This window comes from Anomalospiza imberbis, chromosome 17 (genome assembly GCF_031753505.1).
Source record: "Anomalospiza imberbis isolate Cuckoo-Finch-1a 21T00152 chromosome 17, ASM3175350v1, whole genome shotgun sequence".
Taxonomy (NCBI): domain Eukaryota; kingdom Metazoa; phylum Chordata; class Aves; order Passeriformes; family Viduidae; genus Anomalospiza; species Anomalospiza imberbis.
Window position 1 is genome coordinate 3847215 of NC_089697.1, and position 62480 is coordinate 3909694.

General features: G+C 50.5%; 4 protein-coding genes across 9 annotated transcripts; 1 reads left to right on the forward strand and 3 right to left on the reverse strand.

Annotated features, from left to right (window-relative positions):
- Positions 1-10415: 10415 nt before the first annotated feature.
- On the reverse strand, positions 10416-25665 carry MYBL2 (MYB proto-oncogene like 2). Of its 3 annotated transcripts, none has more exons than XM_068207493.1 (15): positions 25581-25665; positions 23142-23235; positions 21955-22026; positions 21478-21570; positions 19654-19874; positions 19339-19495; positions 18328-18597; positions 16748-17137; positions 15125-15264; positions 14749-14848; positions 14047-14160; positions 13411-13527; positions 13121-13267; positions 12729-12771; positions 10416-11161 (listed from the first exon to the last, which is right to left on the reverse strand). In XM_068207493.1, the coding sequence occupies exons 3-15, from the start codon at positions 22009-22011 to the stop codon at positions 11013-11015; spliced, it is 1998 nt and encodes a 665-aa protein (XP_068063594.1). In that variant the 5' UTR covers positions 22012-22026; positions 23142-23235; positions 25581-25665; the 3' UTR covers positions 10416-11012. The 3 variants fall into 3 exon arrangements, with proteins under 3 accessions (XP_068063594.1, XP_068063592.1, XP_068063593.1); XM_068207491.1 differs by lacking the exon at positions 25581-25665 and adding an exon at positions 24689-24873; XM_068207492.1 differs by lacking the exons at positions 12729-12771; positions 25581-25665 and adding an exon at positions 24689-24873.
- On the forward strand, positions 25614-27277 carry LOC137483990 (uncharacterized). The gene is made up of 2 exons (XM_068207494.1): positions 25614-25749; positions 26426-27277. Exon 2 carries the CDS (start codon positions 26476-26478, stop codon positions 27223-27225), a length of 750 nt encoding a protein of 249 aa, XP_068063595.1. The 5' UTR covers positions 25614-25749; positions 26426-26475; the 3' UTR covers positions 27226-27277.
- A 2698-nt stretch (positions 27278-29975) lies between these two features.
- IFT52 (intraflagellar transport 52) lies at positions 29976-38929 on the reverse strand. The gene is made up of 13 exons (XM_068207496.1): positions 38678-38929; positions 37728-37815; positions 37334-37463; positions 36381-36456; positions 36222-36293; positions 35765-35891; positions 35111-35197; positions 34745-34813; positions 33879-34033; positions 32775-32862; positions 31513-31621; positions 30889-31034; positions 29976-30310 (listed from the first exon to the last, which is right to left on the reverse strand). The coding sequence occupies exons 1-13, from the start codon at positions 38794-38796 to the stop codon at positions 30263-30265; spliced, it is 1314 nt and encodes a 437-aa protein (XP_068063597.1). The 5' UTR covers positions 38797-38929; the 3' UTR covers positions 29976-30262.
- Positions 38930-39513: 584 nt separating this feature from the next.
- On the reverse strand, positions 39514-59042 carry SGK2 (serum/glucocorticoid regulated kinase 2). 4 transcript variants are annotated; one of them, XM_068207499.1, is made up of 15 exons: positions 58631-58763; positions 54816-54967; positions 49545-49614; positions 48292-48349; positions 47772-47821; positions 47132-47189; positions 46473-46556; positions 46034-46165; positions 45104-45216; positions 44006-44042; positions 43364-43450; positions 41982-42077; positions 41555-41710; positions 41097-41186; positions 39514-40891 (listed from the first exon to the last, which is right to left on the reverse strand). In XM_068207499.1, the coding sequence occupies exons 2-15, from the start codon at positions 54865-54867 to the stop codon at positions 40736-40738; spliced, it is 1239 nt and encodes a 412-aa protein (XP_068063600.1). In that variant the 5' UTR covers positions 54868-54967; positions 58631-58763; the 3' UTR covers positions 39514-40735. The 4 variants fall into 4 exon arrangements, with proteins under 4 accessions (XP_068063600.1, XP_068063598.1, XP_068063599.1 ...); XM_068207497.1 differs by lacking the exon at positions 54816-54967 and having other exon boundaries at positions 58631-59042; XM_068207498.1 differs by lacking the exons at positions 54816-54967; positions 58631-58763 and adding an exon at positions 53166-53474.
- Positions 59043-62480: the final 3438 nt, after the last annotated feature.

Below are 62480 nucleotides of genomic sequence, written 5' to 3' on the forward strand. Positions count from 1 at the left end.
CAGGAACCTTGTGCACCTCAGTGCCTGGGTGTGGAGATGATGTTTCCCAGAAAAGCAAGTTTGCCTCCCCAGGGGTTTCCCTGCCTTAATTTCTGTCCAGCTATAGAGGGATGGATGTGTTGCTCCATTAGAGCTCAAGAGGGGGGTCCAACATCCCCAGAACAGACCCCCACACTCATCTCCCCCCATATCACACTATTTCTCTGCCCTGTAGGGCTGTTGTGAGAACTGCACTAAGCCTCACACAAAAGAGCCCTGCACCAGCACTGGGAACCAGCTCAGCTCCAGACCAGCCCTGACCCAAAACTCACACCAAGCTTCAGCAGCACCCTGGGCTCCTGACACCAATCCCTGCATCAACAACTTCTACAACTCAGACTTTGCTTCAGGATCAAAGCTTGAGGGGAAGAGGCACTCAGAACAGGTGCAACTGTCTGGAGATGGGAAAAATTAGGAGAAAATGGCTGGATGTTCTTAAACATGGAGTCAAGGCAACAGCCATGGTCTGCAGGGCAGCCCCTGCCCAGAAAAGGTGGACAGAAGTTTCCCTAGGAATAGTCTCTGTTAAATAAAATCACCTCATTCCTGTCCTCTCTGTTGAACTTTCCATGCCCATTTTAAGAGGAATTAACTGTTGTAGCTCAGCCCTGATTTGTGTGCAGTGTGTAGCAGGTACTGCCTGTGTTTGACTTGGCCACCTGAGTAAATGTTGGACCTGCTCAGACCCCGTGGGCAGGCAGGAGGGAGGGCAGGCTCTGGCCCATTACACAAATCCCCTGAGACTGCATTTCTCCTGATGAGCTCAAGGCACTTGGGCAAACAGCGATTACCCCAAAGCCCCCCACACCTGCACGTGCAGATGGGGTGAGCAAATCCTCAGCTCACAGCAGGGGCAGCATGGAGGAGTCACCGAGGGCCACCAGGGGCTGCAGCTCCCTGGCCACCCCTTGTCCCCACTAGGTCACACCCCATCACTGCTCCCCACAGCAGATGGATCATCCCACTCATCCCAGACACACCATAGACACCTTCAGACACCGTTTCAGTATAAACTAAACCAAGACCTCACCCCTAAGCTCTGCTGCAGTCCCTGGGATGAAGCCAGGGAGAAGCAGGACACACAAGGGCCACCAGGTCAGGGAGCCTGCAGAAGCAGGGGGCCCTCAGGCTTCCATCTGTGCAGCACAGAGTAGCTGCAGGGCACTGAGTGTCCCGTCAGCTGTGCAAACAGCATTTCAAGGCCCATCACACAAGCCCCTTCTCACTGCAGTATACTTATATTTTAATTAGCAGCTTATGGGCTGATTACCCTGTTGTTATCTGGCGTACTGTGTGCAGGGCTGGGGGGCAGCAGGAAGGGGGGCTCCAGGAGGGCAGGCAGGGAGCCCCCATCACCGCCTGGCACTCCTCACAGGGTGCTGCTAAATGCACCCCTCATCATGCATTGCTCGTTGCCCTGGGGCTGCTTCTTTGGGCGTGGAGGAAAACCGAGGTGGGAGAAGCAGGAAAGAGCCTCCGTCAGTCTGTTGAGACATGAGATGTCCCCAGCTCCTCAGCTGTAATTCACCCCGGCAGCCCATAAGGCAGGCAATTCATAGAACACCATGGGGCTTTGGGGGCTGGGCCATCTCACCCCAAAGCCATCAGCTACCTGATAACACTAAAGTCTTATTTTTATCCTAAATAAGAGGGATTGAATAAACTAGGGCAGGTGGTGGAGGAAGAGGATTAAGTCCATAAACTTTTTTTTTTTTTTAAGACAATAAAACTGCTTTAATATGTGGGTCATACATCGTTTACTGCCACACACCTGCCTACATCTGCACACTGCAGCTCAGACATGCACATGATCCTCCTCTAAACCTGGTGCTAATCCTAAAATCCTAAAAACTGTTGACCCATCGTTATTAATTAGCTTGCTTACCAAAGCACACAAGAAAGATGATGATGTTAGTAATTTCTGTGCTACCTGCTGTGATGCCATCTTGGGTAGGGGGAGCCTGACAGAAAGGCTGGGGAAGGATTTCCCTCCCATACCCCCCAGCAGCACCCCAGGAATTGGCTGTGCCCCCAGAGCAGAATTCCAGTGCAGGATAGTATGTCACCATAGCAAGCGTGCAATAAACATAATTATAGAAGAAACTTATGATTATTCAGAAGAGCGTGTGGGCAGCAGCAAGCAATACTTGATGCAAAAGCATTTCAGTAACTGCAGCAGAGCATTCCAGATCTCCCAGATCCATATTTTATGAGGAGAGCAGACAGAGGCATCAGCAGAGGGTCTAACAGAGCTCCCTCTTTAACCTCAGTACTGCCACCAGAAGCTCAGCATAATCAGGGTTTGCTGACACCTCCTGCCATGGATGTGTCTGGGTGTCCCAGAGCTGATGGCATCCAGTTGTTTGCTCCCAGCTTTGTTCCAGAAATTTGTTTTCTCCTGAGAAAAGGACGCACTGGTGCCTTCCCCCTTCGCTTTGCCTCTCCCACCACCCAGCAGAGACACCCCAGTGGGGTGCAGGATGACCACTGGCAGCAGCAGATGGGAGCACACTCAGCTCATCTGGGAGGACACCAGGCTCTGTCACACAGCCCCAGCCCTGGCTGGGAGCCCACCCGGGCATGCAGGACCACTTTTTAGCCGTGGCCTGAGCTGCTTACAAGCCCAGGCAGGCTGCTGTTGTGTTGGATTCACATTATTTATGGCTGGGGCGTTGGGAAGCGGTGCCAGACACACACACAGTCCCACCAGGAGCTGATGTGAATGCCTGGGGCAGGTTTCCTAACAGAGCTATTATGGATTTAAATGATAGCATTTTCCAAGCACTTGCAGCAAGATGTTTTCAAAAGCCCCGTGTGCTAAGCCTTAGCTGAATAGCTGAGTGATCTCTTGCAGAGATGGGGACCCAGAAAGGAGGAATTTAGTTGATTCCTTATCAGCAATACCTAACATAGCTTTTTTTTTTTTTTTCTTCCTAGGAGGAGGACTTATCCTTAGAAACAGCAGCTTTGCCTTCCAGTCCAATGGAGAGCTGAAGCCCTTTGTCCTTACTGCATCATCCCACTGTGCTCTCACCAGCTTCCCACCCTGACCTGGCTCCTTCTCCATCTCCCAAAGTCCATCTGATGTCCTGGAATCATCCCTAGCCCAGTGCTGTGGCCACAGGGGCAGGAGAGGAGAACAGCCAGGCCAGAGTCAGCTGGGCACCAGTAAAACCCCCCAACTGGAATCTTAAAAAAACATGAGGGAGATGGGGAAGGTTTTGCATTTCAATGTGGCTTGTCCTGATAACAGAGGAAACTCAGCAGGTCTCCAGCCAGCCACAGAATGCTCAAAACACCCACGACAGACACAGCATGGCCTTTTATCAAACTGAAAAAATGCTCACCTCCCTTCACTTTATCTTAAGAGACACCTCTCGAGGCCACTGGCCCAGAGAAGGCAACAGGAGGAACTACACAAGTGTGTTATGCTTCAGAGCGGCTTTTCTGACATAAATACCACATGTGAATCCCCTGCCTGACCCCAAACCAGCAAACTGCATGGTTGACAGAGTGCACCCAGAGAGCATCTCCCGGGCATTTACAGCTCAACAAGCCACAGAGTGCACCCAGAGAGCATCTCCCGGGCATTTACAGCTCAACAAGCCATCGTCCCTGGGGTCAGCCTCTGCCTGGGCTCAGGGAGCCAGCACAACACCAGATCAGGCCTTTCTCCTTGGAATTTCACAGCTTTGGATGCACAAGTGTGGGGTCTGGTTGGGTTTGAGCTGGGAAATATCCACAGGACCAGTCTGGAGGAAAGTGCTTTGTAAGAATGTTGTTGGTGTGACAGGAGGATGCAAGAGCCAGAAACACCAGCCTGGACAGAGGCTGAGGAGTGATCAGCCCCAGGTTTTTGGCCAGGAGGTTCAGGCAGCAGAGATCTTTTCCTTTTACACCAGCACCAAAAGCATCACAAGCTGTGCCTGCAGGCAGCGAGGGATTACAGCTCCTTCTCCTCCTTCTCCATTTTCCTTCCCCAGGAGCTGGAGTTCCCTGCCAGTGCCACAGCTCTGAAACCACGCCCAGCAGAGCTCACCTGTCCATTTCCCCAGGGAGGAAGCAGCACAAACGTTTTTCACCGAGAGCTGACAGGTTTTCCAGCCTGCTGCTTCCCTGCCTTTGGACTGTGCTGCTATTTACCCTCTCCTGAGGGGGATAGAGCAGCTCGTCCCTGTGCAGGTCATCCAGCACGGTGGGAAGAGCTCTTGATTTCATGGACAAGTATTTATAAGAAGCTCATGCTGGAGCCTGTGCTTCACCTCCCTGTTTTATTTTTAATCTCCGTTTCATAGAGCTCAGACAATTCTTTCAAGGTTCCCATAAATGATCTTTATCCCTGCTGCAGCTCATTCCAATTCTGTGAATAAAACCCCTGGGTGGCCCTGAAAGATGAAGAGAAAAAGGATGACATTTGAAGTGAAGTAAGAAACTAAAAAGAGAACATATTTTTAAGGAAAACTCACAATTCTAACACCAGCAAGCCATAAACAAGCGTGTTTGGCATCCGCAGATCCCAAAACCCTGTGCAGGGAGAGGTAAAAAAGAGAAGAAGGTGGGGTTATCTACAGTTCGTGGGCAGAGGGACTGGGGTTCTAAGGAGGGAAAGTCTGAACTGCACATACATTTTGTGTCTCTCACAGGGCAGGGGAATGACCTTGAGGTCAGCTTGAGCACAGCAGTGATGACACAAGCATCAGAGCACAGGAAAGCTGCCAGAAGCAGAGATCCTGACCTGCCCTACCCCAGTGAGCCTCTAAGGCCCATTTTTACCTCTCTGCTCCAGGCAGGGAGGGACCCTTTCCACAGGCAGTTTTGGGGCATTTCTCTTCTTCTTGATCCACTCCTTCCTGTAGCAGGAAAGTTCATTTCAAGACCTGAGGGTCCTTCCACCCTCCTCCATCCTCATCGTGCCCTCCCCACTCTTCAGCAGTTTCCTACCTCCTGGGGCCTCCTGGACCACCCAGTGCCTCAGCCCACGTCAAAGCCATGTGGCTACAAAGGATGAAGTTTGTTTATTGTCCAAGCTGGGTCTGAAATTCGCGTCACTCCCCACTTTGACACCGAACAGGAAGGTGTTTGCCCTCCCCTGGGTGATGCTGCGGCCATCCCTGCTTCACTCCTGCCTTTCCCGCACTCCGGGAGGGAAAAGCAGCTGCGAGGAGGGGAAGGATGCGCTGCTTCGGCCTCATCCAGCTGCTCCTCGGCGTGGCAACACTCCCCCTTAGCGGCAGGAGCGGAGAATAATCCTTCAAACCAGAAATAACTACAGAAGGGACAAAAGCAGCTCCTGGCTCAACACGGCTCTGCCTGGGTGTTAATCCAGCTGCATTTCCATGGCGTGGAATTGGAAAAAAGATATCTGATATCCAGACAGGGGGAAAAGATTTCCTTCCACAGAATTCACAGAATCACAGGGTTGGAAGAGACCTCCAAGATCATCGAGTCCAACCCAGCCCCAACACCTCAACTGAACCCTGGCACCCAGTGCCACATCCAGGCTTTGTTAAACACACCCAGGGATGGTGACCCCACCACCTCCCCGGGCAGCCATTCCAGAACTTTACCACTCTTTCTGTGAAAAACTTTTTCCTGCTATCCAACCTGTATTTCCCTTGGGGCAGCTTGAGGCTGTGTCCTCTGGTTCTGTCAGTGCTGCCTGGAGACAGAGCCCAACCCCACCTGAGCACAGGCACCTTTCAGGAGCTGCAGAGAGTGCTGAGGTCACCCCTGAGTCTCCTTTTCTCCAGGCTGAGCACCCCCAGCTCCCTCAGTGGTTCCTCACAGGGTTTGTGTTCCCAGCCCATCACCAGCCTCGTTGCCTCCTCTGGATGTGCTCGAGCGTCCCAAGGTCCTTCCCAAACCGAGGGGCCAGAGCTGGACACAGCACTCCAGGTGTGCCCTCACCAGTGCTGAGTGCAGGGGCAGAATGACCTCCCTGCTCCTGCTGGCCACACCATTCCTGATCCAGGCCAGGAGCCATTGGCCTCCTTGGCCACCAGGGCACACTGCTGGTTCATGTCCAGCCAGCTGTCGACCAGCACCCCCAGGTCCCTTTCCACCTGGGCACTGTCCAGCCACACCATCCCCAGCCCATGGCATTGCAGGGGGTTGTTGTGGCCAAAATGCAGGACTCGGCACTTGGATTTATTAAACTTCACCTTGTTAGACTCTGCCCATCCATCCAACTGTTCCAAGTCTCTCTGCAGAGCTCTCCTACCTTCCTACAGATGGACACACACTCCCAGCCCAGTGTCATCTGCAAACTTACTAAGGAAAGACTCAATGCCCTCCTCATCCATTGCTTGCAGTGGAAGGGTGCTGGCTGCAGCCCTGAAGGCAGAGCACGGTGGGTTTTGCAGGAGGGGTCAGGCAGTGTCCCCATACATCCCCTCGGGATCATGGGCTGGGAGGGAGCCACAGGGGAGGAGAGGAGCCATGGCAGGGAGGGCTCCAGAGAGCTGCAGCTGCAAGGATTATTAGGCAGAAATTAAGCTGTAAAGAAAACTTAGCAACAGTTAGAGCAAATAATGATCCTGTGTTTGTCTGCTTGTGCAGGGCCTGAGAAATGGCAGATTTAGACATTAACTGGGCTGTTTTGGTTGAATTCAAACCTCAATTTACACTGACCCTGGGAATAGACCAGTACCTCAGCAGAATTGAATTTAAAGGGTTTTTTTTTTCCCTCTTATCTGGTCCTTTTCTGCAGATCTGACAGCAATTTTGGCACCTGTTACCTCCTGCACAATTCCAGATAACTCACTTTGTTTTCACAGCCAGGCACTGGGCTCTCCCTTCCCCAGTGGACTGAACTGAGCACTTTCAGCAGCCCAGTGCCCCTGGCTGAACTCAGAACTGGGCACAGCACATTGGCACCAAAAACCCCCCAAAAAACCCCAAACCCCACCTTTAAAGACATCATTGGTGTACAAGGCATCCCATTCCCTGGGCTGGCTGCCTTGCTCGACGTCAAAGCTTTGAGTGAGCTTTCCCAGTTTTGAAAACATCTAAGGGAGATTTGGAATGCATCATCTATTTTCCTACAGCATCTATTTAGTATTTTGGGAAAACAAAACCAAACATTAAGCATTTACAAACACAAACCTGCTGTAAGGTATGAGATTTGCCTTTCACAAGCTATTCTGGCCACTGTCAGCCACACTTGTACAGGCCAGAGGCTGCCCATGGCCAGGGAAGATGACCCTGTGCTTGTCCCCTGGGTAGTTTTGCTGAGTCTTTTCACAGCAGAGGTTTTAACTCCCTGAAATTTCTGATTCCTAACATCTCAGTGGAAATATTTATTTCCTCACCCTGGACCCTTTGGTTTCCACAGGAAAATGCTTTCCCCTGACCTAGTAGCATATTTTAATATTTGATTATTCTGCTCAGACAGAGATGAAGAACTGCAGTTTTCTCACTCCAGAAACAGGGGCAGGCAGGATTTTAAGTTTCCAAAGCACAGTTATTTTCCTGTCCAGCTGCAGCCAGCTCTTAGCACAAGTGGTCTCCATCTCTTGCAAGACCCAAGAGCTGCTCAGCTAATACTCAGCATGTGCCTGCCCGTCTGAAATCATCCTTTTAATTTCCCAACCCTCTAAACCCACAGGTTAGAGCATCAAAAATAGCACATGGGAAATTCTACAAGGTTATTGCTGAGCAACTATTCAATAAAAACCATAAGCAAAGGCAGGAGAGGAAGCACTTTGTTGCTGTCAGTAATCCCCAGGATCAAAGCATTTTTTGGCAAAGCAGAAGCCCTGGACTTGCCACCCCAACCTCAGCAGCCCCTTGCACTCATCACAGGGTCCTTTCCTGCACTGAGCAGTGATAAAGCCCATGGAACATCACTGAGGTGTAACCAACGAATATTGAGCTATTAATGATCCTGTGATGGAGAATTTCCCCTGCTCTGTTACTAAGGAGGCATCAAAGGTCAGCAGGGCAAGGCTGGCTTGCAGCAGGAATTGCAGCCAGGTCAGCAGCATCTCCTGCCACAGCTGGGGAGCTCCCCATCCCAGGAACACAAACATGGACCCCGTACCCACAAAGCCCTTGCTTTGCCAGGGCTGGTCTTATACCCTGCTCCCTAGCTGAGCCTCATCATTTGTCTTTTTCTTGTATTTCCTTCAGATATGAGAAATGCCCAAAATATGAGGAATTTCTCTGTTCACCACTTGCATTCCTCCATGGTCAGATGTCTCTCCCCGTGGGTGTGGAACCAAAAGAGTCCCCTGTAAGCAACCTGCTGTTTGCACAGGCTTTAGCAGAATTAGCTGTGAAGATGAGATAAAAAAGCTGTGAAATCAAATCCCTCCAAGCAGCAGGAAAGAGCCCAGCAGCTGAGAGCCCTTGGAGGGACACACAGCAGCTCCCACGCTGCTGACCATGGAGCTGTGTGAGATCAGTGCTCCTCAGCCCCACCAGGCTCCAAACAAACTAAGATTGCCAATAAAAAAAAAAACATGGATGTCCTTTCTAAATCACCTTACTCCATTATTTTTACTCTTCCCAGCTTCTTTAATGCTTGTCCCAGCTGGAAACAATGTTCTGTTCACAGTCAAGGCACTGCCACAACCCAGGGCCTCTAGCTATGATATTCCCTTCCCTCTCCTGGTAAAAATCCATTCAAAGACCCTTTTAAAATCCTTTCAAAAACCTTTTTCCATGTCTGGACTCAACCAGGGAGTCATCTGATCTATTGTGGAATGCAAACTACCAAAAGACAAGCTTTAAAGTCAAGCAGAACATGGGGTTTGTGCAAGAAGCTGGGCCATGGCAGGGGATTCCTCCCACACACAGCCAATGCTCCTGGAACACTTTCACGCTGGTCTTGCATTTAAAGCTAAATAAAACATCCAGATTTCCTTTGTGAATGAAGGTTGTGCTGCTCTGTGTCACTGCAGAGGCCTGAAGGACATCAGCCAGGGACATGGAGCCTCAGACTGAGAGAGGTCTCCAGCTCCAGTCCAGTAACTCCACAGCCAACGTGAAGTTCAACTTCCATGAGATTTTTACTGGAAAGAAAGCAGAGCATCCAAACTCACAGGAAAAACCTTTTTTACTTCACCTGTAGAGCAGTGTCTGCTCCTGGGCCCCAGGACAATCAAGCCACACTGGCAAACTCCACACTAGGAAAATCTCCTTTTCCAATTAAAAGCTAATTCTCTTTTTTACTCATCAACTATGCCAGACCTTGGTATTTTTCTGCCCCATGAGCTTTCTCCATAGACGTTCTGGAATGCAAGGCAGCCTGCACAGCCTGGATGTACAGCCTCAGAGAAGCAGTTTATTCTGTCTCATCCTCCTTTAATTTGGGGGCAGCTCTCAAACAGGGGTGCCAGGCTCACAGCCTGATTTATCCTCCCTGCCTGCTCAGAGCTCCCAGCTCGTGTCAGCTCCAGGAATTGCAATTCCAGGCTTGGGTTTCTACAGTCACCCAGTGCAGGAAGAGCCGAGCTCGCCAAAGCCCAAGCAGAGAGGGATGGGTTTACAACGATTTTTCTTCAAATAACACCAGAATGGGAGCAGCTAAAGGCAGGCTTTCAGACAAGTGGTCCCAGCTGTCTTTCCAAAGCAAACACTGCAACACCGAGAAACAGAAATAAAAATTACTTCATGGATTTGCTCTGGCCCTGAGCTTGTAAAAATGAAAAATGAGCAGGGTTTCTAAACCTCCCTCATTTCCCAGGACCCAAGGTTTTATTAACAAGTTTGTCAGTAAGGATTTTTTTACTCTATTTCCAGCATAAGGCACAACCTGAAATGAGATTTGTATAGCCCAGCTCTGGTTTTCCACACGGGGGTGGACACATCTTTGCTGTATGCGCAGCCCCAGCCAGAGGCAGAGCTGCCAGGCTGGCTTTGGCAAAGGAAAGCACATCACAGCTCACCCAAAAAGCTCTTCCTTGTTCGGTCTAGCTGCTCTGCAGTTTTCCCAACACCTTTCCAATTGCAAAGTTAATATGTTACTAAGATCACCACATTCCATCCTTGGCTACCTCAAACCAGGCCAGTGCTACTGTTCCCACACTGGAATAGCTACATGGTGCAACTTCAGCCTCCAAAGGGCAACAGAAAGGCTCTGCTACATCAACACTCCTGCTGCTCTTCTCTAGCCTCATCACCCCTGCACCCCTGCAGGCATCCCAACCTCCCTGACTCAAACACAGCGTGGCACCTGCCCACAGCCAAAACTCTGGAACAGCTGATGATACTACTAAGAGTGTGTTGTGGGGGGGGGGGGAACCTCCCTTCTCCTCCCTGTTGAGAAGCCAACAGGAATTCAACAATTTGCCAGGAGAGCAAAGAGCCCACACAAAAACCAGCACTTTGCTGCCTTCCCCCAGCGCTGTGAGGCAGAGGCAGAGTCCAAGGGATGTGAGCACCATCATTTATTGGAAGAGGGAGCACAGTCATGGGGAGAGGCCCCTGCCGGAGCCATGGCAGGACAAAGCAGCCCCACAGGGAGCAAGGGGCTCCAGACACAAGTCACCCCACAGCACCACACCCCTCCCTCCTCCTTCTCCAGCCCAGGGAGACACTCCATCCCCTGGGGAAAGCAAGGAGGGAGATTCAAGGCATGCAGGAACCTTCACAAAGCCATTGCTGAGGTACCAGAGCAGCAGCAGGAATTCAGGGATGCTATGAGGCTGGTCTCCAGCACCTGCTGCACGTGCTGCTCCAAGGTGGAACACAGCTGCTGCTTCCACCTCTCCAGAGCTCAGGTCTTGCTGTCACCTCTTGCAGAGAGAGGTCTTGCTGTCAGCTCTCCAAGCCACCCTTGTTTGCCTTTCCATAATTATCCCAAAGCTTGCATTCCACACACTAGCCAGCAGTTAGCCCAATGTATTACAATGTAGATCTACCTGGGAACTGAAGGGAAAAAAAAATCCAGTCCCATATACGAGGCCTGGCAGAAGATATTTTTTCCTGTGGTTCCCCCTCCACTTATTAAAAAGTTTTAAAAAATAAGATTAGAAAGCAGAACAATCCTTCATGATAAGATTAAGGTCCTTGATGTGTGACTCTGTTTCAACGTGCCCAGAAACTGTCGAGCTTTCTCCTGCATGAAGAGTTGGTCCCGAGTTCCACCACAGGCCACTGCTTTCCAAGCCCTGGTCATCTGCAGAGGGAAGAGAAAGGACGTGTACCACAAAGTCAAGGGCAAGGACAAATATCCTGTGACATCCTGTTCTAAAAGATTGCAAAAAATAAACAAAATTAACGAGGGAAATAAAACTTCAGAGCCCATCTCACAACCAGGAGGAACTTGCCCACCACCAGTTACTCCTCACAGCTGAGGTGGTAATTTCTGGGGTTTAGGGTCAGCAGGTTCCCAGGTGAGGGCTCCATTTCAAGACAGTCCCTTTCAGGGCTTTCCATTTGCCTCGAGACAAAAACCCCAAAGCACAAACCTATTAAAACTCACACATTCTGAAAGATATTCCAGAATGATAGAAGGAATTCAAGCACAGCTTTGGAGTTTATTGCCAAGCAGTTCAACTCCTACAGGAGCTGCTGGGGCCCGGGTCTGTTTTGATCAAATGCCATCCTTAACAGCAATCTGGTGCCTTCAGTTTCAGTAGGATCCCACAGCACAAAGAGGGAGCCACAACCCAGGAGTGCTTCAGGTGTTTCTGCACTCCAGGAAAGCCCCTGAGGATCCTCTGGTAAATGCCAGGAGACAGGGAGTGCCCTGAACTGGAAATACCCACTGCAGGGAACCAGGGCTCCAGTGTTGGCCACAACAGGAACATCCCACACAGCCACAGCATGGCTTTGGGCCCACTGAGGCTTAGCCCAGAGCTGGATGAGCTTCCTCAATAAAAAACTGCCTGCCAGCAGCACCAGAGCAGCACAATAAATCCCCAGAGGCCAGCAGCAGCACAGACTGCCCTGCTGGCAGTGGGATTTCACTGCACACCTGTACTCTGTCACCACACCAGCTGCCTCCCTGTCACCCCCAAAGTTTATTTATACAGAGCTATTAGCTCACAGAGCAACACAGCCCTGGCCAGGACAGGAGGAGAAATGGAAGTGTTTAAGAAGGGTTTATTTTGGGAAGGAGAAGGAATCACTCTGGCTGAGGGGTATTTATTTGTCAGAAGAAACAGGTTCCACAAGACAGCTCTAATGCAGGGACAGATCCCCCCTCAGTGCAGTTTCCTGAGGATAACCCTGCACCTTCCTGGGATGGGAAAACACCATCACAGGAGCCCCCAGCTGCAGTTTAACCCCCCAACTAGGACAGGTCATGTTTCCATCCCCACTGAAGCTACCAGAGACCTCAAGTGACTCAATCCAAGCAAATACCTACAAAATTATGGTCCAAATCCCCATGCCTAAGCTACACTTAGACTTTGTCTAAGCCCAGCAAATAGGGATACCTCTCCAAGAATGCATCCTGCCTGAGAGTGGTGCAGATTGTAGAGAGATCTGTTTATGCCCCAGAGGGCATTTGTAGGCTGCTGTGACTCCAACAGAACCCAGCTCCAACTGTGCAGAGGTGAGGAACAGAGCTGCTGTAACAGCACCAACCTCAGCACGAGGTACAAGGTGCCACACTGCCAGCTGGAGCTCTGTGCCATGGGGTAATGATCAAGCAGGATAAAGCCAGCCTATGCTGCCTAAGGCACACAGCCTTTCCCACTACCCAGAAACACCCTAAAAAACACAGTGGTGGGAAATACCTTCCTGTTTAACCTTTACACAGCACTTCAGAGTTGCTCTGCCCTGAAAAGCAAAAAAAGATGAGCTTGCTGCTGTCCACTCAAGGAGTGCCCACTGGAAAAAAGAAGGTTTATTTTACTGCCAGAATAGTCACCCAAATTCTTTTCTGGGTGAGAATTCCCATGAGGAAATCCAGGGCCAAACATATCAAGCAGGCCACAGCTGTGGCTTTGAGGAACATAAAATTACACCTCTGGCTCAGCATCTCCCAGCCTTGGTGTAAAGACAGCCCTGACAGTGCAGGGATGCCTGTGCAGCAATTCAGAGCTCCATCCCTCACTCCTCAAGGGACAAGGGCTGCTCTGCCACATGAACTCCTACCTGGGAGAGCAGTGGCTGCTGCAGGGCTTACCGGTGCTGGTGGCCTGAAATGGCTTGGCATTTTCCTGTAGGACATTTTCTCTGGCTGAACTTGCACGAAGGCTCTGTTGAGCAAACCACTGTCATTCTTTCTGCTCGAGGAGGACAGGTTCAGGGACCTTGACAGGAAATTCACAGGCTGCACCAAGAGAAAAAGTGTAAGGAAACAATAAATCCAGCCCTTCATCCACATTCACTATTCAAAAGGCAGCTCCAGGCTGCTACTGTTGCTCTGCAGAGTGTTTTCAGAGCAGAGCCTGCTCTGAGCACACAGCCCCTCACCTGGGTTCTTTTGAAACACACAGTCTTGGGGAGGGCAGGCAGGTTTTGTGTCATGTCTTCATCCACAATGTCCAGCGCCAGAGACTTCCGGACCTTCTTGATGGGGCTCCTGCGCAGCTGGGGAATGGAGGGACACCAGTGTCACCAAGAATCCACCCTGCAAAGTGACACCCTGAGGGCCCAGGTGCACACCAAGGCCACAGCACCCCAGTTCTGCATGACACCAGCACCTCAGGAAGAAGATGTGTGTAGTCTTCCCCACCAAAGGGCACAGCAGCTTCCAGTGTCCCCCCTCCTGTCACCTCAAGCCACCAGTTTAGAGGAGGAGCTTTTAGTAGGAAGGGAAGGCCACCAGGAAACTGAGACTTTTCATGCCATCCCACAGCCTTCTGAGAGCCCAACTTGCCCCAGGTGTTCCAAGTGTGCCAACAAGCCCTGAGCTCAGCATAAACCAGGACACTCCTGGCAGTACTTTAAACAGGCCTTAACCTCAGGCACTTCTTGCTGATTAAAAGAGAGCAGCCACAGGGCTAAAAACATTTTGGCATCAATAGCAGGATGACTAAAACCATCCAAAACACTCCTCAAGAGCACAGGGCAGCTTAGCAGCTGGTAGGGGATGCACAGCCAGCTCACCCCTTGTTTCCTCTTCTGTTTCTCAGGCTTCATATCATCCTCTATGATGAGTTCGATGCCAGCTTCACTTCGGAGCACCTCCTTCAAGTCTTCTTCCAGGTGAGGAGTCTGGGGCTGGGGTGGAAAGGCAGAGAGAGCACAAGGCAGTCAAATTCTCCATGTTGGGCAGGCTTACAAGGATTTCCCTCAAGGGACAATGAGGTCAGGAGAGCCCACAGTGGGAGGACAAACACAAAAACCTATTTGCTTCCCAGCTGGAGAAGATACGACAAGTTTTCTGCTAGCCTGATGGATTTACAGGATCTCCAGGTGCAGGGACTTATCAGCTGAACCCCAGTGTGCCATCAGGAGACTGGTGTGCATAGAAGGCCTGGGAGATCCAGCTCCTCAGGGAGGCCTAGGCAGATCATTTCCCTGCTTCTCAAGGTCATCAGTGGCCAAGCACTGCAGCCTGATTCAAGGGCAGCTTTTTGGCATTTTTAGCTGGTTTACAGAGGATTTAAAAATCCTGCAGCTCTTTACAATTAAATGATTACTGTGACAATGTCCCCTTCACCCTTCCCCTCTCAGCCTGGCACTACCAAACTGCCCTTTGTTCTAGCACAGATAAGAGTTTGCTCACACCCCTGCCCCAACCTCCCCAACCCTGTGTCTCATTTGCATTCATCAGCCCCACAAGGCACAGCCCTGCCCAATAATTACCAGAGGTCTAATTGGTCCATATTTCTCCAGGGCATTTTTGAAAGGCGTGGGAGTGTGAGGTGTGTTGTCCACCACATATGTCTGATCTGGTGTGACAAACCTGGAAGCAGAGTGGGGAAGACAAGGAATTAGGCTGTAACCCACACAAGGCCACAAACCACCCAGCAGCTGAGCACAACAGAAGTCACTTGGCTGTATCCCCAGTCAGCTTGGACACTCACTCCCTGCAGCTCAGAGAAGAGCTGGTTTTGGGGGGAAAACAGTGATTTAAGGAAATTCCCAGCCTGACTTGCCCCTCTCTCAGTAATGCCATGACAAGTACTGAGAGCTATGTCTGAACTGGACCAGACTCCTGTGTGGAAAAGGGAGGACTTACGCTAAGTTCTTCTGGAGCAGAGGGGTCTTGTCCCTGTGCAGTGGGGTGGTGACAATCACCTTCTGACTGCACACAGGCGTGGAGGTCAGGGAAGGGTTCTCCAGTTCTAGTGTATCCTGTTTGCTCCAGAAGTTCAAGAACTGCACAGCACAGGAAAGAAAAATTGAAAACACTCAGTCTCAAGCAGCCAAGCATTGCAGCACAAGCCATTACTTTTTCCTAAATATGAGGGAAACCCTGAAGTAGAAACAGCCCTCCCAAACCAGGGTGGGTCACAGACTCAGTTCTGTACACACACACAAAAGCTGCCAAGAGATGTCTCACACCTATAAAGCTTATTCACTTCCCATAAGGGATGAGCTGATACAACGATCAGAGCTACCAGCTACAGAGTGGAAGAGAAGTCTCTCCTTGCACTGGTAACCTCAGCTCACCCAGTTTATTCCAACCTCAGGTTGGCAAACATGAGGGAAGTCAGTGTAACACAAAGTGTACATAACAGGTCTTGCACTGAGCTGTCCTCAGCTTAAACGATGAGAAAACAACAAGCTGTGTTAGCTCTTCTAGGGTTTCACTTCCCAGCAGCCAGTAAGTGACTGCTCTGCTCCCATAAGGAATAGTGTTTGTACCCAAGAGCCTCTTAGAAGAGAAAAACTGTGTTTGTGACATTCACTGATGGCTGAAGCTCAGCTTGAGACAGGGCATGCACTTTTGTCTTCTCAGACTCACTCCAGACATTCCTGCCTTTTACACTCTGCAGAGCTTTACACTATGGGATATTATGGGACCTACTCTCATTTCTTCTTCTTGCTGGGCTTTCATTCAAGTCCACCTGAACCTGCATTTTGGACTCTCCTGTGATGCCTCTCCCACATTTTCTGCTGCAGAAACAGCAGAAATAAAAGCCTGGAAGGCACAGCTGGGGAGTGTCTGGACAACACAGCTGCAGTGGGAACTGTGCTGGAGAATGCAGCAGCCTTTATTTTGATTTATAGACACAACTCCACCACTTCACATGAGACACTCTGGTGTCACTCTGGGTCTGACCACCACAGTTCTTCAAGGTGACATGTGTTGGAGACCATGTGTGAGGACACTGTGGGAGTCACAGCAAAGGCTGAAAGATCCTGAGCCCCTTTTGCAACAAAGACAAGGCCAGAAGCATTTCCATAGGCACAGCAGGAAGATCTGCACAAGGTGTTTGCTGCCCAGCCTGTCTGTGTGACTGAACTGCAAACAGGGAAAGCAAGTTTTCACTGGTGCCACTCTGCTGCCCACAGCTGGGGCAGCAATGCCCGGGAGACAGCAATGCCCCAGGGACAGCAGCAGTGTGCTCTCCATCACACCTTGGTATGCAGATGGGGCTCCTTCCTCACGATGTGGCCTGCCCCACACACAGGGTAGCTGTGCTTTCTTAAAACTGCGCTCACTCCCAGATGGAGGCACAGGCTGCTGCTCCCACAGGAAGGGCAGCGCTGAAGAGAAGCAGTGCCAGAAACCAACTCTGAGCCTTCTTTTAGTGCAGGAACATGCTCTGCACACTGGCATGGCCTCATTCAAGGCAGGAGGAGCACAAAGCTGGCAGAGCTGATGAGAATACATGACATTAGGGCAAGAAGATACCTGAGATGGAGAGAAGGGCAGTGTCTTTACAGGAGTGCCCTTGGGCGTCATGCTGTTGCAGGAGTCCAGGAAGGACATGCTGGTGCTGGTGACGTTCTCCGTGACAGGCGAGAGGGATATCTTCCTTTTCTTCTGCCTCTTCAGCACCGAGGGCGGGGTGCCAAAGCTGCCCTCAGCGTGTGGGGAGATGGGGATGAGCTCTCCCTTGCTGCTCCTGCTCAGGTCAGAGATGGTGTGGCCATCCAGGCGGTACTCGGTGACGTTGGGCAGCGCCAGGGCCGCCTCACCGGGCGCTGGTCTGGCCGGGCTGGTGCTGCAGCTGCTGCTGCCGCCAGCCAAGGGCTCCTCGGGCAGGTCAAACTGGGTCAGGTCACACCACCCATCTGGGTCCTGCACACAAGGGAAAGTGTCAGCAGCAGCCCAGGGTGGCAGCTGAGCAGACAGACTGGTGAACTGGAAGGTGAAATAAGTGGGGGTGTGAGATGGCACCAAGCTTTGGAAGGAGCCTGGCCAGGGACAGCTCAAGCCCTGCTCTCCTCTGCCACGGGCACAGCTGGAGCCAGAGCAGGGCTCACCCAGCTGAGAGCTGTTGCTTGTGCACAGGGCAGGTTTTTCTATTTATGCAAGGCTGGTTTCCCTGTTTGGTTCACAGCACAGCTGCACCCCCTCAGAGAGGGGACAAAATAACCAGCTGGGCAGAGGGCTGGGGACAAGCACTGAAGGAAGCAACTATCACCCAAGAGCAGCCCACAGTCTGGGGCACACCTGTACAGCTGGGCATGGGGCTCTGGTGTAACCTGCACTGCTGAAAGCAGATTAAAACTAACCAGACCAGTTCAGAAATGAGCTGCTTCACAGCTCCACCCCAGCAACACCCAGCACCACAAAAGCAGGCCCCCAAGGGCCCACAGATGGGCTGCTCAGCCTCAGGCACACCATCTTGTTATACAGAGTGACTCCTTCATGCCTCAGGCTGGCTGGGGGCTGCAGAGGCAACTTCCCTCTGATGGCAGCCAAGTGCCCTGTTGATTTTATCCAGCCTCCCACCCTGGCATGCCTCTGACAGCCAGGGGACCTCAGCACTGCTTGACTGGCTGAAAATAACTAATTTCAGTGAAGCCCCCTCCACTGAAAGCAAATGGTGGGTGGCAATCATGCCAGCATGAAGGGGTCTGTCCTGCATAGTACAACGGGCTTGGCTTACTCCCAGTCTGTCCTGTCCTGTCCCACCCCATGACAGGACAGAAAGGACAGCCAGTGAGCATGGGCCTGAACCATTACAAAAAAGAGAGCCAGGGACACTCTGGCTGACAAAGAAGGGCTTGAAATCAGTTTGCCAGCACTTACAGCCTCCCACACAGGCAGAGCCCTTGCACAAGGACATCCAGCTAGGAAAAGCTACAAGCCCACAGCAATACTAGCAGAGCTGAAGGGTCTAATCCAGCCCTGGAAGAGAAACAGGGGGAGGCTGCAAGGCAATGACAGACCCAGTCCTCCTCAGGCTGATGATCAAGGGGATCCAGTAAGTTCACTCAAAAAGAGTGAGGATAACACAGTAGCTGGGGGGGTCTGTTACTTACAGATTCAATCATGTCCAGAGCTTCACTGAGGGCTGGGGCACAAGCTGGGTACAAATAGTTGGCAGCTTCAACAACCCATTTGTATGGTGATTCCACCAACGAAGCGCCATCCTCGGGCACTGCATCATCTAGGGTCCCCTCCACGTTCTGTTCTGCCACTCCTGCAGCTGGCAGCTCCAAGGGCAGCTCCTGAACACCCGTCACTTCCTCATCACTGACATCTTCTTCCTTTATTTCAGAGATATCCACTGGCCAGTTCGGCAGGACGTTCTTGGCACATGCAATAAAGAAAGGCCAGGTATCAGCAGAGAGCAAGGGAGCAGTGTCAGGTCCTGGGGACAGAGAGCACCTGGACATGTTCAGCTTTGCCCACTCTCCTACCCGCTGCTGGGTTTGTTTCACATGCCCATTCTCCCTCAGTGCTCTGTCCCATACACTACAGAAGAAGTGCATGCAACATAACGAGCACAGGACTCTAATTCAAGATTTCACTGAACAGTGTCCCAGGAGAAAGTTGTACTTAGGCTGAGCATGTAGCACTACTTCTATGTGCCCTATTTACCAGGAGCCTGCCTTCAAAAACCACATGATTTCTTCATGAAAACAATCACTGGGTGGACTTCCCTGCTTCCTTTTATAGAGGAAAGGAACACAGTATCTCTTCACCCTGCTCCCACACACACACTGTCTGGAGCAGCCTCCTCCTCCCACCAACAACAGCACAATGAAGCCAAAAGAATATTCAGTGTCCAAGACAGACTTGATGTTGTGATTAGCAAGGTAACAGGTCTAGCAGACTGCTGTCCTCTGCCTGGATAACACACTCAGACTCCCACAACACCTCTAGCTCCCGGAGGGAGAGATCTGGGAGGCTGGGGAAGGCACAGACTGTTTATGCAGACACCAGGCTGTGGAAAAGGCAGCGGGAGGCAGCAGAAGGGCGGATGAAGAGCTCCAGAATGCATTAGCAGGACAGGGGACTGACCCAGCTGCCTGCTGCAAGTGCAGTACCTGGCTCTCAGCTGTCGTCTGACTTTGCCTCTCCTTGTTATCCAGCTCCACGAGGAAGTACAGAGACTTGGACTCCTTGGTTTCATTGAGGAAACCTCCCGTGTCCACTTTCCTCTTGATGGTGGAATTCCAGTGATTCTTCACAGCATTGTCGGTCCTGCAGAGGGAGCAGAAGGGAACAAACCATCACTTACAGCAGCTTTAAAGCACAGCTAGCAGCTCCAACACACTCCCCAGCCCCATCCCAAGAGCCTAACACACAGATCTCCACGGGCCACCCAGCAGGGAAGGCAGCAGTGAGCAAAGGGGTCCTACCTCCCAGGCAGCAGCTTGGCAATCTCTGCCCAACGGTTCCCCAGGACCTTGTGGGCCTCAAATATGATGCGATCCTCCTCCTCTGTCCACGAGGACTTCTTCACCTCAGGGTTCAGGTGGTTGTGCCAGCGTTCCCGGCACTGCTTCCCTAACCGCCCTTTCAGGTGCTTGGCTATCAGGGTCCACTGTTTGGTGCCATATTTTTTAACCAGTTCAATTACCTTTGGAGAGAGTGGGAGGGAAATAAGGAAATGGAAAAAAGGAGGGGAAGGTCAGTGCAGTCATCTTCAGGCTTTGCTCTTCGCCCCTCCTGGGACCAGGTAAGGGCAAACAAAGGAAGGCCCCTTTGGAGGACAAGCTGGAGGGAGCCAGCAGGGCTATCAGGTGTTCCAACCCTCACAAGAGCAATGATTCTGCCAAATTTCTGTAGGAGGCTGTTTCCATGCAGACATTTTGCCACAGGGCACCTGTGAATGCAGATGACCCCTGACAGAAGATGGGGTGGAAACCGGCAGGTGCCCAGATGCAGAAACACATTCTCATTTCTGAGCAAGGGCCAAGTCCCACCTGCTCCAAGGCTCCTCTGCCCTCCCTACTTCCAAGGAGCTGGCTGTGTGAGAACTGTCCCCATCAGCTCTGCACTGGCCTGCTGCTCCCTTTAACAGTGTGGTACACCCAGGACAGACAGGGCTGCAGCTCCATGCCCTGACAGCACCAGGACACAAAGGGAGAGGTCCAAATTCACTTCAGAACCATCCACTTTGCCTCTTACCCTCCACCCAGCGCTTTGTCACTTCTGCCAGAGCCCCAACACAAATTCTTCTGGGCACTGAATCCATTCTGGGTTCCTAAAATATCCAGGGCAGTCAGGATGAAAAAATCTGCAATGTTCAGCCACCAAAATCCTGGCTGAAGAGTTCTCGAAGATTTCTACCCTGGCCAGGTGTGCTGAGCTGAAAGGTACAGGTAGAAGTGATGCTCATGTAACAAATGTCCCTGCTGCAGACTCTTGCCTTTCAAGCACAGAAAACTGGACCAAAGATGCCAAACTGAGGCCAAGGAGCTGGGCCAAAGCAATGAGGAGAGAGCTGGAGCCTAGCCTGGCCAGGATAGCTAGGCTGGCAGAGTCAGGATGATGCAAAGGGAAGGGGAAAGCAGGCAACAACTGCTCTGCTGTAAGAAGAGGGAACGACATAAGAGAAGCTTCCTTAGGGCTTGACAAAATGTAATAGGACCAAAAGGGAAAGAGTCAGGGAGCAGGAGTGTTACAGAGAATCTGCCAAATTAGGATGTTCTGGACTAGAAAACCTTGGTAAAATCTGGATTTCACTCCAACTTCTCTGAAGTACATCAAGATGATGAGTCTGTCTGAGCCAGCCCCTCTTGGCTGACTCTGGAATCAGCAGAGAAACAGGCTCACAGAAGTCATGATTCACCCAGCCAACCTCAGACATCCACTCCAGCCTGCCTACTGTGGCACAGGAAATGCCAGTTTTATTTTCTCTTAGATCCAACCTGGCCAGGCCAGGTGGAGACCTGCCAGCAGGCAGATGAATTAATTCCCTTTTCAGCTCTCTCCCTTGGCAGCCTACTGTAGCAGCACTGTGTGAAAGGGGGAAGGTGTTTACCTGGAGAGGCCTAGATCACATCCCAACCATGACTGCCTGGGCTGCTCAGGGCAGGGCAGACAGAGCTGCTCTCACAGGTACCCACCAGGGAGGACAATTACACACAGTTCACAACACCTGAGGATGGGTCTGACATCTCCACCCTCTCTGCAGACAGAGGCAGTCCAACACTCTGATCCTCTCAGCCCTGACTTACCTTTTGATCCTCCTCTTTGGTCCACGGGCCCTTAACCAGGTCTGGATTCAACACTCTCAGCCAGCGGTACTGACACTGCTGGTCACTGCGGTTCTGGGAACAGCAATGGCAACAGCCTTGTGTTAGACCAGAGGCTCCTGAGGCCCAAAACCCCCCAAAACTGACAGCAGTCCCCATACACACAGTCTGTCAAACAGAACACCTGCAGAAGCACATAAAGAACACATATGGAGATCCTGGGCCCAGGGCACTGGACACAGGGACAGGAACCTCAATTCCTCACCCCAACTCCAACAGACTCACCATGGAAAGCCCTCTATGCAAGAAGGTCTCCCTGCCTTGAAGCAGTCCCATTTCACGGCTTGGAGCTATGAAGTCAGAGCAGAGAGTTCCTCTGCACAGACACAGGGAACCAGCACAAGGAGAAGCAGCAACATGCAAACACTGGGATTCCCAGCTGGGCACGGGGTCACTTACAGGAAAGTGGCTGGCCAGGAACTTCCAGTCATTCTGCCCATAATGGCTCACTAACATCTTCAGCTGCTCATCCTGCAAAGGACAAAACATCCACTTTCAGATACACTGAGGCAACAAACACCACAGGGCTGATGATAGTAAAAGAACAAGTTAGATGTTTTGAACTGTCAAGGTTTTGTTGGCATTGTGTGCTCAGGGGAGGAAGGCAGCTCACACCAGTGCTCAGCAGCCCTCCAGTACATGGAGCCCAACCAGAGCAGACTGGTTCTGAGCTCTGCACTAAGACAAGCTCATACATTGAGTACAAAACAAGAGCTCAGCTCTGTTCCTCTACAGTCTAGTTCAAACCCTGTCGCCAAGGGCCTGTTTACCCAGCCTCAGAACACTCCTGACCAGACAGTCCATCTCCCAGCCCAGCCACTGGTTTTGTCTGGCCAGGAAAGCTGACAGATTGAAGTTTATCACCACCTGCCCAGTGCTCTTCTGTCTTTCGGTGCTACAGGGCTCTACAGCATCTCTTTTGTGATCCCTGCTGTAGCCTGGGTATGCAAACTCCTACAGCTCACAGAAAGCCTGTTAGAGACATCCTTGTCTGTGAGCTCTGGAGAGCTAAATAGTGAGATTATTCCCTGCCCAACATGAGCCCGAGGCTTTGATCCCTGCACAAAGACCACCTTACTTGGTGTTCTGACCCCAGCTGTAGTTTTCACACTGCACAAAACTGATAGTGAAACTGGGAGGAAGGAGGTGAATATCCCAGTTAACTTCAGGCTCTTAGCCAAGATGACTAAGCCATGATCCCAAGTGTCAATGCTCCCTGCTTTTGCTCCAGAAGAAGGAGTACATTTCCACTGCACATTTCAGCTCATTGGAGGCCTCAGCCATCATCTGAAACCCTCTGTGCTCACAGGAGCGCTGCAGGCAGTGGTGTTTCGCCCCGTACTCACAGGCTTACGTTAAAAATGTTTGAGCTCTTGCTCTTCAGGCTACACTTCAAACTCCCCTGAACCTCATTCAGGCCTGAGCTCAGTGGAAATGACACAAGGTCCTCTCCAGCAGCAAGACAGGAGGAGGTGAGATTGTGGCCAGCAGGTGAGGACTGGGGTGGATTGACCCAAGCCCAGGGTGCCGTGTCAGAGGCACCATACCAAAGCACCTCTCTCGGCAATTGTCAGGCTCTCACTCACCTCTTCTGGTGTCCACTTGACTTTGCACCTGCCATCCCGCTGCTCTGGCACATCCAAATCGGTATCCTGGTAATGCGGCTCATCTTGGTCCTCACTAGGGGTGAGCAAAGGAAGATTATCCTTTCTACCTGATAAAAATGCAGGAGAGGAACCAGCCTCCACCATACAGAGCAGAGCCCCAGATCGCCCCCTTCCAGCAGCGAGCCCCAACCTCACCGACACCACCCACACACCCCAGGCTGAAAGGAGATCCTCAACTTTAGGCGCCAGCTGGCAAGTTTAATTCTGCCCAGAGCAGGGGAAAGAGCGTTTCTTTGCATTCCCTTCCACTTCTGTCCCTCGGGGTGGACTTTGCGTCTGGGCACCCAGGCACAGCTCAGCAGCTCCCGGATCGCCGGCGCAAAGGGGCGCGGGGAGCGGTGCGGGAGCGGTGCGGGAGCGGCCGCAGGGCTGCCGCTCGCCCCCCGCTCCGGGCCGGGCAGAGCCGGGGCAATGTCCCAGCGCGGGCACCGCGGGGCCGCCGCCCTGCATCCCGCATCGCGCTGTCCGGCCGGCGAGCGGGAACGGGGCCGCCGGGAGGAGGCTCCCGCGGCGGGGAGCGGGGCGGCGGGGAGCGGGGAGCCGCGGCGCGGGGAGCCGCGGCACGGCGGGGCCGGCACTCACCCGCGGGGGCGGCGAGCCATGTCGGGCCGGGCCGGGGCTGAGGGCCGGGGCTGAGGGCCGGGAGCGGCGGCGCTGGCGGCGCTTTCCTATCTCGCGCCAACGGCGCCCCCCCCGCGCGGGGCCGGGCCGCGCATGCGCGCCGCGCCTCCCGCCCGCACAAAGAGGCGCGCGCGGGAGGGCGCCCGCCCGCCCCGCCCCCGGCGCCCTCAGGGAGCCCGCAGCGACCGGGGACACGGCCTCCACCCCTGCAGCGACCGGGGACACGGCATCCACCCCTGCACCGAGCCGGGACACACCGCACCCACCCCTGCACCGACCGGGGACACAGCGCATCCACCCCTGCACCGACCGGGGACACGGCATCCATCCCTGCACCGAGCCGGGACACACCGCATCCACCCCTGCACCGACCGGGGACACACCGCATCCACCCCTGCACCGACCGGGGACACAGCGCATCCACCCCTGCACCGACCGGGGACACAGCGCATCCACCCCTGCACCGACCGGGGACACAGCGCATCCACCCCTGCAGCGACCGGGGACACGGCATCCACCCCTGCACCGACCGGGGACACAGCGCATCCACCCCTGCACCGACCGGGGACACAGCGCATCCACCCCTGCACCGACCGGGGACACAGCGCATGCACCCCCGCACCGAGCCGGGACATCCTCACACCGACCTGGGACACACCGCATCCACCCCGACACCGACCCGGGACATCCTCACACCGACCTGGGACACCGCATCCACCCCGACACCGAGCCGGGACATCCTCACACCGACCTGGGACACCGTATCCACCCCCGCACCGGGTCGGGACACCCCACATCCACCCGGGACACCGACGCGGGACACCCGTATCCAGACTCCCATGTACCTCGGCACATCCTGCGGGATCCCCGCATCCAGCCCCACGAGCCCCGCACCGAACTGGGACTGCCGAGACGCCCCACACCCAACACAGCACCCGATCCAGGACCCCCCACATCCACCCCTCCACTGACCCCGCGCTGGTCCGAGACCCACCGCATCCAGCCCTGCATCCATGCGAGCCCCTGCCAGGAACCTCCTCACCCACGCCCACACCGACCTGGGCCCCCCACGACCTCCCCATCCAGCTCAGCACCGACCCTAGGATCCCTCTGCATCCACCCCTGTACCAGCCCCAAACCACGGGGATCCCCCCCACTGCCCCAGGACACTCCCTCACCCTGCCCTACACTGACCCATGACTACTCCTTTCTATCCTCTGCACCTCTGCATCCATGTCCCCATGGGCCCGGGACTCCCAGGACCCTCTCATCCACCTGAAACCACTGGGACCACCACCAACACCAGTCCAGGATGCCCTCCATTCACACCCCCCAACCTGGGACCCCCTCATTTCTACCTTTGGGCCCCCTCACACTGACCTGAGCCCCCCCCCAGCTGCAGCAGCCCCAGGCACCTGGCAGGAACATCACAAATGTTACAGAATCAGAGAATATTCCAGGCTGGAAGGGACCCCGCAAAGATCATCAAAGTCCAAATCATGGCTCTGCCCATGACAGCCACAACAGCTCAACCCTGTACCTGAGAGCATTGCCCAAATATCCCAGTGTATACTGTCTATATCATCAATGAAAGGTCTGTACACATGGATATTCCTAATCAACAGCTCACAAAACACCAGGCAAGACTTAAAACAAAGCAAAGCCTTACCAAGGTTTATTGACAGGACAAACACAACTCAGACCTCAGAGTACCTCTATTAATCAGCCATGGCCCACCTTTACTGCCCCTGTGCTTAAAAAGAGGCAAACAGAAGCCCCTCCCTCTCCCAAACTAGCTTAATTAGGAAATCAGCCTGTTAATTGATTACCAGAACTATAAAACTGCTGAAAGTAACACGGGTAGAAAGGGGTCAGGAACATCAAAGGGTCTTCACAGGAGCTGAAGGTACTATTTATTGTTTTCTTATTCCTTCCTTTATTTCTTATTTGCTAAAAGAAGACAGTTTTAGTCTCTTAAAGAAGGCTTTCCCTCTAGACTGACTGTATAGCCCCTTTACAGTAAATTCAGATGCTGTTTATCATGCATTCAGTGTAAAGCTGGGTTTGGTGTACAGCTATCCCCTTCCCTGGCCTGCCCTAGTCCCTCAGGAAGGAGCTGGAAGTCAGCTCCTGGCTGAGCTGGAGGTCAGGGTTATCATGTATAGGACTAAAAGTAAGATGAGAGCTGCCCCTCAACCTCTCCCATGCTAGCCAGAGCCTGGTTTTGGTGCCTTCTTCTCAGAGGGACTCAATTCTAGCTGGGGTGAGTGGCCCTCTGACTTCAGGAGTGAGGATAAAATACCTCTATCCCCTGTACAAAGCTAAGACTAGTGATATACAGGCTGAGGTCAAACAAATACAGCTTCAGGGAGATTCCTCTATGACCTCTGAGCAACTAACAGGCTGTGGTGGAGCTGTTTTACTCTAAAAGAGTGTGACAGGCTGGATGCCCTCCTGCATGTCCTGGAACCTGCTCCATATCCTGCAAGACTAAGACAGGATTTTGCCAAGAGTTGTCCTGTTACTGTAAGTCTGTAATCCATTGGTGAATGTAGTGAACAGTAACAGGTTTATCCTGACAGGCTCATCCTGATCTCTGTCTGTAAGCTGGACAGCTGCTGGATTCTGCACCATGCTGTCCACCCAGAGGCACAGTACCAGCATTGTGACCAGAAAGGAAATCCTGGAAAATGGGTTCTTGGCCAGCTCCTCCAGCCATAGCTATTCTCCTGTTGTGAGCTATTACATGGACTCTAGCAGTGCTCCCAAACATGACACCTGGGAGCTTCCCGTGGACTTGGACAACACAGCAAGTGGGAGTTCTCTGGGTGTTGTCAAGCAGGCGGAGTCTCTGAGCAGCTGTGTGAAGCCTGAGCCGCACAGCCTGACCCAGGGCATCTCTGACCTCAGTCTTGTCTGCTCCTGCAAGACCCACCATGGCCAGGCCACCTTTGAGCTGTCTGGTTTGCCCTGTGAGTACCCCAGCAGAGATGGCTGCCTGATGAATGTGGCATCACAGAACACCTCGACACCTTGCAATAAAGACAAGCACTCCAAACCGCTGGAGAGCCTGCTCTTCAAGAGCTCTGAGCTGGTTGGTGACATCTCAGCCCTTGGGAAAGTGCCAGCACCCAGGTGGGACATCTCGGCGATAAAATCCTTTATGGATACCAGCACATCCCTCGATGTCAGCACTGAGGAGCTGTGCTTACTGGGATGCTCCAAACTAGACACATCATCCCTGGAGACCCCTGTGGTGATTCCTCTGGCTTGGCCTGGTGCCTTCAAGAAGCACTCCACGCTGATCCACAGGTCTGCCTCCCAGGAGACCCAGCTGAGTGACCCTGACGCTGTCCCTGTGTTTCTGCAGCAGGCTCTGTGATGCTGCTGCCCTGGCTCCAGCTGGAGCTGCTGGGTGCCTGCCCGCTCCTGCGAGGGGCACGGATCCACGCTGCAGCACGGAAGACGGAGCCAGCGGCTGCAGTGGTGGTGGCAGCAGCTGGTGACAAGGTCCATCTGCCCACCTGGGGTGGCCGAGTCGGCACTGGTGGTGGGGGATGTTTATGCTGGTGATGGCACCCCCGAGAGCCGCAGCCTTGCTGGTTCCTCCTCCTTCCCCATCGCTCTCTTTTGTATTAGCACAATAAAGATATAAATGCGTCTCTACTGGTGGTCTCTGACTCTCGCTGCCCTCCCGGCCTGAAGCTGAGCCCCCTGAACACCCAGAGCCGGCCGCCGGTACAGCCCCACAGGGCGCAGCCCCCTCCGGCACCGCCCGGGGCAGGATCCTCCGAGCTGGCCGTGCCCCGGCCCCGCCCCGCCCGCCCCCGTTACCTGGCGGAGGGGTCGGGGCGGGTCCCGGCGGAGAAGGGGCCGCGGGTCCCGGCGGAGAAGGGGCCGCGGGACGCGGCTGCAGCCCCGGGGCCGTGGCTGCGGGGCCGGCGCTGCCCGCCGGGAGCGCGGGCGGAGGCGCGCCCGGGGCTGCGGATCCCTCTCCTGGCGCCCCGGGAAAGCACAGCCTGGCAGCGGGGAGCGGCTCCCGGGCACAGCCGGCCTGCCACCCGCCTGCCTCATGCAGGCTGCCACTGCTCGTCCTGGCCGCGGCAATCCAGCGCCGGCCACCGCGCAGGGACGATTTCCTTTGTCACGTCCAAACCCTGCTCCGAGGGAAGGAAAGGAGCCCAGGCCATCGCACCCTCCATTAGAGATTTTTCACACTTTCCTGTTAGATCTCACTCCACCCATATGCAATCCTGATTTTCCTCTCCTGATTCTGCTTACAGCAAAGAAAGGGAGGAGGAACTTTTTAAAAAAGCTTTTCAAGACATTTATAGTTTGCTGAATAACCAATGCACTGTCTCCCTCTTCTTTTAGGGGTAGATTAAGGGATAATGAGTTATGTTGTATGAGAGGACAGAGACAAAAAGGGAAAGCAGCAAGAGTTGCTTGTAACCAACTGTTGTGAATCACAGCAGTAATTTCATTAATATATGAACTCCCTCACTAGTTATGTGCCCAACCTGCTCCCCCTGGCCTCACCTCCCCTCTTGAAATCATTCACCTACTTCTACTTCTTCAAAATTCTGTCAATCAGCCATAAATTTTTTATGTATCACACTCCCATGACTAAAATGTTTCTAGTTACAAAGTAAGTTTAAATACTTCCAGAGGGCCAAAGGGACAGCTTTGAAAGAGATGTGAGCAATATGTATTTCACACTAATAAAAAAACATCCATTCCATGAAAAAATTTGTTCTTCAGCTGTCAGAGAGGCCTCAGAGACACCCAGAAAACAGGGAGCTGCTTGTATCCCCTGGCTGCTCACATGGCTTTTTTTAAACCATGTTACAACACCAGGAACAGGTGTCAAAACAACTTGAAACAGGGCTGGGAAACAGAAAGTTATTTACAGTTTGAAGTGCAAACACCCCAGAAGAGTACAAACCAGAGCTATAATTAGCAAGAGGAGCACTCAGGGTGTTGGTTCAGCTGCAGTCTGTGCTGGCTGATTGCTATTGCTACTGCACAGGAGAAGAGACTAAGCTTGTTGTGTAAATCTGGAGCTGGAATGTACAAAGTGCTCTGGGTGACAAACACAACCACAGCCTTAAAGGAAAACAGAGGAAGAAATGAAAAAATTCCAACATGCTGCTGCGAAAAGGGAATGGCTGCAGTGGAGGAAGAGATACAACCACTTCTGCTAACACTGTATTAGCGCATCTCAAATGGGCAGGAACTTGGCAGGGGCTTTGGGGCACCTCCTTTAGAAAAACCTGTGCCAAAATGCTACGTGAAGCATGAAGAAATGTAAAATAAAAAGATATTTTGGGGGGATAATAGATGAACAGATTTTTTGCAAAAAGTAGCTCTGATTTTAAAAACCATGGCAGAGCAAGGTAAAACACAGAACTCATGGAAGGCCTGAGTGGGGGAAGAATTTAACAATTTGTCAGACTGACAGCCAAAAAAGGCTTCATAATGCAATTTCACCACTATAATATAATAATAAATCCTTGCAATAGAGGTGTGGTGTTGATGATGACAAATCTTTTCTTCTCACCACTGATCTCCTTGGCTCTATTTTTGCTGTGCATTGAGCTTCAACATTTCATGGAAAATTAATTTAACCTGGATTTCCACTCCTGTGCATTACTGAACTCACTACCTCAGGGAGTGGGCTAAATATCAAATAAATGGAAGTACAAATATCCATGAGTTTCTGTGCAGTATCAGTTTCTCAATATATCCATTAAATCTTAAGGTTTTCATCCATGTGCTGTCCTCTCTTTTTAAAACTCTGTAGTTCTAGTCTGATATGAGGCAGCAATCTGCAACAATGTCATTATTGCTTAATTTCAAATCCTCCCCTCCCTTGGAAAAAATGTTTTCTTTCTACGGTAACAAACTCACCTCTCCTTAGTTCTCTTTGGCAGAGAGACAAAAGGAGGCTGCCTCAGGGTGATACATGTATTCTCAGCAGCTCCTGTTAAAATGATGGCTCTATTTCTTCGTCCTAAATTCGCAAACCAAAATAACAACCCTTCTCACAGTGCAATTAAGGATTTCACATACAACAGGAGAACCAACAGGTAAGACAGACTTAACTCCAAGAAAATAAATGCTGGAGCCAGAAAGAAGGACCCAAAACACATTTTTTTGGTATATATTTTTTTAATATATTAAAAAAAATTACAGTTTCAATAAAGAAGTAGAAAAATAAGAAATTCTTTGGAAAGTGCTTGTGAAATACAAGCAGTTCCCCAGAAGGCATTAATTATCTGAACTACCACACACAAATGATCCAAGCATCCAGTGAACTACTGAGACAGTCCCAATCAATACACTGAGAAGAGAGACTTTAAAAATGGAAAAATATACTTTCCCTACAAGGTCTATCTCAAACTGGGGAAAGTCAGGTCTCAGGTACTGTTCTGGAATCCAGCTTCACTTTGGTCAGTATCGTGTTCCTTAAGTAAGGGAAGAGGAAGGGAAAAAAAAAAAGAGAAAAGAGTTTTAACAACAGGGTAGAACTGTAAGATTTTTGGCTTAACTAGATTACGTGTGAAACAGGCAATTCTTGTTAGCACAAACTGCTGCTCTGCCAATATGCTCCAAACACCCTTTGAAGCATTAAATTTGCTATGAAGAATTCTTTCAGCACAGCTGCATTTCAGTGCAGCTCCTGAGGAACAATGCTGGTCACCTCTGCACTGCAGCACTGGCCAGAGCTATGAACACTCCTGAGGAATCCCTGCTCTCACTCAGGGCACCAATAATGAACTGGATTTAGCTGCAATTACAAATTACACTTGCATGTACTAATCCCCCAATTAAAATAAATGAGAGACTTAATAAATTGAGCAGTACATGTTTTATGGAGATTAACAGTCATAAGTACTCTGGATCACACTTCACTGGTCTCATTTATAGCACAGCTAATGTCTTACATCACCTCTTGCCTGTGACAAGTGTAGCTGCTACAATGATACACCACCCTCACTGCTGCTACTACCAACTACTCACTTGCAATTGTTATTAAAAATACCTGGTTCAGTTTCTTAAACTCAACCACTTGGAAGAAGATGTGCTCCAGGATATATTTGGCATCTTGCCTGTCCTTTGGGAGTTCACTGGTCACTCCCAGGATATCGCCGCATTTCCGCACGTAGAACTCCAGGTCATCGTCAGTGCCTAAACAAGCACCCAGGGAAGAAGGCAGGTGAGTATCACACATCTGGAGCAGCTGGCCAAAAACCTGCTCTGAATCTCCATTTACTGCTGGCATCCTGGGAGGCTCAGTTCCATCACTAAGCTCAGTGGACTAGCCATGATGTATTCCTGCAGCCAGTACCTGCTCATCTTCTTTAGGTGTTTAGAATAATCTTAACATTTTAACTTCAAAGCATAAAAATGATGTGAAATTTATCAGCAAGAGTGCACAAAGCAATTTATGCATAATATAGGACACAGGTAGAAACACAATGAAATGTCATGTAACAGACCAAATACAATGTCATGGTACATAAAGTCATGCTATTAATTTCCAAAGCCTTACAATTTCTTAGACCAGGATAAGAGCAGTAGATTTTCCCAAATGAGATGCATGCTTCAAGTCCTCTAAAAAAAGTGGACTTTTATTTTAAATGTGCAAACAATCTGCTCCACTTACATTTGTTTGTGATCTCTGCAAGACGTGCTTTCTCTGAGGAAAAAGTTTCATCCAAGTCAAACAGTTCCAGAGCAGGAGGAGGCAATTCTTTGAAAGCAGGTGGAAAAACCTTGGAGAGAAAAAGCAGCATGGTTGATTGCCACACATTTTTCTTAGACTTCATAGATCTCTAAGACAACAGTTTTGAACTTATATTGGACTTGAAGAAGCTCTTTTAAAAAGTCAAAAGCAACTCCAAAGCCACTGAACCAAGGGGCACCATTTGAAAATTCCATTTTTATGTTGTAAAAATAACTGAACATTCCAAAAGAATTTAGTCACATGTATGCCAGAATTATCATCCAGCATCACAACTAAACATTCTTATTTACAGTTTTGGTTTTGCTCCATAAGACCCAGGTGATGGCTGAGAGCTGAGGAACTAAATTGGCCCTAATAGCTCACCCTGAAAACATACTGACATCAGTTCTGGTCAGAGTATTTTCCGTTTCATGCAGGCACCATTTATGTCACAAGCTGGACTTGGGTTTTTAAAAAGCAGTGAAGGAGACATCCCTTTCATTTGCACTCCTGAAGCTCTAAAGGATCCCAGGAATGCTTTCTCAGTGGCCAGGGTAAAGAAGGATGGAACAATGATGGCAAAATTCAGATACTGAGATTCCAGCCTTCTGAAATGAGTTTGACACCCCCACAGCTCGTGTTGTTGCTGTCTGCCCAAACATTGCTGGTTAAAGTTTGATCAGCTCCTGCTGTAAAAGACCAATGCTCCACTTTCTGCTTCCCCTGAGGATCTGGGAGATGGAGGCAGAGCAGGACAGACTGGCTCCTCCCTGGCAGCAGGCAGGGCAGTACCTTCACCACCACAGCTTTCTGAAATCCCACATCCTGTTTTCACAGGGAAGGCTGAGCCAGCACCTCACAGGACTGGGAGCAGCTACTCCATCAAAGGCTCACCACACAAGGATTCTGTTTTGGTACCACACACTACATTTTGAAGCTCTTTTAATAAATTTGAAGTATAAATGAGTGCTCTTTCCTAAAAGATGGTTCCTGCAGTGTAGTCAACTCCCAAGTGATTAGTTATTACTACAGCGTTTCTCACTGCTTCTTTTACAGAACCATGGAAATGACACACAGAGGTTTTGCATGAAACAAATGAAATAAGAGACTCATTAAGGTTGGAATAGACATCCAAGATTATCAAGTCCAACCTTTGTGGATAAGGGTTCTCCCTGTCCTGTACAAGCAAGAAAATTACTCACAGCTGGCTGGAGGACAGGTAGCGGAGTCTCAAATTCAGGCTGAATGAGTTGAAGGGGTTCATGTTTCATATTCAGTTCTTCATAAGCTCTGCAGCACAGAAAAATTCCAAGTATGAGGGAAACAGTGATACCACATCTATTTCCACTAGCAGGCTATAGAGATGGATTTTTGTGAACACACCAACATCAAAGTTTTGCACTGTAATGGCACAAAAAAAATGGTATGTCAATTTTATAAGGACCTCAGAGAACTACAGATCAGTAATACATAACTTCTACAGTGAGACAAGTAAAGTTGTGACAGGGGAAGATAATGATAGGTGGATATATAAGGTGATTAAAAAAATCACAGTCAATTCTACAATCGAATTTTAGCAGGATGAACACAGATGAAGGAGAAGTGATCCAGCACAAAACAAGCAGAACTGGAATTTCAAAAAAGTTTGTAAGGAAGTCAATAACCAGAAGGTATTTTTCAAAAGAGTATTTGTTATGGAATCAGAAGGGAGACCCTCCTGTGAATTCACAACTAGTGAAAATACAAGAAATACAGAGTAAGAAGAAAGAGTGTCCCCAGGAGACTGAAGTTTCATGGAATCTGTGTTAAGCTGCCACTACTCAAACAGTTCAGTTCAGACATGATCTGGGTAACAGGGGAGTTAAAGCTGATAGTGACACAAACTGGTAAAACTGAGCAGCTAATAAACCTCAAAACACAATTATTGGGAAATGCAAAGATGACTGAAATGCAGCTTTCAGTAAATGCCAAGTAATTTAAAAGTGGAAAAATAAGCAGCTCTCAGTTATCACTCCAAAAAGTGCCCAACTTCACTGCAGACAGTTCTCAAAATACCAGATCAATGAATCTCATCTACTCAGGGAAAAAAAAAAAAAGAAAAAGTAAAGAAGACCAGAAACTACAGGTAAGACAAGAAGCAAGAGAAAACATCATTGCCACACTGTACAAATCTATCTTCTGGTATATCCATATTCAAAATGCTCAGTCCTTCCTGCTCTTAAGGAGACACAGTTAAGCACAAACAGAAAATGCAGAACACCAAATGGAATAAATAAATAAGTAATAAGAAAATTACAGCTGCTGACTTGATAACTGAAGGGAGGGCAGTTGTGTCCAGCTGATAAAGGGATGTATCAAATAGCTTTGTGAAGTCTCTGGGGTTCTCATCTCCTTCCTGCAGGCACACTCGCAGCTGCTCGGAGAGCGCGGCTGTGTCTGGGAGCACGGTGTAGTCTGAAATCTGGGCACATACACACCCCTGTCATCTGAAAAGGCCAACCCATTCCCATTGTCTCTTTCTACCTCATATCTCACCTAAACTCTCACTTAGAAATAATTATTTCAGTCTTTACCAGGTATGGCCCTTTGCAGTGCAGCTCACTAGATCAGTAACTGTGCCAACTCGTCTCTCAGCTGTAAAGCTACCCAACACGTGGGTGTTCTATTTGGATTTCTGTTAATTCTTTAAAACAGAGAGCTTACTAATCAACTGTGCAAAACTGTTGTTTTTTATGCACACAGATTATACAACTTAATCACATGAAGATATTTCTAAACAAAAACAGCATTTGTATACAACTAAAACTGACACACAGGTTGATCCCTACTCACACACAGAAAATCTGCCTTTCCTTCCTGCACCTTCCTCTTGTCTGAGGGCTCAGAGGAAAGTGCAAATTCATCACACTGGAGCAGTCCATCTCATAAACATGGGCAAATTGGAAAGAGACTTTCACAAATTATATCTGATGATGAATAGCAAGCTAAGACTGAGTGGTACATTAATTTTTACACCTCAGCCATCTGTCTACTCAATTCTAGCTTATGAATAAAGGTTCTGCAACAACAGCAGCACCCATCTTGCTGTTAGTCACTCTTTGCCAAACTCAGGGTGTGCCAAGACCAGTGCTGATCCCACTGTTTTTACCTCCTTGTGATGGATCTCTCTTACCTCGGGGTCCTCCATATCCATCTGGTTTAAGTGGATATCTGATGTTGTGAGCCACTGGAAAAGCACATCCTGGGGAAGCGCAAAGCTCAATTACTTTCAGGAGGATCCAAGTAATCTCATACTATGCTTAAATATTCATATTAAATCTATTAAATAACATATCATGAAAAAATTAAAAATAAGATAATAAATCAAATATCTCTTAGTATTGGCTGAATCCAATACTAATACTGAATCCATTTCATAGCTGTCTTGCTCTAAAATGAAGCTGAACCTGGAGTGCTTTGCAAATGTTGTGAAGACACAACAGGGTGTTTTTAAAGAGAAAAAAAAAAAAGAACCAACTCCCAAAAAACTCCAACTTACCATGATCTTACCATTTTCTTCTTTATCTAAATACTGGTCATTGAACATGTGGGAAGATCCCAGGGCTGCCATCTTTCCACCTTTACTCTACCAACAAAGAATACAACATAGCAAAAACTCCTTCCAAATCACAGTTTTAGAGGCAATTATTATTGCATTGCATTACTTGTCTACATAATAAAAAATGGTGTTAACTTGTTCACATTCATTAACAATATCAATTCTGTGCTTGTAACTCCTTACTACTAAATTTCTGAATTTATTTTTATAAATTAACTGGGCTGGATGAGTAAAACAACATACGAAAAATCTACTGGATCCAAGGTGAGAACCTTGGAATTCAATATGCTGGACTTACAAAGCTAATAATAATATTGTTTAATAAATTATTACTAAACCAGCAGAAAAAACACCAAAACTTTAAAGAACTAAAGATATCCACCAGTCAACCAAAACATATGTAATCTTTGCTGACCACACCTCATTAATTCTCCTCTGAACCCCATGCAAAGAAGTTTACCATAAAAAAAGTCAGGGCTCATCTGGAGTTTGCAGATGCAAATTGAGGTGGGTTTGTAAGCATCCCCGAAAGATTCACTCACAATTTCTGTGTGGGGCAGGGGGAATGCAGGGAGGGACCCAGGCAGCTCATACCTCATGCTGATAGAAAGCCAGGATGGGCCTGTTGAGCGGGAAGCAGACGGACCCTGTGGACAGAATTGCCACTGCTGGCTTCATCACATTCAGTGTGGCTCCAAAAGGATAAACAAAGGTGAGAGCTCTGCAGGAAATACAGGAATTCCATGAGCACCTGCATGCACCAGGCAGGCTGGACAGATTCACAGAACTCAAACTGAAATCCATAGACTTGAGGCAAACAAGATCTGGTCATGAGAACAGTAATTCCTTTCCAAACCTATCCCTCTTGCTCCTTCAGAGGTTACCAAGCTCTACTAAACAGAATCTCCTTTCTAGATATAACCTAAGAAGCACAAGAACGTAAGAAATGCATTAGAAAACCTCACCATAAGCACAGTGTACTGCTGCTAATCACAAACCTGACAATTCTGTGTTCTAATTTCACATCAGTTTCCTCAGAGAAAACACTTACTGTGAGTCATGGCCCCTTCCATCTTCATCTGCTGTCTCAAGCACTGTTTTCTTTGCAGCTTCACTGATTCCCCTGCAAGATATTGAAAAACAAACCTTACTGAATACAATCCAGATTACAAGAGTTTACTGCGAATATTCACATACTCCAAATATTTACCTGTTCAAAACTCCATCAGAGATTAATGCTTCTTTTGGGTGGTGGTACTTGTAATACACATTTCGTACTACAGCATCTTGAAAAAAGAAAAAAAAATATAGAAATTGACATCTTAGCTGACTATTTTCTTAGACTTAGCAAAGAAAAATCAGTTTAGCTCTTGGATTGCCTGGGTGTTTTCTTCTAGCACCACAAAGTTGGCATTTGGCTACCAAAAGGACTGAAATCTGCCTTCACTACTGTTCCTTTTGGACAGAATAGATTTAGGAAAGGAAGATGTTTGCAAATACAAATAAAAATACAAAAAGCTAAGCACATCACCATCTTCTGCAAAGCAAAAGAGACAAAAAGATGACCCAGTTAAAACAGCCTGTATCAACTTTTACAACTCTATTTTTTATACATCTTCCAAACACTTGATGAATTGAGTCCTATTGATGCAAAAAAAGGCATAGTCTAGAAAAGCCACTAAAGACCCCAAATATTTTGTGTACACTGACATACATTTGCCTTGGGTTGTTGGGGGTTTTTTCCACATTGGCAGCACAAAAATAATGAATTACATCTTATTGGTCTGCTAAAGAAAAATGCCACTTCTTATTCAGGGTGAGCATTAAGTGATTCAATCCTTGAAAATGTGGGGAAAAGGTTTTAAACTAATGGCTTTTAAATCAATACATTTCCCTAGAATGTTTTAAAAAATAAATTAAAACTAACAGCTACAGCAAAGGAATGGAAATGGCTAAGTTGCCCATGTACTCTGTCCATGGAAAGCCTTTGCTGTGCTCCAATATTACCTTGCCATGTGCATGGAGATTTAAAGAAAAAAAAATCTTTTAGATCAAAAGGTACTTTGTGAGAAAGATCTGTTTGGCTTGTATCCACAAAGGCTGAACCTGCTCTTTCAGTTTTGCTGCAAACTGATGACCAAAGGTAGCAGTGAGCCCCATTACCATTATTGAAAATGATCCCATATTCTTCTAACAAAAAGTTAATATTTGTGCCATTCCGGGACTCTCCACCTTCTCTCAGCATCACCAGGATGGCCCCACCATCCTCCAGGAATTTCTTCAGAACGGAAAACTAGAAATCAGCAAGGATCCAGGAAAAAAAAACAAACAAACATGAGAAGCTACACACAAAACTGCAGGAAGTTATATTGAGATGAGGGGAGAGAAATTATTTTGACTGCTTCCATTTAACTTTATCCTATAAGAAAAATGTTAAAATTCCAATTTATATGAACTCATTTAAAGCAGCATTACAACAAAGTCTTCTGTCTTGTTCTTTTCTGCTTAAGCAAATTTTAAAACATAATTAACTGGAAAACAGTTATTGACTTCTTACCTCATCAGCACTGAACTTCTCTCTTGGTCCTGCTGTAATCCATAATTTCACCCCAAGCAGTCTCTCAGATGTGATCTCATCTTTTAAGCTATGAATAAATTAATAAAGACATGCATTATTCTTGGATATAGTCCTGAACCACAACTTTTTCCTTTTGTATTTTTCATAAAGGACTGGCAAACAAACACAAAGCAAATCACTTCACTCACTTCACATCCTTTTATCTGGGTTTAAAGTTGACAACGAGCAAAAATAATCCTAACAAATGTCAGCCAGCTAAACAGTAACGCTCCTCTGACAGCATTGTGGCAGATCCAGAACTGCTGCAAGCTGTCACAGCTGCTATTAAACTTTGCACCTGAACAGCTTCCTATTATTTTTCTTCTTTTTGATCTGGCCACATTTCAAAGAATAAGATGAGGTGGAAGGGACCCACTGAGACCATGGAGCCCAGCGCCATCCCTGCACAGACACCCCACAGCCCCACCCTGGGCAGCCCTGGCAGCGCTGTCCCAACGCTCCTGGAGCTCTGGCAGCCTCGGGGCCGTGCCCATCCCCTGGGGAGCCTGGGCAGTGCCAGCACCCTCTGGGGAAGAGCCTTTCCTGATCTCCTCTCCCAAACAGCTCCATGCATTTTGCAGCGGTCAGATAAACAGTACCATCTACAAAACCTCTGCTTTCTTTTTGTCACAAACTCCAAATCGAGCCAGACTCGCCAGCCTGTATGAAGAGTTTCATCCTTACAACTTACACTCCACCTCCTCCACAGGTGAGCCGTAGCTCCCAAGAACCACGCACAGCATCGCAGAGCGGCACAAGATGCAACAGGGCGCAATCAACGCGAGAGAGCGACCTCAGCTCACGACATACATCCGCAAAGGCCACTCGGTGCCCAGCGCGGCCCACACCCGCCCGCCGGGGCCTCTCCGTGCCCCGAGAGCCGCCCTCACCTCTGCACCTTCCAGCTGCCGCGCAGCCTCTTCCGCAGGGCCTTGTAGCCGCCGGCCGGCGTGAAGCTCTCGCCCTTAGACGCATTGAACACTATGGCATTGCGCGGGCCGCTCTCCATAGGCTCCCCCGGGGCTGCCGGAGGGCTCTGGGGAGCAGCGGGCAAGCGCCAGCGCCGCGGCCGCCCGCGGTCCCCAGCGAGCCCCCGCCGTGCGGCCCTCACCACGCGCGCCCTAGCAACGCTCGGACCGGACGCATGCGCGGGTGGCGTCCCCCCCTCGGCTGCAGAGGTCGCCGCAGTGGTTCGCTCCACTCCCCGCCAGGGAACGGGCAGGGGCGGTACCACTGCGGAGGGCGGGGGGTGTGACACGCGGCGCTCCCGCCCTCCCTCAGCCCGGGCGCTGGGCACCCGTCCGGGGCTGCCAGCGCCCGGCGCAGTCCCGCTGTCCTAAAGCCCCTCTTGATGTTTCTGGGCCTTTGATTTTGCTTGTGTCAAAAATCCCAATCCTGACAGCTGCAGGTTATTCCCTGTGAGTTCGGGGAGGCCCCGGCACAGGCTGCCCAGAGAAGCTGTGGCTGCCCCTGGATTCCTGGAAGTGTCCTAGGCCGGGCAGGATGAGGTTAGGAGCAGCCTGGAAGAGCAGAAGGTGTTCCTGCCCATGGCCTTTAAGATCCTCAACCCTGCCATGGTTCTGTATGTGCTTAAATTAGGGAATTCCTCTCTAATTTAAACGCAGCAGTGTTAGTCACTTTCAGCATGCGGGGCCCTGCTCTCAGGCCCAGCACAAAGCAAACATCCTCCTTCCCCTCTTATCCAGAGCACCCAGAGAAGCACATCAGTGTTTGCAACTTTAATATAAACCATGTCATATTTCCAATGACTTCAGCATATACAAGATAGAGCCTGATAAAAAAACCAAAACACACAGTTGTACCAGCACAAGGTTCCCCATAGCACGAGCATCACACGACTTTTAGAAAGACCCTTTGTTCATCCCCGTGTTGCTCTGAACCCCCCTCTCCTCCCCACAGCAACAGCACAGAACAGCTTAAAAAAAAAAAGTGGGAAGTGTCATTCAATGAATACACCAGCTTTTAAATTAAGGCAGAATAAATAACTGTTCCACATCAGTGATGGGCATTTTCAGGTGAGTGCTGGAGTCTGGAGCATGGCCACCACTCATTGTTCACTGCCCTGTGCTCATTACAGTAGTGTTGGTGTGCCTGGGGCAAGTCAAGCACATGCTGTGAAAGCAACCCTCACCCCCAAACAGAGTTCAGCTATAAAGGTATTTTTATTTTTCCAAGCAACTCAGTCTCTTTCCCCACCCCCTTTGATCTGGGATTTTCCTCCTTCACATTGGCTTCTCCGTCACAGCCTCATTGTTGCTTCAGTAGCTTGCCAATCCTGGACCAGAAAGGTAATCCACTCACTTTGAGGAGGATCAGACTGGCCTGAAAGGCCACAGTGCAGTTCAGGATTCACACATCTGCAGTTGCCTTTGGAGCAATAACTGATGAACAGTTTTTCACTCAGCCCAGAATGAGCAGCTTGAGTGACAGAATTCACTTAAAGGAAGGAAGCCACTGTTCATGGTGATGTGAAGAGTTTCCTTTTCTGTTGAGAGTTTTGAGAAAGACATTGGCCATAGCTGAGCATAACTCCACAAAAAAAAAAAAAAAAAAAAAGGTAAAATAAACCTGTCCAGTTAAAGGGACATGGCTGTTGATGTGAATGATGGCACATACCTCAACCATAAAATATAACCACAGAGTGAATACAATTCTGCCAAGCAGCACAAGACACTCAGGGAAAAAATCACAGTCAGTGCCCTGCTTTCCCTGGCAGGGAAACATTCATTTAGGGAGAAAATCCACCAAACAGCAAAAATTAAGAGCTCTTCCATCCCTGCTCGTTACTGTGTTAGTGCCATTTTCCTTAAACCATGAGGAAAGGACAGTACCAATCCTCTCAAAAGGGAAAAAAAAAAAAACACACAACAAAAAACCCACAAAAACCCATTCATTTAAAATATGGCTTGACAAAGCCTTTGTAAAACTTAAATGTCCTCTTCAGTTGGTGCATATGAAAATCCTAAAAATGCATCTGAGGCACTGGAGCTGCTGGCTGCTAGGTCAGGCGTGCGGGTGATGGAGGCAGAGATGGCTTCTTGGGTGAACTCAGGATCAAAGTGTCGCAGATCAGCTGGGCCAGCCTAAGCCAAGGAGCAGGGAGACACAATCACCGAGTGAGCAAACCCAAACCAGACCCTGTGTTCAGACAGTCCAACACAGCTGCTCTTCCAAAAGAGCCATCACCACTGCATCTGCAGGTCCCAACCCACACCTCAGAGCCCTCAGTGTCCACATGAGACATCTGAGAGGGTCCCTTCTGTAAAACAGACAGAATTACCCGCTTACCACATTGGGGTTGAATGGAGGAGTAATCCTCTTGTGATATAAATCATCCCAGTTTATTGGGCTGAAGAATACATGGTTCTTTATCTCAAGCTGTATAGAAAGCAGGAAGGAAAAAAATCAATTTTCTGCCAACACTCATTTTCCAGCACCTGGTCTCACAACTTTAAGTGGTTGACTTGAAGTTACCACTTACTCATATCCACAAATCCTTAATGCATGAGGGGCCTGGTCCAGGAATCCCCCAAAGAGAAATGACCCATCATACACTGGTGTCCTTAGCTGGCCACCACCCCTCTTCCCTTTGGAAATCCAAGTCAACCCCATGTGTCCCTTGTAGGAGGCTGAAGGGACAGACTGAGTGGGAGGGTTTTTCCAAGGCAGTGCTGTTATGAAAGAAATGCTCAGAATAGAAATTTTCCCATCCATCCTCCTTCCTGCTCATAGTGAAGGCCACCTACAAAGTCTGTTTTGGCACCCAGCCTCCTCTTCTGGTCCTTGTGGAGAAGTCCCTGAAGGATGTCACAAGCTGCCACAGTCTTGGTTCCTTGGATCTGTAGTGGCTTGTGCAGAATGTTGTCATACATCTGAGACACATCCCGGCTGTAAAAAGGAGGCTAATTTGAAAGAGAGGAGAAGCAGCCAGGTAAAACATGAGCTACCAGAAGGAGCCACACATTGCAGGGCAAAATGAGTCCTGCAGTGAGTAGATGAGGGAGACCTGCCACACCTCTGCTCAAAAGGGCAGTGGTAGGATTGGACCAGATCATTAACTCAGGATTTAGTTGTCTATAATGTACCTTGTGAACACCAGACCAACTTCACACTACAGCTTTTGCAAATCAAATTTCCACTACGTAAAGCAAGCCAGCCCATTTCCAAACTTACCAGTCCAAAGAGCATTTCATAGAGGACAGCTCCTAGGCACCACCAGTCTACTGTCCTGTCATAGGGCTGCTTCTTTAGCACCTCAGGAGCCAGATACTGGGAGTCAGAAGGAAATATTGGAGTCAAATTATAAAGGAAGGGCTTTGCCTTTCTCAGTCCCAAACCTGGCTGCAGCTCAAGTTGAGCAAATGCATTAAGAAAAACACAGATGCTTTTCCTAGTGTTATCTAATAAACTCTTGACTTGCTTTGGAGCAATGGGGTTGAGAGCCCTCAAAAAGTCCTTGCAGGCTACAAGGAGGTTCTCTTCCTCAAGTGGACTCCTACAAGAATTTGGCTCCTGCCAAAATTCAGCCAGCAATCCTATCCCACTATCAGACAGCACACCTATAAAAAAGTCCTATATTTTTTAAAAAGCTGCAGTTTTCAGCACCTGTCTGTCCAAATCAGCAAAACTACCAAGAGCCACCATCAAGGAGCAACAGGCAAGAAATTGAGCAGCCTGCAGAAGAGTTTGCCACAGAATTACCTCTGTGTACTATCAGGCTCTGTCTAGAACAGGAAAACACCAACACACACCAAAACTAGAAAACAAAGATCAAACATTCCTGCTTGGTTCATACTGTGCTATTGCATAAGTGAAACCTCGCTGAAAAAGGAGGGAAATTTCTGCCCCCTTCTGCTGAGCTTGAAGGCTGAAAGGTGTTGAGTTTACAGACCCTTTGTCAAGCTGCCTGGGGAAAGCAGCAGGACAGGTATATTACCTAGGCTGAAGTGCTACCAAAATCCCCACGCTCAGTAGGAAGCAGGCAAAAAAGCCTCCAAGAAGCCAGACTGGAAATAGATTTTTGCAAAACCCAGTTGGAGTGCACTGGAGGGAAGGCATTTCCTCCCCTCTGAGCAGTGTTTGCATTCCAGGGGGGAGCCTGGTCCCCTCCTCTGTGCAGGGCATTCTGCAGCTCCTGCATGCACCACGGACACACAGAAGAGCACGACAAAGTCCTGTGCATGCCAGTACCAGCAGGCTCCTTGTTCTGCACTGCTGGAGTCTCAAAGCAGGTAAACAATCAGCAATCCTGCTCCCAGGGACAAGGTTGTCTCCACCTCCACAGCTATTTTCACAAGCCTGGCCATTTTCAAGTGCAGGAACTCCTGCCTCAACAGCTCATTCACACTCAAAAATTGCTATGTTGTTACAGGTGGAGCTGTCTCTGCTGGATAGGGAAGGCCTTATCTGAACTCCAGCTTCAGGCTGACAACCTCAGAGAGCCTTTTTTTTTTTTTTTTTTTTTGAGGTGGCACATAAGCCCAAGACCCAGAGCACCGAGTGTCTGAAGGTTTCTAACCCCCCAGGTCTCAGCAAAACCCTAGCACATGCAGTACCTCAGGAGTGCCACAAAAGGTAGAAGTTGTCTCCTCTTGCTCCATTCCTTCTTTGCAGAGTCCAAAGTCTGTCAATACTATGTGTCCCTGAAAAAGACAAATTTTAGGTTGTCCCACTCTTTATGGAGAGGGGACAGGATTTCCAAGTATTTTGCCTATGCATTACATCTCGTATGAGTTTTGGTTCCCACTGCTCATCTGCATCCCCTCACTCCCATTATGTTCATCCTATAGTACAGATACTGGAGCCTATAGAAAAAATAATGTATAGCTTTCTTTTTATTTGTCTACAGCTAGATAGCCATGAAGAGCTCCAGCACTGCTGGGATTTTCTGCTGCTTTATCCCAGAGCCAATCTATGTAACAGTCACCACCAGAGCTGCAGCAGTGACCTTCTTCACCACCCTGATCTCTCCCCACAGGTCAGGTCCCAGCTTCTGGGAATGAGCCCCAAAACCATGCAGTTCTTCAGAGGGCAAGCCCACTCATCCCTCCAGGATCTGCACAGAAGTGCAGTGGGGCAGGCAGACAAAATCCATGCCATGCCATCAGCTATAGTCCAGCTTGCAAAGCCACAGTCCTCTGCTTGTGGTCCTGGTGTTTCTAAAGCCAGCAGGAAGCCAGCCCAAGCTGTGAAAATACCTGGCAATCCAGGAGGATGTTCTCAGGCTTTAAGTCCCTGCAAGACAAAGTGCTGTTTGAGCAGATTTGGCCAGATATTTAGAAAACATGGATGTGAAACAGCATCAGCTAAGAACAGGAGCTAACAAAGCCTCCCAAACCAGATCACCAAGACCTTCCCAAATTGCAGACTTCCATCATTATACATACATGCAAACATAAATAGGCTGCTTTCACAGAGGATCAGGCGACAGCCTGCATTTCCATGCATAAATTATTACTGAGAGATGATTTCTTACTTATCGAGCCAGGTTTATTTTATGTTTTTAAACTTAATACTCTCAGACTGATACTGGGAAGGGGAAATATCGATTCTCGAGGTCAAGATTGAAGGCACTTGAGATGGTATTTCCTGTTTGGACTCAGGTGTTTATTATTTCTTATCTATGTTACATTCTCACTACCGTGAGTTTGGCAGCTTTTTCATTAGCAAGGCACAAAATGGCTAACTAACTCTTGTAACAAGGTCTTTTAAAACTAAACTGTCCAATTAAGAAAGGACACCTAGATTATTTTCCCCTTTAACCCAAAACTGATCCCTCAAAGCCAGCAATGCAGACTTTTCTGTCCAATTACAAAACATCACCCAAACCCATGAAGAAGAAGGTGAAGAAGAACAACCTGCCTCCGCCCTAAAACCTCCATCTTGCTTCATATTTATTTCTATATTCTAAAACCCCAAAATGTAAGTTTTCCACCCTGTGATATTACAGACTTCTAACCAACTACACACCCGTAATCCCAGTGCTATTATTCCATTTTCAAAGCCTGTTCCATGACCTCAGGTCAGTCAAATGCAGTGTTCTCTTGTGGGTCTGTGCCTTTAAGCACAGAAAGTTTAAAATTCTCAGCATCCAGGATTCCAACAGGAAAAGAACGGTTTATTGCCTGTCAGGTCCTGTGCAGGCCCTCTTGCAGGGGAAAGTGCCAGCAGCAGAGTCTTGTCTGGGGTAAGACATTCTCCAGCTACTCCAGTCCTGCATTTCACTTCCCCAGTGAATCCCTTTCCTTCCCAACACTGCACCCCCTGCCTGGGCAGGCTTGGTGCCCCTGCCTTACCTGTAGATGATGTTTAGGGAATGCAGGTAGCCAACAGCACTGGCCACTTCTGCAGCGTAGAATCGGGCCCGGGGCTCACGGAAACAGCGCTCCCTTTGCAGGTGGAAGAAGAGCTACAGGAAGGTGAGAGGGTTAATCATGTCTCTAAAAAAAAAAAATGAAGGCTAATCTGGAGCAAGACTGAAAGCCAGCTATATAAGTCAAAAGTGATTTGCAGCAGGTAGCACATTAACAGCATGAAATGAGCCCAAGCCAAGTGAATTTAAGCAATCCAAACACTTCTCTAAAAATTGTTTCATTTCTCCTCCTCATTCACAAAAATTAATAATTAATTCTCAAACCACCCATCATCTGCTGACCTGGTTAAGCTCCTAGCTTACTACAACCCACAGGCTGATTACAGTGGTAGTATGGCCATGAGAGGTAATACGTGCAGAGAGCTGAACATGTAAAAATCCCCAAAATGAACTCAATTCAGGCAAGATATCCACCTTAACAATATCTCCCAGCCATTTTCAGATAGCACAGAAAGACAGCTGAGAAAAGTAAGCTTGTACAGGACAGAAAAAGTCTAGAAAGTTGCAACGGCATCACCCCTAGACATGGATCCAGAGTTGGCACACAAGGGGGCTTCCCTAAAGTTCACCAACACCAGTATTTCCCATATTCTCCATAGGATTTTAAAATGCCCCAATACTGCTTTTCTCAGTACCTTTACTTTGTGAATCATCTGACTCAAGTAATAGCCAGCAAGATCTTGACTCAATTTACAGGTGAGATACCCTGCCAGGTATTCCTGGCTGCTCCTTGCCAGCAGTAAAAACATTATCCCTCAACATCATTATCTTCTGACAAGAAATAGTTTTAAATAAAGCAGCATGTTTGTGAAGGACCAAAAAGGATTAAAACAAAGCCTGTAAGTGCACTCACCTCTCCTCCATTTACATAGTCAAGCACAAAGTAAAGCTTCTCCGAGGTCTGGAAGGAGTAGTGGAGTCCCACAAGGAAGGGGTGCTTGACATTTTTCAGGAGCACGTTTCGTTCTGCCATTATGTGGTTTTGCTATCAAATAGCAGATAACACATTAAGGTTTCAGGCAAAGATCCAGCCCAGCCTGCCCTAAGGGCTCACTGATGCTTTCAAAGCAGGTAGAAGCTGGGAGCCCATGAGGGTCATTTCCAGTCCCAAAAAGAGAACCACTCCCTCCTATCTGACCTAATTAATCTCTGTTCTTTTGTTCTCATGGCTCAGGCAAATCCATGTTTAACATATGAATTACCTGTCTGAATGCCAGGTACCCCAATTGCATTACCCAGAGAGCCCATACACCGACCACAATTTCCAGAATAGCCCAGGAGAGCAGACATACCTCCTTTTTCTTGAGGATGGTTTTCTTATGCAAGACTTTCACTGCATAAAAAGTCCCATCACACTTGCGTTTGGCCAGGAGAACCTGCAACAGAAGGTTCTCTGTCACAGCTGTCTCACCTTGGTCAGGGTTTCCTCATTAGCTCAACACTCTTATGAGTGATTATACACAGAAAACTACTTCAGAGGGCCTGTACAGCTACAGGGTTTCAAAGAGCAAGCTCCAGCCCTCTCAATTTCCAGCACTTTTTCATTGCCAGAAGAAAAGCACTCAGTATCTCCACATATATCCCCTAGACACCCAATAGAAAATCGTTTTGGAGCATATGGGGCCAGTCCCATTTAAAGTGAATCCTGCCTGTCTCCAAGGTTTCTCTGGAGATCTTTTGCTGAACAAGTTTGAAACTTATTTTGAATCAAGCACTGCTCTTTACCACCACCCTGAGCATAAAACACCTCACTCCTCAAACCTTAGAGAAGTTGAATGCCCTTAAAGTTAGAATGGACTATTAGTAACAGTATCTGAGGTCTTATTTAATCTCAGTCCCACTCAGGGCAAACACCTCAGGAGAGGTGCAAGCAAAGGACACAGCCAGAAGCTCCTTCAGCAACGCATTTTCCTTCCAAGCTGCCTCCAACCACCTGCACAACCCCACTTACTTTTCCAAAGCTTCCTTTGCCAATAACCTTCAGGAAGTCAAAGTCTGTTGGCTTGGCACTGTTGGGCAAGAATGAAACAAGTTAATGTTTCTGGGAGAGAAACACGCAACAGTAACACCACCATCAAAGCAGAGTTCCTGCTTGGAAAAACGAGTGTTTGTGAAAGGGATTAAAGGGCACTGGTGGGTGACCCTCACTCCCAGGCGGCTCAGGATTCACACTGTGTGGGTCAGTGTGCCCTGCAGAGCACGAGCAACCCCTCAGCAGCCCAGGGCCTGAAGGCAGCAGCAGTGACAGCACCTGTAAGGACTAAGTGATGCCTTTAGAAGGGACACAGTTTATCCCTGTTTCTAGAGAAAGATAGCCAGGAAGCCAGCAGTGACAAGGAAGACCTTCCCTTACTACCTCTCAAAAGCAAAGGGACAGGGGGCTACAGATGTGGCCAGGACAGGATGATTATAATGAGTACCAGCTGCAACTTAGTCTTGGAAGCTTGGGTGGCACATGTGGTGTTAAAGGCCAAGAAATGTAACTGTCCAGACTCCTGCAGACACCACTCTGTGACACACAGGGACCATCTGCATCTCCCTACTAAATCTCTTCATACTCCACACCCTACCTGGCTTTGCAGGGAGCTTACTTGGGGTTAGCAGAAGGTCCGAGGTTGATGTTGTCAGTTGGTGTTGAAGGCTAGAGAAGATAACAAGAATTTTAGTCACAAGGTCTATGCTGCAGGTTGAATTTTCCCTTCCTCAACTCAACATCCCTCCCACAGAGCCATTGATAAACACCCAGCAGCAAGAGACCCAACGAATGCTTCAGCAAACATTTAAGGTCTCCTTAGATGGCCTTGTGCACACACAGCACCACAGAGCTGCAGCCTCTCTCTTCCCAAAGTCAAGGGGATACATACACACACACATGCTCTTCCTCCTGTTCCCTAGGAATCTTACTGTCCCCAGACTCTGGGAACACCATGCCTTGTCCAAAAGGGCCTCCCTGCTGTTTTTCCCCACCCAGCATCACCCACAGGACAGGGCAGCAGTAACACCTGCTCTCCCAGCAGGCCAACACAGGCTCTCTCCTTGCTTTTCCTCTAAAGGCACCAGCCCCCTTTGTCCCAAAGGTGAGGATTTGCTTGTTCAGAGCCATGATCTCACCTGGGTGCTTTTGTCTGGGCTCCGGGAACGATCCATTAAAAAAACAACTCGCTCAGCACTTGGGAAAAGAAGAGGAAGTCAGTGTTGGATACAAAATCTGAGAAACAGCTTCACACCATTAACTTGCCAGGGAGTAGTGCAAACCCCAGAGTGTGCATCCCTTCCATCATAGGATGGCTCAGCTGAGCTCCCCAGCACTGCTACCCCCAAAGGATGGGGTACCTGCACTCTGGGGGAGGCAGGGAATGGTTTGTGCTGACAGGAGATTAGGGAAGCAGGGCTCCTGGGTGAACAAGCTTATCTAATATTGGCCCCTGACTCAGAAACTGCACAAGCACAGGAGGGCCAGCACAGCCCCAGCTGCAACACAGCACCAGGCCAGGTGCAGTCACAGACCCCTGTCCAGGCAGATGCAGCCCCCTCCCCACTGCACAGGGATGCTGCAGCTCAGTGAGTACCCCCACAGGGCAGCCAGGAGAGTCCAGCCACCACGGTCCATGGGGCTGGCAGCAGCCAGAGGCCACTCCCCACGCCAGGTCAGACCAGGGCAGCTCAGGGACGTTGACATTGCAGGGAAGAGAAGCTGCCATGGCAGCCAGGGCAGGCTTGGTAAGCAGAGGCATTAAAGACCTCTTGTCTGCCTGTTGCAGCTTTTGCTGGGGCTGGAGAAGCCAGACTTGAACACTCATTGGTTCAGATCCATCCTGCCTGAGCATCACTGGGGATGGGTGAGCCATGCCTCAGGGGAGGAATCCCCTGAGGTTTCAAGGTTTCATGGTTTCAAGGTTTCCCCTGTGCTCTTTGCAGAAGCCAGAATTAAGATGATAACACAAATAAAACAGCTCTGCTCCCTTCTCCCCTGCCCCAGAGAGCTTAGACCCGCCCCAAGCCCCACCACACTGTGTCAAGGCTTTGAAGGCTTTCATCCCCACAGCCACCCTCTGCCCCATCCCTCCCAAAAAGGGGACCCAAAGACCCCCCCAGCCTCTCCACATCTCACCTGTGGGTGCTCCCACTCTCTGTCCCCACACACCACGAGGCACAGACCCCCAGCCATCCCAAAGAAACCCCTCCTGCACAGCCAAGCTGGGCATGGCAGGAGCTGCCGGGCAGCAGCGGATGCTGGCAGCTGTATCAGGGACTGCCCACATCTGCCCGGTGCCAGCCAGCTCCATCCACCACCCAGCCAGCACAGGGGTTATCAGCTGAGCTGTTAAAGGGCTCCCATCCCACTGGGAGGGGTTCATACTCACTATGAGCAGAGCCTGGAGCCAGAGGCCTTGATGGTTTGTTCTATCCTCTCCCGGCCGTGCTTGATGAGTTCTGTGACAAAGTTGGAGCACCGAAGCCGATTAGCTGGCAGCGTGATCACAAGTGCACAGAGGCACATTTGTTCTTCACTGACCTTGCTCTTCTCTCCACAGCCGGCCTCCTCCCCCTTCCACTCACATACCAAAATAACCAGGAAATTATAGGAACCAGGACATCTTCCCTCCCAGCCTCACCAGGAGCCCTCAATAGCTCACAGGACAGCGATGAGTGTCACAAAACAGACACCCTCTCTGGTGGCCAACAGGACTCGGACTGAAGCACCACTGTCAAACCTTCCTGAGCCACCCCTCTGTCCCCAGGGGGGACAAGGAGAGTGCTTACAAGGATGAGGTTGTACTGGGATACGTCACACACTTGGCACATCCACTGTCCCTTCCATTCAGGACTCTGCGAGTAATTAGGGACGTGAATGAAACCTTTCAGGCCCTGCAGGAGGTAAGCCAGCACACACACATCACAGCAGTGACTTGCCCAAGGACACATAGCCAGTGCCAGAAGCTGGGATTCCCACCATGGAGCATCCCTGCTGCTCAGCTGTGCAGGCAGTTGCCACCACTCATCATCATCATCATCACCTCTCCCTTCACAGAGAGGAAGCCCTGAGCCTGCTCCCTGCTGCACAGGCTGAGCCAGAAGGAAGTCCAAGGAGTGCAGCCTGTACAGAGGAGTTCCTTGTTTTGCTTAGGAGTAGATAGCAAAATTATTTCGAGACTCAGTTTTACTCCTCAGTTCTGCCACTGAAGGGAAAGCAAGAATCAAAACATTCACAGAAATATGTTTCCCTCTCCATCTAAAAAGAAGGGGCTTCATAAACACAAGCAAGCTGTCATCCTGGACTAGCTCTTCTACAGACCAAGGAATGGACAGCACCAACTGCCAGAGCCCATCTCCCTGGGCAAGGATTTTGTAGGACAATGAGTTTTGAGGCAAGTGAGCCCATAACAGAGCCCTTCTTGCATGCATCTTTGGATCTGCCAGGCAGGAGGTCCTGTGAGCTCCTGAGAGCCCCTGAACTGGTCACATCAGCAGATCTGGGGGCAGCTCTGATGAGCAGCCAAAAAACTAAGCTGTTAGTTTAGAGTTTTGGAATGGGTAAGAAAGGCAAAGGAGGAATTTAAAGCAAAGCCCACAAACCATGAACAGGGAGAACTTACAACATCAGGCTGGTCTGAGCCCCTAACCTTGTCCACACTTTCCCCTGCAGCAAGTCCAAGATCCTGTCCCAGCTGGCAGCCACCAGCAGGGACAGCACCCAGACAGATCAAGCCCCATCTCCTCCCACTGGGCATAGTCCTTTCCCTGACAGCCTGGCTCTCCCAGGTGTGCTGAAGGTCATCCAACACCTGCCTCAGGGCCGTGTCTGCCTCACAGGCTGGGCAGATTTATGGCCACAGCAGAAGGACATCACTGCTGCTGTCTCTGGGCAGACAACACTTCCTGAGGGATCCAGGCCTGGTAGGAGGCTGGCACAGGGCACACAGGTGTGTGTGGACAAGCCCCAGGCTGCACATGGCAGTGGGGAGAGGAGTGAAGGTTCCCACCCCTGCTCAGGAGCCTCTTGCCAGGGCAACCCATTCAAACACCTCACTTCTGCTCGCTACCTGCAGCTCCATTGGGTGATACAGCCCATTTTCTCCAAATCTGAAGCCCCACAAGTGTGGGTTTGGCCTCAGGGCCAGCTTGCTGCCTCTGTTCTGATCCCAGACTCGGGGGAAATAGTGACTCAGGCACAGAGGGAGATATCACAGCTTGGGCATCTTGGAGAGCACATGGGCAAGCCATGGAAACACATCCACGTCCCTTGGAGGTATTTACAGGATGCAGGACAAGTTCCTGACTCGTTCCAAGGGGCTTGGACAAGCCTATTTTAGCAACCTGTAGCTAGGCAGGAGCCCCTTCCTGCCTGGCAGCCCATTCATGCCTCCCTCCACCAGCCTTGTTCTGCTCCACTGCCTCTTTGCTGGAAGTGAAGCCACTCAACAAGTCCCTGCTGACCAAGGGCAGCCTTTTCCAACACAGCTTTTTCATTAAAGGGACTTGCTCTGAGGTTAAAGTCTCTGGCACTGAAGTACCATACCCATTTGTAGGATGTGTATATCCCCATCCCACATCACTTCCTATTCAAGTTCCATGCCACCTTCCCCAGCACAAGTCCACCCTCAAAACCAGGTTAGTTTGTGGTTTAAATCTCACAAACAGTCAAGCAGGCTTTTCCTTATCACTAACAAACCCTACTCCCCCTAAAGCACAAAGATTTCCTGAACGCACCCGCTGAACAACAGAACCAGAAATAGGTCACGAAGATACGCTGGAATCTTGGTTATCCATGCCCGGCTGCATCCCTCCTCGTGCCTGCTGGTGCAGCACAGATGCTCCAGGCACAGCCAGGGCCACACAGAACACTGGCAAGCAAGCCTAGGAATTCGCCAGTGTCATGGGACTACTACACATCAGGAACACAGACCCCTGCACCCCACTCCTCCCTCCTCAAACACCTTTTCACCCCAACTCCCAGCCACAGGCACCCCCCAGGCAGGAAGCACCCGCTCACACAACAGAAAGCTGCTACTTCCAAGTTGGAGCAGTTACTGCAGGTACATGTCCCCCCACCACACATCCCTCAGTAACATACGTTTGCTTCCCAGCACAGCACGAGCAGCTCCCTGTTCCTCGCACAGTTCTGGCAGTGGTGACCCACATTCCCATGCCAGCCCAGCGTTATTTGCTACAAACACATTACTAATGCAACGCGTACCTCGCACGGAGACACAACCTCACAGACTCGTCATCTGCGGGCTGCTCCCACCTCCTCCCTGATGTCACCGCTCTCCTTCCCTGCCTAACCTACATTGCAAACCCCTCCGAGCCAGTCCCTCATCCCCTCCTGCTCTGGGAAGGGCTGGCTGCCAGCCTGGAGAGGCCTGGCAGGGCAGTGGCTGGGACAGCAGATGATGCTGTGGAGGAAGCTCAGAGTTTGGAGGGGCAGGGGTGAGGGAAAGGCACCCAAGGCAGCCCACAGCTTTCACCCAGCACAGGGGCTGCTCACAGCGTAAGGGGGAGATGCCCCAGTTTCAGCTCAGAGAGGAGCAGGGAGGGAGGGAAGGAGGATTCCTGCAAACATGTGCTTTTACTGGAGAGAGAAGAAAAGGCTCAAGTTTTCCCCTGCTGCAGAGCTAAGAGATAGCTGCAAGCTAGTACTGAGCTCCACTTTCATCCCCTTTGAGACACTACAGCAAGTCCAGGAAGAGGTTAGGAAAGACTTTAAAGAACTTCTGCATTTCAGGAAGCTTTCTTAGCCACCCTCTGGAGAGCTCCTGGCTTGTCACATTTTCTCCTGTAGACCTGTTCCCTACACCCCAGGGACACTGCAAAACAGAGAAGGAACCCAGCCAAGCAGCCCTGGCTCAGGGCAAGCTGGAGACAGCCAATCCTCAAAATTTTAGAGAAAAGCTACATGCAGAACTTAAAGAAAACAGCAGGTGGCTAAAGCTTGAAGCACTTTGCAAAAAAATAATTCTATGAAAACAAGTCATCAAACATACCTGGGAGCACATCCCCCAGAGGCTGAGTCCTGAAGCACGGGAAGCAGTCCACAACCACTGAGCACAGAGACCTCTCACTGCCCACACTTCCCATCCCTGCACCAGCCCACTCTGCCTGCCCTGTTAGGCCAGGAGCCCAAAGCTCCTTCCTGAAACCCAGAGGAGAAGAGCTTTGTTTCCTGCAGCAGCTCATTTAGCCCCTAAACACAACCACCCCCAGCTCCTCAGAATGACCATACCACTGCTGGTGCCTCACTGCAGCACTTTAAAGAGAGCAGGAAAAGCTGACCAGCTGCAAAAGATGAAGAAACACCTGCTGGCTGTACCCAAGGAGTGAGAATTTAGGTGGGAGGGAGAGCTTTGGGTGGGGAGGAAGAGGTGCAGGTGGTGTGTAGAAGAAAATTACAGCCTGGCAGGCAGTTCAGATGTTCTGAATAATTTTTTACAAGTCAGCTGTAAATTCGTCTGCTGTCCAGTGGTTTGGAGGAAGGTCAAACTGGCATTTGGTTCAGGTCAAAGACTGAAGAAGCTGATTTTTACAGTGCCCTTGGGACCCTGGAGGGCTGCAACCAGGGCAGCCAGGCTGGTGCTTTGCAGCACTACTAACTGCAAACATAAACACATGGGGAGCCTAGTGATTTGAGAGGCCAGAGACTGAGCTCTGTGCAAAAGGAGACCCGGGAGAAGGGCTGATGTCTTTTCTCTCTTCAGCAAATATAAAGCAGTAGCTTTTTGCTTCCATTGTAGTTTCCTATTAAAATCTCCCTGTGTGCAGCTGCAGCAGCAGGAAAGCAGCTTCTAGAGCAATTTCAGGGCTTGGTGCAAGGAGGTAAATCCAGGCTGTGGCAGCATTCCCTGTGGGAAGCAGAAAGGCTGGCCACCATGGGATGGGTCCCTCACCCAGACTGCAGGGGGAAATCATCGGGAACATCTGATGTGCTTGGTGCCATGTATACTGAGGGAGGGGGAGCAGCATTTTGCTTGAAATATTACCTTCTTTCAGGTCAAAAGCTGATGTTTTGCTCAGCAAATATTCTCAAACTATCAGCATTAACATCTTTTAAGAGTATCCCTTGTTTTTATTTTCTCCAGCTTTGCCTCCACTTGCGTTGAAATGGTCAAATTTCAGACCAATTTTATCAGCTAGCTTACATTTTCTGGTCAGTGCCTTCTACTTTTGTTTCTTTAATGAAAATCTCAGTGTTATCAATAAAATCTACTTGATTTTAATTTCCGTGGAAAAAGACATCTTTAATTAAAAACCCACTTTCTATCTAAAGAAGAGAAAGCAGGAGGATCCTGTAAGGAAAATTTTAACAGCTAAAATGCTTAAAACACCTAATCTGATGACAGCTAGTGATGGATGAAGTGATGTAGGGTTTTGTCCATCCTACCCCCTCTGTGAGGACCACTGACCCTCCAGGGCTGGGTGTCACTCAGGGCCGGGTGTGCAAGGCAAAGCTGCCACCTCTGTGTGTGTCCCATGGGAGCCAGGCTCCCTGCAGCCCTTGCTGGGCAGGCTGAGCCCGGCTGGAGCCCACCAGGAAGGCTCTGCAGCCCATCACTAGTGGGACACCTCCACGGGGAAGCCTTCTCCATGCCCTCACCATGCCCAGGGCTCAGTGGCACCGTGCCACCCAGCAGCATTACCCTTTGTCTTGCCCAGGGCAGTGGAAGAGGGCTCCATCCAGGCCACGAACATAAGCCAGCCAGAATAATCTCCTCTCCTTGCAGCTGGGGCAGGAATTCAGCTGCTGGCTCCGGGTGTCCTCGGGAAGCAGAGCACGCAGATGTTCCTCTGCCTGCAAAGGTGAAGGGCACAGGAGTAAGAGCAGAGACAAGTCCTTGGGTGCAGCACTGGCTACCTGTCAGCCAGGCATGGCTCTGGGACACGGCGACAGCACCCACCCAGCATTCAGGCTGGTGGAGATTACTGGAGGGCTCTGCCATCACCCCACTGACAAAGCACTTTGGGACTGGTAGACAGAGGGAATGGAAGAGAGCTGAGAGGTTTGGCTCCTGTAACGGAAGAAATTTACCCAAAACCTGTTAAATACATGTATTTCTGCTGTCAGGAAAGGATTTGGAGTTCAGATGCTTTTGAGGAGCTGAAACCCAGTTCAACCTACTGTACCCAGGGCGACTGCCCTGCCATCGGTGGCTCCCTGGCACAGTAGCAAACATTCCCTGGAAGCACAGGGACACATGGCCCACTGGTGAATCCCCAGTGTAGGGCAGGTCCTCATCAGAAATGCAACATCAGACACCACCAGACACCTGGGGCAGCTGCAAAGGGCTCTGCCTGTGGAGCCCTGTGACTGTCCCTGGAGAGGGGACCAGGGTGAGCAGTTGTCACCATGATGACATGAGTGGGACAGGCAGGTGTGAGCAGGGCTGCCCTCCTGCCCTCCCCATGTGTAAGAGGTGAGGCTTTGCCCTTGCCCTGTGCTGTGTGCCCACAGCCAGTCCCCCCACTGCAGCAGCTCTTGTCCCTCACCCATCACTGCCCGTGCTCGTGCCCGTGGCAGGACACGTCAGCCCCACACTGAAGGGACTCCTGGGTGTGGGAGCACTTGCAGGGCACACACATCACACAGGCACGTGTCCCTGCAGGTGCCAGCAGGGTGACCATGCCCCCTAGCAGCAGCACTGACCTTGGCCCATTCCCCTGCCCAGAACTCACACGCTCCTGAACAAAATTAAACAATTCTGGTGGAGCTGGGGAGCTGCTGATGTCAGGGCTGGCTTTTACCAGCATTGCTGTTCTTCTGTGCCTGGCTGCTGTTTCCCTGCCCTCCAGAGAACCCATCTGTGCCAGGAAAACCTCTGGCTGGACCTGAGTTCAAAGGTGAGGAGCAGATCTTGGGCAATTTAACCCCTTCTGTGCACACCTTGTGTCTGGCCCTGGACAGACCATGGAGGGAACAAACTCTGGCCACAGAGAGGGATTTTTTTCAACTGGATTGGCACAGCTCAGAGCCTCCAGGCATTGCCTATTCTTGGAAACATCTTCTTTCCTCCCAAGGGAGGGAAGCTGCCGTTCTCTTCCCCAAGCCTTATAAGGGGTCAAGGGCTGCATGGTCCTTCTGTGGCTGAGTTGGTTCCCTCCAGGAAGGACCATCCCAGCAAAGCCACGTTTGCAGCTTCACCAGGACAGGGCACATCCACTGGAAACAACAGGTCCAGCCCATTGTCTTTACACAGAGAAGTACCCCCCCCCTCTCTCTCTTACAATATTTTATATGCTATTTTACAGGGGAAGATAATCCTAATCTCCCTGTCTAGCAATATCCATAACCATAATCCTAAAACTGTCACTGAAGCAAAACCACACAGTCCTGAGCAATTGGAATTGCAGGGAAAGTCCAGATAAGGCTGAAACAAATACTACTCTAGAGAGCACAAAGCAGGAGTCCATGGATCTGCAGTGAAAGGTGACCTAAAATATTTGGCTACTCAGTTATCTCTGCTGGGTAAGAGCTAAAATGGGACAGGATTAGGATAGGACAGGACAGGACAGGACAGGACAGGATAGGATAGGATAGGATAGGGTGGGATGTTCTTTAAAAGCTCAGAGGCTATTTGTTCCTTTTAGGAGGATTAATGAAAGAATAAATAGATTATTGGTGACCATTTCAGCACTTTAAAATTTTTTTTTCTCCTCCACATTTTTCTTTTAGCTTCAAAAAATCAGGCCTCTGCCTGAGGCTTTGCCTTTGATTTTGCCAAGGAATCCCACATAAGTGCTGGGATATTTTCCCATGTTTTGGAAAAAGGAGACAAGAGGAGGCCACTGGGGATCAGGTTTTTTATTCCAAAGGACAGCTAATGCAAGGTAGAGCAATTCTTGCCACTTTTTGTGCCTCTGTTTCTGTAAATATGAACGTGGCAGAATCTTACTGATCTCTTGTAAAGCCTTTACATTTTCCGTGGAATAAATTCCTGAGGTTATTATTGCCATTAAATTAAGTGGCTGGGACCTTTTTTGCTCCCAAGTGCTTTTCAAGAGTAAGCACACTCTCAGTGAATAAATAACACACCATTGGAAGCAGTCTGACTGTAAGTGACCCTTCCTGGCCAGCCTTGTCCTTGCAAAAGGCTCAACTGTCCTTGCTGCTTGCTTTTCTCCTTCCCAGCAGCACTTCAGGACACATTACAGCCTGTGCTTGAGGGCCTTTAAAAAAACAACAACAACAAAAAACAACCACAAACCCAAAGAAACCACAAAACCCAAACCCTGTTTTTTGGGGTGAATACCTCTTTTCTCCTGTAGCACAGGTCAGTGTGACACAGGGCCACCACCCCTAGGTCAAGCCCCAGATGTGCTCAGCCCGGTGGGGACAAGGGCAGAGAGGCAGTTTCCTGGCTGGATTGAGCAGGGCTTAGCAGCTCAGAAGTGGCTCTGAGAGCTGCCCTGCCCAAAGCCAGGCCCCTGGCTGCTGGCACAGCACTGGCTCCATCAGGAGCAGCTGTGGGTGCAGTGTCCCTGGGAATGCCTCCCCTCTGCCTGCTCCAGCCCTGAGAGCTGCCAGCTCCAGCTCCGCTGCATGGGATCCACGTTTTCAACCCTTTGCATCCACATGCAAATCCTGGGAAGCAATGGAGCTGGCACAGGCAGAGATTGTCTCCAGCAGAGTTCTACACACTGCATCCAGTGAGCAGCCCAGCCCAAGCTGGGCTCGAGGCATTGCCAGGACCTGTGAGCCCTTGTGCAAGAGCACCAGAGCCGTCCTAAAATCTGCCAAGCCCAGCTCTGTTCCCCTGCTCTGGAACTGAGCAGGAACAGCCTCCCCCAGACAGAGAGAGGTTTGGGAATGTTCTGTTAGAAGGCTGCTGGACACCTCTGAGCTTCACCAGGCCCATCCTCAGAGACTCTCACAGCCCAGGAGACCACAGCCAACTCAACCTGAAATTTCTGGTGTAATCTTCACCCTTCTGGTGCTGGCTGCAAATCCCAGTGGGGCCCAAGGCTCCTTTTGATGTGTGGGTGGCCCAGGACCATGGGGACACACAGGTGGTCTCTGCTGATCTGCCAGCTCCTGAAATTACCCAGATCAGGATCATTCATGGGTGCTGCCCACAGGAGCTCACCCAGCTGAGCTGCTGTGGGGCTGCAGGGACAAGCAGGGTGAAGGAAGTTCCTTTGATGGAAGTTTCCTGGGGGAGGCAGATCTAATGCCAGAAATTTCCCCAGCTAGTTTGCAGAGGCAGCAAGGAGGCTGCTCATCTCCTCTCTGGACTTCTCCACTTCTGGGAGAAGAAGTTCCAGAACCCTGCTGCTGGAACTCAACCCCCTCCACTTCCAGCTGCTGGCCCTGGGGAGCAGCTCTTCCACAGGCCAGCCAGGTTCCTGGCAGCAAGGGATGAGTCCTTCACAAAACCCTCTGCTGCTCCCAAAGGGCTTCAGGAAGTCATTAACAGAAGGGAAAGTCTCAATCATCCCAGAGAAAGCAAAGGGGCATTACCTGCAGACAGGGCTCCTGGGATCCGGCAGCAGGGCTGGCGGGCACTGCCACACTCGCCGTGGGAAGCAGCTTGTGCCTCTCTCCCTCCCGTTGTTTTTATTTTGGCAATGCAGTCTGAAGGTCGAAGAAAAAGTCCGAAGGAGTGGCTTATGGCAGGCAGTAAATTATTACCCTGGACTGCTCTCCGAGGGGACCAAGGCACAGGGAGCTGGGGTGGGAGAGGAAAATCCCTCCTTGGGGGGATTAGAGGGCAGCTCGCTGGCAGGGAAGTGCAAAGGGTCAGAACAAAGTGCTCTGTTTGCCGGAGGCTGTGCTGGGTCACATGCCGGGTCCCAGCAGAGGTAATGAGGCATGGGTCACCTCCCAAACTCCAGCAAGACCTCCTGGCTGTGGACATGACCTATTGCCAATCCCCCAGCAACCCACAGACCTTGCCAGACAGGAAGGAGCTGGTGAGATGGAGTCTTGCCCTCTGGCAACACTGAGGGGCAAGAAATCCATGCCTGATCTCTGCAGGTGTGACAGTCCTACAATCTCCCTTCTGCCCCCTGTGTGTGCCCTGCTCTGTGGATCCTGGGCCACTCATACAGAGGAAGATCCATTTGAGAATCCAAGGAGGACCTGTGGACACATCAGAACTGAGCCCAGAGGAGCACTCTTAGAGCCAAAATCTGCTGCCCACCATGTTCTCCCCAATTTGCTCCATTCCTCTCACTTCCCCTCTGCAGGAGCCCAGGACCAGCGGTCACACATCCCTGTGTGGGGGCCCAAAAAGAGTCTGACAGGTGAGTGTGTTGGTGGAGTCACTGGTGGAGCCTCCACCTCCTCACCTGAAACACAAACTCCAAAAATGTACAAAATCAATTGACGGAGAGCATTGATGCCACTGTCAAAATAAGCATTTTCTGAAATAGCCTGGAATATGTGCTATGGAGTATCCAAACTTCATGAGGCCGGGACATCCAGCTGCCACCACAGGCAAGGTCTCTGGCTCCATGTGTGAGGAGGAGGCAGAGCCATACCTGCCCTCTGCTCACAGGGAGGAGTGGGCTCAGCCCTCGCCTCCCTGCAGCTCCCACCGATGGGAGCAGCCCTCACCTCCCTGCAGCTCCACCATTGCGTGGCACAACTGTGTGGATGCATGAGGGCAAAGAGATTTGGTATTACCCTCATGTCTCAGGAAACGAGCCCAAATAGAGGTCCCCATTGTGTTTGAGGAACTGTAAAGACACAGAGAGAAATAAATCCGTTCCCTGGTCGTGCAGAGAGGGCCTTTGTTTGTCTGGTTTTCAGAGTGAGGAGGTTTAGAGGATTGTTGCAGCACATGACCAGAAGCTACCAAGCACAGACAAAAGCCATTGGGAACACAGATCAGACTTTGACATCGCACTGGGTTTTCAGAAGATTTCTGCCTTGTTCAAGTTAAACCTGCTGCTATTTTGGGGGTCATTTTCCTCACTCCGCTGTGTCCCTTGCTCTCGGGGCTGCACACGTCCGGCAGCACTGGGCTGTCCCAGGCACAGCATCAAAATGTCTGCTGCGACGGGCTGGAGGGGCGGCACGTGTTCCAAGCCCAAGGCACAAGTGTTGCACCACCAGCCACGTCCACTCCAGCCACGGACAAGTTTAGAGAACAAAGCCTGTGCTTATCGCTGGGCTTGCAGAGCCGGCTCGTTTCGCAAGCGGCTCTCGCGTCAGCCACCAGCGAGCGCCGGCTCCCGGCAGGAGCACGGAGGGAAGCGCCTGAGCCGAGCTGACAGCGAGACAAAGCCCTTCGGGGCTCCCTGGGAAATCTCTGGCTTCGCCACAGCTGAAAAGTGCAGCTGAGGTGCCCTGTCACCCCCGGGAGCCGCACCGCCTGCTGCTGCCGGGCAGCGGAGGGAGGCAACAATGCTCCTCCAGCCGGGGCTATCTCCCTGCAAGCAGGAGCTTGGAGAGCTCGGGGATTTGAGGTGCCCTTGCAGGGGCTGAGGGAACCCTCTGGTCAAGCTGCTCTGTTCTTCACCCTGAGGGATAGGAGCGAGGATCCCTGACCTTCCCCTCACTGTCACAAAAAGGGCACAAATCTTACAGCCCCAAGTACAGCAGGGGCCACTTCTGCTCGAAAGGGGAAGGAGGAAAAAAGTGCTGAATTAGGTTTAAAACCTCTGCAAAATTAAAGCTTCATAAAACAGTTTCCATTATCGTGTACCCTGAGCCGGAGAACTTTTGGCCCCTGTAAAACACAAAGACCAGGACACGTTAGTCTGTGAGCATCCTGTGTCCAGACACAAGCAGCTGCCTGCAGGACAGGAGAGCCAGCTGCCGTGCTGCTGCGGCATGGCATGGCATGGCATGGCATGGCATGGCATGGCATGGCATGGCATGGCATGGCATGGGTCCCTTTGCTTCTCTGGTGGGGAGCACAGAGACAGAAACACCCTGAAAGCACCGAGTGCAAACCAGAGATGTGTAGAGCACTGTATTAACCTGCCAGGCAGCCTCAGCTTTCCACTCATTCCCAGGATCCGAGGGGTTATCCAGCGCTGCTCAGGGCAGGGAGACGGGCTGGATCTCCTCCCACGCTGGCCCCTTATCATCGCCCTGGGGAGATGGAACAGAGACTTCAGGGGGGAAGCAAGAGCAGTGAGCACCCCTGAAGAGAAGCCCCCTGTCCGGGCTGGCTCCCCTCATCTCGGGCAGGTGGATGCGGTGTCTCCGGGCCGGGCCCGTCCCGTCTCCGGGCGGTGGATGGGTGCGGTGGATGGATGCGGTGGATGGATGCGGTGGATGGATGCGGTGTCTCCGGGCCGGGCCCGTCCCGTCTCCGGGCAGTGGATGGATGCGGTGGCTCCGGGCCGGGCGCGCCGTCGGGCGAGGGCGCTACGCCGCCGTGGCGGCTCCGGGCCGGCTGCGGGCGGGGAGCGCACGGGGCGGGGGGGCGGATCGGGCTGTCTGTGCCTGCGGCAGGGCGGCAATCACGGGTCACCTGCACCGGGGTGGGAGCGGGGCTGATGAGGATGGAAGTGGTGAGGACGGAGGTGGGGGTGAGCATGAAGATGATGGGAATGAGCTTGAGAATGGAGTAGGACGCTGCTGGATATCCCCAGGCAAGGGCGCCAGCACGGGGGGAAATGTGGCTGCTCTGGGGACAGGCGCCTCACCACAATGCCTCCCACACTCACCGAGCCCCGGCGCCACACCACCCTGTCCCCACACGGCACAGACCCCACAGCTCCCCTGTTCTTTTCTTTCGGAGGCTGCCCAGAAAATCGTCCGAAAGGCGTTTTTCCCCGGACAGGGATATCCCCCTCTCCCGCCCGCAGCCCCTTTCCCAGCTTGTGCCAACACCCCCCTCCCGCCCCCGGTACCGCATTGCGGAGCTGCCCGCTAACCCCGGACCGGACCGGACCGGACCGGGCGGGGGAGATGGGGGGACATCCCAGCCCTACCGGGGCTCGACGTGTTTTGGGGGCAATAATAGGAGTTCCACGGGGACCTCAGCCGTGCCTGTGCTGCGGGAGCGCTGCCGGTGGGTCCCCCCATCCGCATCCTCACTGTGTAGCGGCAGCGGATGGACAATTAGTTGTCGTGGCTTTTAAAATGGTGTAAATCGAGGTGTTTTCGGTCACAGGATTGGAGTGTGGGGCTGACCTCCCCCGCAGTGGCGGCTTTGCCCGCAGCAGGGATCAGCCCGACGCTCCACACCCGTGGGCAGGGTTTGGTGAATTTGGATCAAGCCAGGGGTACACCCAGCCTTTTATTTCGTTTGTTTCCCCCGCTTTGTTTGTTTGTGAGGGGATTTTTTCTCCCTCTTTCACAAGAACAAAAACCTCGGAGTGCATCTGCAAACTCCCGTGCCTGGAGTCTG

Bases quoted from the DNA above. Each gene is read 5' to 3' on its own strand.
- MYBL2 (XM_068207491.1), bottom strand. From the start codon at position 24,858: ATGGATGCAGGGCTGGATGCGGTGGGTCTCGGACCAGCGCGGGGTCAG. The intron at 15,265-16,747 runs GTATCTTCTTGC...TGTGCTGTGCAG, and splicing joins TGCCCTTCTCTCCATCTCAG to TTCTTGAACTTCTGGAGCAA. The intron at 13,528-14,046 runs GTGAGCTGGCTG...TCCATTCCCCAG, and splicing joins AACAGAAGAGGAAACAAGGG to CTGCGCAGGAGCCCCATCAA.
- LOC137483990 (XM_068207494.1), top strand. From the start codon at position 26,476: ATGCTGTCCACCCAGAGGCACAGTACCAGCATTGTGACCAGAAAGGAA.
- IFT52 (XM_068207496.1), bottom strand. From the start codon at position 38,796: ATGGAGAGCGGCCCGCGCAATGCCATAGTGTTCAATGCGTCTAAGGGC. The intron at 34,814-35,110 runs GTAAGTTGGAGT...GCGCTTCCCCAG, and splicing joins AAGAAAATGGTAAGATCATG to GATGTGCTTTTCCAGTGGCT. The intron at 31,035-31,512 runs GTAAGTGGAGCA...GTGCTTGTTTAG, and splicing joins TGCAGAGATCACAAACAAAT to GCACTGACGATGACCTGGAG.
- SGK2 (XM_068207497.1), bottom strand. From the start codon at position 59,027: ATGTCCACAGCCAGGAGGTCTTGCTGGAGTTTGGGAGGTGACCCATGC. The intron at 47,190-47,771 runs GTAAGCTCCCTG...CTTGCCCAACAG, and splicing joins GGACCTTCTGCTAACCCCAA to TGCCAAGCCAACAGACTTTG. The intron at 41,187-41,554 runs GTAGGTGGCCTT...CTTTCTATACAG, and splicing joins TGGGTGCCAAAACAGACTTT to CTTGAGATAAAGAACCATGT.